The 70,306-nt window shown below is 43.8% G+C and overlaps 5 protein-coding genes across 9 annotated transcripts in view; 2 read left to right on the top strand and 3 right to left on the bottom strand.

The window, feature by feature from the left end:
* mettl9 (methyltransferase 9, His-X-His N1-histidine) overlaps positions 1 to 15,573 on the bottom strand; it is a 17,963-nt gene extending 2,390 nt beyond the window's left edge. The window contains exons 1-9 of one of the 3 annotated variants that reach the window (XM_031843087.1): positions 15,071 to 15,573; positions 13,607 to 13,801; positions 13,355 to 13,496; positions 12,780 to 12,926; positions 12,463 to 12,656; positions 11,727 to 11,929; positions 11,382 to 11,639; positions 11,045 to 11,242; positions 10,313 to 10,524 (exon numbers count right to left, since the gene is read on the bottom strand). In XM_031843087.1, coding sequence (XP_031698947.1) covers positions 10,313 to 10,524; positions 11,045 to 11,242; positions 11,382 to 11,639; positions 11,727 to 11,929; positions 12,463 to 12,656; positions 12,780 to 12,926; positions 13,355 to 13,496; positions 13,607 to 13,801; positions 15,071 to 15,366 — 1,845 coding nt within the window. In that variant the 5' untranslated portion in view covers positions 15,367 to 15,573. Of the gene's footprint in view, positions 1 to 734; positions 3,635 to 10,312; positions 10,525 to 11,044; positions 11,243 to 11,381; positions 11,640 to 11,726; positions 11,930 to 12,462; positions 12,657 to 12,779; positions 12,927 to 13,354; positions 13,497 to 13,606; positions 13,802 to 15,070 lie in introns of those variants that run through there. The other 2 variants (XM_031843090.1, XM_031843088.1) reach the window with 2 other exon arrangements.
* Positions 1,177 to 6,516, top strand: LOC116381179 (zinc finger protein 791-like). Of its 3 annotated transcripts, none has more exons than XM_031843085.1 (7): positions 1,177 to 1,972; positions 2,282 to 2,484; positions 2,632 to 2,724; positions 2,817 to 2,912; positions 2,988 to 3,098; positions 4,037 to 4,160; positions 4,284 to 6,516. In XM_031843085.1, the coding sequence occupies exons 1-7, from the start codon at positions 1,876 to 1,878 to the stop codon at positions 6,383 to 6,385; spliced, it is 2,826 nt and encodes a 941-aa protein (XP_031698945.1). In that variant the 5' UTR covers positions 1,177 to 1,875; the 3' UTR covers positions 6,386 to 6,516. The 3 variants fall into 3 exon arrangements, with proteins under 3 accessions (XP_031698945.1, XP_031698946.1, XP_031698944.1); XM_031843086.1 differs by having other exon boundaries at positions 1,178 to 1,419; XM_031843084.1 differs by having other exon boundaries at positions 1,882 to 2,484.
* Positions 15,574 to 19,566: 3,993 nt separating the features above from the next.
* LOC116381183 (sulfotransferase 2B1-like) lies at positions 19,567 to 23,590 on the bottom strand. Its single transcript, XM_031843091.1, has 6 exons — positions 23,412 to 23,590; positions 21,336 to 21,547; positions 21,127 to 21,253; positions 20,822 to 20,916; positions 20,181 to 20,361; positions 19,567 to 19,957 (listed from the first exon to the last, which is right to left on the bottom strand). Exons 1-6 carry the CDS (start codon positions 23,548 to 23,550, stop codon positions 19,848 to 19,850), a joined length of 864 nt encoding a protein of 287 aa, XP_031698951.1. The 5' UTR covers positions 23,551 to 23,590; the 3' UTR covers positions 19,567 to 19,847.
* A 6,582-nt stretch (positions 23,591 to 30,172) lies between these two features.
* On the bottom strand, positions 30,173 to 52,455 carry LOC116381787 (ras-associating and dilute domain-containing protein-like). The gene is made up of 18 exons (XM_031844219.1): positions 52,224 to 52,455; positions 50,514 to 50,716; positions 49,538 to 49,712; positions 47,603 to 47,835; positions 46,200 to 46,657; positions 43,783 to 44,079; positions 43,219 to 43,617; positions 42,633 to 42,670; positions 42,316 to 42,545; positions 41,789 to 41,901; positions 36,106 to 36,361; positions 34,917 to 35,089; positions 34,365 to 34,509; positions 34,075 to 34,253; positions 33,384 to 33,762; positions 33,056 to 33,303; positions 31,787 to 31,926; positions 30,173 to 31,693 (listed from the first exon to the last, which is right to left on the bottom strand). Exons 1-18 carry the CDS (start codon positions 52,349 to 52,351, stop codon positions 31,600 to 31,602), a joined length of 3,888 nt encoding a protein of 1,295 aa, XP_031700079.1. The 5' UTR covers positions 52,352 to 52,455; the 3' UTR covers positions 30,173 to 31,599.
* Positions 52,456 to 58,792: 6,337 nt separating this feature from the next.
* On the top strand, positions 58,793 to 69,763 carry LOC116381121 (canalicular multispecific organic anion transporter 2-like). Its single transcript, XM_031842966.1, has 4 exons — positions 58,793 to 59,112; positions 67,214 to 67,390; positions 68,347 to 68,472; positions 69,449 to 69,763. Exons 1-4 carry the CDS (start codon positions 59,077 to 59,079, stop codon positions 69,677 to 69,679), a joined length of 570 nt encoding a protein of 189 aa, XP_031698826.1. The 5' UTR covers positions 58,793 to 59,076; the 3' UTR covers positions 69,680 to 69,763.
* Positions 69,764 to 70,306: the final 543 nt, after the last annotated feature.

The raw sequence follows: 70,306 nt of genomic DNA, 5'->3' as shown, positions 1-70,306 counted from the left end.
GAGCAGCAGGGAGAAGAAGAATACTAAGTTAAGTCAAACTGAGGAAGCATTTACAGCAGCAATCTACTTCCACCTCCATGGTTTAAACATGGATCAAACCTTCTTATAACATATGTTACTTTTATTGGATCCTTTTGTGTTTTGTGCGATTGAACATCACATTTTCACGTCAATGTTTATCATCGTTGCAAATAAAAAGCCTGGAGGGAGCTCGAAATCCAGCGTGCAGATGCTCCTCTGTTGGTGTTTGGCACTCTCTCCCGCTGAGATTTTGTGAGTACCATTTAATGACATGTCATCTTATTTTGAAGTACAGCATCCAGTGTACCTTATTGGTGTTTCAATAGACAACTCTGACACAGAATCCACCCATTAATTCATCCAGGATTCATGCTTGCATGAGTTTAATTGCTAAAAACTAAAATGTGAGACTGGAATGTGCAAAGAATAAAACATAAAACAACAGATCAGCACACTTACTTGAGGGCACTGACAATAAAATAATGTAAGTAACTGTTAAAAAACGGCGGAAAGATCAACCCTCTTCTTTGGACAGCCTTGTGCCAAATTTAAAAATGTAACAAGTCCAACCTCTGTAGCTTGCCAATGGCAAACGGTGCACATACACGAGTCTGGCCTTGTTACGTGAATTGACCCTCGTTGGTCTATCAAAACGGGCAGCAATCCGGATCCTCCAAATTCACCTACCGGACGGGATTAAGAAGAATTCCTACCTCTTGCGTCTCAACCGCGGACGCTTCGTTCTCGCTCGCCATGTTCATAAACAGCGAGCGGGCGAGTGGGCTACGGACGTATTTCCCCGTCCACATCTTCCTGATGGAGACCAGGAAGGCGACGTAACCCAGCAGCCACGCTACAAAAACCAGTGTCCTCAGCTGTAGATGACACATAACGGACAACAACCCTGAGTAGGAAAGCGGACAGACAAGCGGCTGCAGTCTCGAAGACGTGAACGGACTGGCCGGTGGATTAGCACTGAGACGTACTCAATATTAGATGATGATAAAGGTGGTAATGGCAGCCAATTGTAAACCAACACGCCAGGGCATGTCTCCAATTCCAAGACAACAAACAAACAAACCTGGGGGTGCGGTGGTTTTTAAGAAAACCTGCTGCTATATACTCGCCATCTTAGCCTTGTAATCCCACTGTTCTATTGTTATTTCTCGCAGGTTACACAGATAGTCTTTCACCTGTGCGGTCTCTGCCCAGTATGTCAACAGACATCCACTTCCGCATAGTCTGCACTTCCTGAGTTACCGCTAAATGTGTCCCCGGATTCATCTAAATGCTCACTCTGTTTGTCTTTAACTGCTTAACGCCATGGTTTGTTGCCATTTCTGAGAGGAGAACGTAACCGGTGAAGCCGAATTATGCACCACGTGTCAGAGAAGACAGGTAGCAGTCATGTTTCGCAAAAATATACATATATTTATATATATATTTATCGCGTGTGACATCATCGCCGTGGCCTCGTTCCTTAAATATCCCGCTGAAAAACAGTTTTTTTTTTTAATGTTTGTTTCTTCGATGAACGTAATTTAACGTGTCAACAAAAAAGTGAGCATTAGCTATATATGTTGCATTATCTTTCTTCCAGGGTTTATTGTGTGAGTTAATTCTTGCTATTAGCTTTGTTTTTTTGTGTTGCGCAGGACTGTTGCGGGACAGTATTACGGTTGAACGTTTCACAAACGTCGCCCGTCGTGCCTCTCTTATTCAAACATGACACAGAACTCCGTTCTGAATCCGTCAAATTAAGACGACATTCGCGTTTTTGTTCCCCCAGACGGACATTGCCCTTGAAATGGAATTCAAGGACCGTGTCTGAATCTACTCTACAATTCGGCACGCATGGCATGCGTTGAACAAGACCCGTCGCGAGAGATGTTTAGCTTTCGTATTCGGTTCACTTGTCATTTCGATCATTTTCTTCCATTAAAGTATAACGGTGAGGACCGTAACAAGCAGTGTGTTGAAACGTTTCCAATTAACAGACCAAAACTTTAAGAAAAATGACCAAATCCTGCTCTACAAATGGGGCATCGAAATATAACAATTATGAATAATAGGCCTATTGTGCATCACATGATTTGCCGAAGAAATACCTTCTTCACCCTCCAACTATTTTATTTTAATTTTTTTAATATCATTCATCTATTCTACATGCTCATTTATTACAGCTTGTTTTTCCTGAATTACCACAATATTTTCTGTCTGTACTGCTTTTTAAACAACTCATTATTCTCTCGTTATCCAGCTGCCCCTCTGCCCTTGTCCTGTCTGCGTCTCCTGGTCCCACCGCTCCGGCTGGTCTCTGCAGCTATCTGGGAGACTGTCCAGCAGAAAGTTGTGGCCAATTACGGGCTGCTGGACGACTTTGTGACAGCAGTCACTGAGATCGTCCCAGAGCTTCTTAATCCCAGACAGAGGTGTTTGCTGAGCCTTGGCCTCCGGGCTCAGGTACCGTGTGAGGAAGCCAATATGTTGCGATATTGAGTTTCCTTTTGCAACTTATTTGCTGTTTAGAGACACACGACAACTCATACGTGTTTGCTCGTCACATACGGCTGAAGTTTAAAACATTTGTCAATTTTGTCTTGGTTTTAGCTGACACTGGAGTTGTGTCGCCCAGAGCAGACAATAGACATTAAGACCATTCAGCCACACCTGGACATAATCACTTCACTGTGGAACTCAGAGGTACATTTGTCTGTATTTCACACGTTTTGTGGTTTCTATTCTCTTCTCTTAAATGACAACCAGAACTTGCTGACTTTTGCCCTTTATCATAGATAAGAGATTCAGGAGATGGGTCGACTGCACCGGGCCTCCTTGGGCTCATTCACACCCTGCTTAAAGACCAGCAGGAGAGGCAGCACTTCTTCCAGGTACGTGTCTCCGGTTGTGTGATTTTGAGATATTTTCATCCTGACTGTTAATCAATGTCACTCGCTCAATTTTAGGACGTTTTCCCGGTGAGATTTGGAGACCAGTATTCTGAAGATATACAGATGTTTGTGGAGATATTCCTCTCGCAGCTTGACAAGTTACTTACTGTACCAAATCATAAACAGGTATACACAGCATACACTGTGCTGTAAAGACATTTACGGCATTTCAAAGTAAAAGAATATTTCAGAATTTTGGGAAATACGCTTATTTGCTTTCTTTCCAAGTGACATAAGTAGATTTATATCAACCGCAAGTCAGTGCGTTAAGTATGAAGCTGGAGTCAGAACATGATTAGTCTAGCTTAGCGCAAAGAATGGAAATGGGGAAACCGCTTTCCAAACCATAGGCTGTATGGAAGAAGTGGACATAGTCACCGTGAAATCACCCGTTTGTTTGCCGACTACAGTTTTGAAGCCTCGAGTTTGGTTTTCTGGCCGTCGCCAGCTTAGTTTTTTCCATCTTGAAGTGACCCTAGAGGGTGGAGTTAAGTACAACCAAACAATGACATTTTAGGCCGCCAAAATATTTCGATTATCTTTTTAGAGAACTGAAAACACTGTGAAAGGGTTAAAGTTCCAAGACAACACCGTAGTAGCGATGTGTCAATCACAAGGTAGCCCTGCCCTAAAGCATACTCTGCTTTATGGTCCATTTGACTCTAAATGGACCATAATTTACTAAATGAACATCATGCTGTGTTGAAGAAGACTTAAAACTAGAGATTGAGACCATAAACTCATGTTTACAATGTTTACTGAGGTAATAAATCAAGAGAGAAGTAGAGTCATTTTCTCATAGACTTCTATACAATCTGACTTCTTTTTGCAACCAGAGGAGTCGCCCCCTGCTGGTCAGTAGAGAGAATGCAAGTTTAGGGTACTTCAGCATTGGCTTCATTTTTCAGACCTGGTCCAAAGTAGAGAAATACCTCTACCTATGGAGCTCACAAATGAATACATTGTAAATTGTAAACTACATCTCATTCTTGGAAAGAAAGCAACTGAGCATTTTCCACCACAATGTTTAACAATTCAATTGATGTGATCTTTCTCATGAGCAGGTTGCCTGTATGCTCAGCGACGTGCCTGCGGTTCTGTCTGAATGTCTGCAGTCTTTCTGTCAATCTCAGGAACTTAAGTCTCTCCTGGAATATCAAAAAGACCTCGCTCAGCTAAATGAAAGTGGTAAGCATGCAGTGTAGTTTGGATGTAAAACTGACATAATGGCGGTATAACATTCACGGTAGAGCTGATATATAAGGCACTCAGCAGTTTATCTAGTGGTAACTGTGTATTTCATATTTTCAGATAATCAAACAGTTGGTGCCAGCATTTGTTCAGCACTCTGTCTGCCACCTTTGACAACAGCCGTGACCGAACAAGAAGAAAGGCCACTAGAAGTAAATGTGTTAACCGATTACATGGAAGCATTCAACAAAGAACTGATAGTGGAGACCACTACACTGAGAAAAAGTGCAGCTGACGTAAAGACGGAGAGCGACGGACCAGAGAGCAGAGAGACCGGAGGCTTGGAGAATCAGTCCATGGTTAGCGGTGGAGCAGGAGTAGAGGACGAGATCTCCCGCTCTGTTCAACATCTCAACTCTTTGGACGGGGATAAGACGAGTGTAGACTCCTGTGCCGTTGAGATCCAAGCAGGTTACAATGTTGAAATCCTTGCTGAGAAACCTGTTACCACAGAGAATAAGCCCTCTGCTGAAGACTCCGTGGTCGATATTAGAGAGGACGAAAAGGTTCAGGCATTGGTTAGAACTACAGATGACAGTGAGCACAATGTCATGAGCCCTAGTGAGACAGAAAACTGCACGAAAGAAGAAACTTCCAGCAAAGTGCAAAACAACATATCTAATGTAGTGCCGTCGCCTGTACTGTGTGCACCTGCTGTGGTCACATCCCAGAGGCCTGTCAGAGAATACCGAGGTCTAAAGGTGAAAAACATTTCAACAACAACCAAAAATGAGCTGCCAAAGAGAAATCCTCGAGTCCCGTCAACCAGCAAGACTTGTCCCTTATGCGGTAAGACGTACAGTCGCGCGTCAGATATGAGACGACATCAGAGGACCCACACCGGAGATCGGCCTTTCCGATGCTCGCGGTGTGAGAAACGCTTTCAGTTCAAGCACGACCTTAAGGTGCACGAGTTAAATGTATGTCGAATCGCTCTGCCACGGCCTCAGAACTCGCCCTCTGAAACGCACGAAGAAAAAGACGCTCAAGACCCAAAGCCAGGCGAAGTTCGCAGCCAACTCCGAACTCTGCCTACGGAAGTCGGGATAAATCTGAAACAAGTGGGGGCTCCTTCAGGAGAGGGAGTGCCTGTTCCCACCCAGCAAAATACCAAATCATTCAGCAGCAAAGTCCAGTTAGGAGACATGAAGGAGCAGAGTCAGGAACCTCCTCGGGGTAATCAGAGAGGCAGGAAGTCAAAGGGTTTCAACTCGAGAAATACACACAAACCCACCGATACCTCACTGTATTGTGTGGAATGCAACAGGTCTTTCCCAGACAAGGCGAGACTTAAAATGCATAATCTGAGACACAAGTCTCGTTCGTGCACTAAGTGCGGTGAGAATTTCAAAGGTTTCATAGACCTCAACCAGCATTATGTCGACGTGCACGACTTTAGAGGACCTTTTCCCTGCACCTCGTGTGAACGAACGTACACGGCTTTGAGAGGTCTGATCAGGCACGAGAGGTTCCACACGGGCGATCTCCCTTTCAAGTGCCCCAAGTGTCTGAAAGCGTTCGGTTACGCGTCCGCTCTGACGCTGCACGACCGGACTCACACAAAAGAGGCTCCGTTCCTCTGCTGGGATTGCGGGAAAGGCAGCAGGTCCAACGCCGCTCTGAAGAGGCACAGGCTGTGTTGTCACGGCGGCACCACGGAGAAGCGCTTCTGCTGTGAGCACTGCGGACAAGCCTACGTGCTCAAGAGGAGCCTGGACCTCCACGTGGCGAAACTACACACCGGCGTGCGCTACCCTTGCTCCCGCTGCGGCAAACTGTTCCGAAGTGCGAGTTCGTTGACGAGACACGACCTGACCCACAAGGAGGAGCGGCCGTACTCGTGCGTCGAGTGCAGCAAGAGTTTCAGGTCGGTGTCGGAGCTGAAGATACACACTCGCTACCACACCGGGGAGAGGCCGTTCAAATGTCAAGAATGTGGCAAGGGGTTTGTGCAGTCCTATTACCTCACTGCACACATGAGGATGCACACGGGGGAAAAGCCGTACAAATGCCCGACATGTGACAAACGTTTTAATAGCGGGGGTATTCTGAAGAGACACCAAATGATACATACGGGAGAGAAACCCCATAAATGTTCAGCCTGTGAAATGGCATTCAGTCGGCCAGAGCTTGTAAAAGCTCACGCAAAGAAGTTTCATTAAATCTATTGATTTTTTTTAAAACCCCAAAAAAGTGTTTTCTTTGATTAGTAATTCAAATCTCTCACAGGATCAATAAAATGTCTGTAAGTGAGCTCTAATGTGCCTTTAAATAAATAGTGGTTATTACTATTGTTTGTCTTCACATTTGTATCATTGTAAAAGGTGCTGAGCATATCTATCGCCTCCATCACTGGGGCACGCTCGCACTAAACTGGTTAAACTACATTCAGGACACACCTGGTTTTGTTCAGAGTTGTTTAAAAGGCGCCATAGATACAGTTGTAAGGAGTAATGTGACTAACTGTACATAGTTATGTTACTTTTTCAATAAGTGAGGTGGGATTATTGTGAGTGAATGTTTTCACTTTTCAAGTAACTTGTCCAACACCGTTTACCAAATGAGTCGTTTCCGTATTTCACCAGTGAGGATGTTTTCTTCATACATGGGTACAATAGCATCCTCTAATATCTGAGGAATGGTTCAGCCGTCACTAGCAAAGTCCTCAACATCTTAATCTCATCCAGTAATGTTCCATACTCTTACTTCATTTTATTGTTAGTCTATCTTTAAAGGAAGAATGTAATATTTATTATATATATTTATTATTATCTGTATTTATAACATAACTGTTTTAATCAGTGTATAATGACCTGAAACTAGGAATGGTTGTTTTCGTTAGCTCAGGGTCCTTTTCCGAGAGACAGCGAGATCCTTCTTGTGGCACTGGCACCTCTGTGGCACTCCGCGGCAAGCGGCAGCTGTGGCAGGCGAGCGGTACTAGTTCGGCACCCGTCAAGAAGCTGCTGAGCTGAGGGGGCGGAGCCACATTTCCTGAGAACACACATTGTTGATACAACAGGTCAGCTTCCGTAAATCAGTTTTATGGTTTTAGTTGAGTCACCGGAGCCACCCGTTCTCTGTATGCATCCTTAGAGTAATTACGTTGTACTTTTTTGTTTCTCACTCATTTTATTTAAGTATGATTTTGCTGGTTTTGCAACAAAAGGCAACATAATACACTTTCCACTCTCTGGCACACCCTCTGGCAGCTTGTGGCACCTACTGACATACATATACATACAGTATAAGCAGAGGAAGAGTGAAGATATTTTCAGACATATTTTTGGATTGGACATTTTATGGGTTTTAATTTAAATTTTTTTTTTTTTATATATATACTTTTAAATGATAATAAAACGGATGATTTATTTTCATTATTTTAGCCGATTATTGTAAATGACTGTAAAAGTAATAATTTGGAAAGTGTATTATGTTCCCTTTTGTTGCAAAACCAGCAAAATCATACTTAAATAAAATGAATGAGAAACAAAAAAGTACAACGTAATTACTCTAAGGATGCATACAGAGAACGGGTGGCTCCGGTGACTCAACTAAAATCATAAAACTGATTTACGGAAGCTGACCTGTTGTATCAACAATGTGTGTTCTCAGGAAATGTGGCTCCGCCCCCTCAGCTCAGCAGCTTCTTGACGGGTGCCGAACTAGTACCGCTCGCCTGCCACAGCTGCCGCTTGCCGCTGAAGTGCCACAGACTGCCGCGGAGTGCCACAGAGGTGCCAGTGCCACAAGAAGGATCTCGGCCCTGCACCCTTTTCCACTGAGTCCACCATGTCACACCACACACACACACACACACACGCGCACACACGGCCTCCGTGGAGACAGTTCAGTGAACCAGGTGAAGTGAAGATTACTCGAGTTGACAACTACGCTGGTCACTGTACGTGCAATAGAACAGTTTGCGAGTAAAAAGCAGATACTTTATCAATACTCAACTGTTGTTCAACTAGCATGAACATGTAAACGAAAGTGAAACTTAATCCGATCGGCGTCTTCCACAGTCTGCCGTCCACCGCCGCTATGTTTACAAAAACACAGCAGGAAAGATCGGCCTTTTCTTCTGTCTTTTTACAAACAAGCTGTAACAGAAGCGGTCCTTCTCCCGTCCGATTATCTCAGTTAGATCTTGTAAACTTCTGTGCCAGGAGGAATGACTGATACCATCTGATATGTGTTAATTATTGATTAACATCATTTATTCACTTAATGGCTTTATATAGTGACGTTGCTGTTGTAAACACTTCCGTTTCTGCTGTAGAAACAATTAGTTATATCTAAATTATAAATATCTTCTAATCCTGTCTGTTCTGAATCGATGTGTTTTTTAAAAGGTATTATTTAATCATGAAGATTATTGATAAGAGTAGCTCCTTGTAGTAATAAACACCTAACGATACCTATCCCTACCTGAGGACCACCGTAGGTCTCAGACACGCTTGGAAAGAGGGGCGAGTGGAGGGTACGTGGTTGCTTGCAATCTCCAACCTCACCACTCGATGGCGCTAAATCTCACACTGTACCTTTAATAAGTCTGATCTCTTTCCACGTTCTGACAAAAACAAATAACTCTTCAAACAGACAGATTGTACGTTTGCATTTGCCCAGCAGAAAAATACTTTTACTCAAAGAAATACAAACTAAAAAGTTGTGTTTTAAATAAATTTATATATATATATAAAAAAAAAAAAAAAATAAAAAAAAAAAAAACACCCACTGAAGCAGAACGAACACCTATCGCTTGTTTTTCCTTTTGTAACATAGAAAACATTCTGAACAGGCTTGTTTGGTAGCCTGAACAGAGTCAAATAATCAAGCAAAGAGTTGCCGACTTCAACACAAAATGTAACAAACACAGCCCATGATGACAGGGGTTGAAAAAAACAGCAAAATCAGAGTACAAAAAAACAAAAAACTAAGAGGGTTAAGTGCAGCACTGGTCAGAATCATATAACGTAGATTCAGTCAATTTTCTTCAGTTCCATATTCAAATAATCTGCTCAAGTACATTGTCTCTAGATCCGTAACATGCAAGCTTGATGAAGCACATGGTCAAATACGCATGGGAATATACTTTATCTCATAGGATATTTGTAAAATCTGAAAAAAAAATATCTGTAGATGTACAGTGATTAAGAAATTTCATTTGCATGAATCAGCAGAAAAAAAAAAAGAACATCCACTCCATAGATAGTGTTTTCTTTACTACATTCATTTCACTGAACAAAGAGTCCACATATATCAAAAAAAAAAAAAAAAAAAAGATTCCAAAATATCATGTTGTGATGTTTAAATGTTCTTAAAGACCCCACTTATAGCTTTTAGTTAATTATTACTAGATAGTATCTGTGCCTTGGGAAATGGAGAAACACTCAAAAGATCCAAAGATACACGTGTACAACGGAATACTGCATATCTACTCACGACTGGGTTAGGTAGGTCAACATGGAGGCTAGCTGCCGGAGACGGGAACGTCCACACGCACGTTACACACGCTTCCTTCCCTTTAGCAGAATACACTACTGGTGACTCCGCTCTGTCGCTTTCTCTATCCGACAAACAGTAAAGCACTTGTTTGTAATGCTACCAGGATGAGGCTCCTTTCCGTCTTGGGGGGGGGAGTTTCAGGACTCCTCACTTGTCCAATAAAAGTCTCTTTTTCTTTTCCATTCATTTTTTTTTTTGATCTGGAAATCTTGGATTTGTGAAAATGTCTGCCTGTGCTTCTTCTTGCCGTCTGGGTCTCGAGCGTCATCGGCAACTCTTTGAATTTCAAATTTGGTTTCAGTTTTTGCATCGTACTGTATTTCATGGTGCTAAATATATGGAGGACGATTTTGGGGGCGGGTCATTCTGTAGTTCTGCGGGTGTTTCCGAGTCTCGTCTAGTTTTGTTTTTTTGGCACCTTGGAGTTGATGATGGAAGGGTGAGAGTGGGAGGTGTGAGGCTAAATGCGTACAGGAGAGCAAGGGGTCAGGATGCAGACCGGCGTGTGTGTGTGTGTGTGTGTGTGTGTGTGTGTGTGTGTGTGTGTGGGGAGGCTACTTGTCACCGATCTGTTCACTGACCCCCGCTTCTCCGGCTCTGTCCGTAGTGCCGTTTTTGTTGTTGTTGTTGTTGTTGTTGTTGTTGTTGGCGGCTGCTCCACCCTCCTCTTCCTCCTGTGTTTTCACCCTCTTTGATTGGGGTTGGCCTTGCAGTTCTCCGTTCTGCCTCTTGGTAGGGAGGGACGCCGAGGCTGAGGCGTGGGCCGCCAGGAGGTGAAGAGGGTTTGCAACGGCTGGTAGAAAGAAGAAAGAAAGGAGTTATTACGACCACTTTGAATCGGCAGAGACGAACTACATGCACTCGTCTTATAGCTATGCTTACATAGTGATCTTTGACCTCTTGTGTTTTTATGACATAATGCTCATACTTTACCCTTGCTATGTACCGTACACAATACTTTTTTCATATGATCCTTCTCACGTGGGTCAAGGATGAAAACATCCTTCAGCAGATATACACATCACAAAAACGACCATGCAGGAGCTGCTACGTGTCAATTTACGTGCGAGTGCAGGATAAAGACACTCAGCCCGACATGGCGGGACACCGTACGCTACAGCTTTCAGTGCAATCGGGGGGGGTTTCATATTGCCGTCTGTCCCAGCTCACTTCTCTTGCAAATCGGTTTTCATGCTATTCCTCTAATCGATAATTGGTGTGGGTTAAGCACAGTAACGTAATGAAGAAGAGGGATTGGATGTCTTAGTTGCTGTGTGTGTGTGTGTGTGTGTGTGTGTGTGTGTGTGTGTCACCTGTGCTAGCAGCAGCACTGATGGGGATCAGATGGGTCCCGTTTTGCGTGATGGCCTTTATCGGGAGCTGGTGCTGGCCGAGCGGGGCTTGTTGCACGATGGTTACCGTCGTCAGAGGCGCAGCCTGAGAGCTCTGGATGATGCGGCTGACTCCGCCTATCGACGAGGCTGTGATGGATGGGATCGACCCCACTTTGACTACGAGCAGAGAGAAAAAAAATCATATTAAACTCAGTTCACACATGCAGTCTAAAACAGCATGCTTTGCGACAGCAGGTGGCTGCCACACTTCCTTCGCAGCAGAACTGCTACGAGTGAACTGCTACCAGGAACTCACGCTTGATCTCTCGGTGCTCTCCGCCTCCGTTCTCCTGAGGTCCGGGTCTCACCATGGCAGCGGACTGTCCGCCGACAGTTGCCATGGCGACAGCCGGGATCTGGTGGAGGACGTGCACCGTCTGCATGATGGGGGCGGAGCTAACCGACGTGGTTACGATGGCTGGCGACGCCATGGTGTAGGTCACAGGCTTCATGGTCGTTTGAGGCATCTGGCGCTGCACGGTGATCAAGACCGGCTGGTTGTTGAGGTGGGAGCCTGGCAGGGGGGACACACACATAAAAGTGAGTACTATTTTCATTTTTACCTCAGAGTTAAAAATGTCACAAAAAGGTTATGCTTTACCAGGGGAGCTCTGTGCAAAGCGGGCCTCTTGGATGACAGCGAGCTTTGGCTGGACTGTCGTGGTTTGGGTGGGGGCTGGTGGAGGTGTTGGCTCTGGCTCCATGGGGACTGGGGACCCCTCTCTGGACAGGCTGTCTGGAGTCTGGACCCCGCTGGAGTGGGCAGACAGTGGCCCTGTGTGGCTGGGAGAAGCTGGAGCGCTCCTAGGGTGGATGAAGAAGTAAGGTTGATTCTGGACATATGTTGTAGCCGTACAAACTTGTGCAGTAACACACTCGTGTCTGAATTAAAGGGGACACATCAGGGAAACTTTTTCGGTGCTTGTGGACGTACATTTGGGTATCTGGAGTGGTAAACTGTGAAATAAGACGACAGTGGGCTGCCTAGATCAGAAAACATTTGATTCAACAAGCCAATCAAATTTGGCTCCCCTTCTTATGTCCCATGCAGGCTCATTGGGATATACCGCCCCACATCTGAGTAAGTTAGTAAGGGGCACCTTCTTTTTCTCACAAGCCAATCAGAGCAGACAGGGCTTTTTTTTGGAGAGTAGAGCTTAAAGAAACAGGCTCTAAAACGGAGCGTCTTAAGACTGACGGTGAATACAGATTTATTCAGAGAAAGAAATTGTGTTTTTTGAACATTAAAGCATGTAAACATGTTCTAGCAGAAACCCCTAATACAAGCACGAACTTGAAAAAGGAGCCTGATGTGGCCCCTTTAAAGGGCTCTATACCTGGAGGAAAGAGGACCCACAGGGGTCCTGAAGCAGGGCACTCCCCTCGGCCGGCGCTTCCTGAAGGCCTGATCTATCAGCTTGCCCTCGGAGGAGGGGTCGATCCTCCAGAAGGAGCCTTTGCCCGGCTCCTCCTGAGAGCGGGCCACTTTGATGAAGTACCGGTTCAGTGACAGGTTGTGGCGGATGGAGTTCTGTGAAAACACCGACACGCACGCGGAGCGTTACCAAAAGCCGTGCAACGAACGGTGTATGCGTTACTATACAACCACATACTGCAATTGTAAACAACGGTACCACGTAGTGAAGACTCTGACCTGCCAGCCTTTATCAGCTGTTCTGTAGTAGGGGTAGTTCTTGGTGATATGGGTGTATATTCCATTCAGCGTGAGCTGTTTATCCGGGGCCATGGTGATCGCTTGGACTATTAGTTGTGCGTACGAGTACGGAGGTTTGGAGTCATCCTGTGGACAAGAAAAGAAAAGAAAAGAAAAGAGGAAGGAAATGTTTTTTTATCAATGAAATGAAAAAGGTTTTAGTTAGATCACAAGCGCATACATGCACGAACACGCACAGACTTAGCAAAGTTCAACCAAATCCTGTGCTCCAAAGTCTATGTTGTTGTGAGCGTTGGGTAATTTTTAGACTTCAATGAGTAACCAGGGATGGTGTTCGCAGCGCTCAGACGCCAATAGGAATCCACTGAGATTCTCTGAAGTCTGCCGTCTTTGTCGTGCACCCCCTCTTGTTTGCTTCTTTTTTTAAATGTATTTCAAGAGAATTTTTCAGACACACAAAACTGTTTTCATCCACGTTCCGATTGGCCGGCTCTACGCTCCGATTGGCCGGCTCTACGCTCCGATTGGCCGGCTCTACGCTCCGGACTGCTCACCTTTGGGCTGTCTTCACCTGAGGCCTCTTTGTCGTTTTCTGATTGGGAGTTGTCCCCTATTAGGTCAGAGGCCAGGACGCGGCCTGTCCTGTAGCTGGAGAATCCAGCTCCCCGAGGACTTGACGGACAGGAGTTTACCGCACTGAGAAAACAAAAAAACATCTGGAATTCTGAATTCATGTGACAAAACAACCACTTCAATGAGAAAAATGTAGACAATGTTATCACTGTACACTTCAGACCCCCTCTCACCTGAGGGTGCCAGTAGGTGAAGGCAGTGGGCTCATGAGGTGGGCAATGTTGTCAGGAATGTTGATGGTCAGAGGGGAAATTTGGGGTTGGACGGGCTTGACCGGTGATTCCGGCACGTTCCTTGGCTCCTTCTTGTCATTGGACAGGGCTGTGAACGTGATCTTTATACTTGTGCTGGGGAACCGGAAACAACACCTGGGAACAGAACACAGGCAGAAACGCTGAGTGCGTGTTTTAATGTCGATACATTTCCACTTAAATGTTTATTTGTCTGCATTTGAAGACAAATGACCTAAGTGGGAAACACAATGCTTACTACAGACGGACAAACGAGCTTCCTGCCTGGCAACAAGCAGGCCAAGGAGGTCCAACTGAGGCCAAGAGAGGAGCACCGAGTTTCAGCCTCGCGGTTTAAATATGGACGTCCAGCAGTACTCATCATGTCTAACGTTTCTCATTTATTATTAATAGGGTATATTTGGACCTGCTGCTGACACTTTCCAATGATTTACTCCTGTGGTGTGGTGACCACATGGACATATCATACCTACACATTAATAAAGATTAAATGTAAAATGTGAGCTACCACAACAACAATTCAAGCTGAGTTTAGGGAGATTACCAACTGAGAGGGGAAAGGACTGACAAACAAGCTGAGCAGTGTCAACATACCGACAGGGTATGTGAGGCCAAGTTGACATTGAGCCAGCTCACACTACAACACTGGCCTTAGCGTCGTAGTTGACGTTGAAACACGTAAAGAGAATGTGTTGTGCCCAGTATCTAACGGCATAAAAGTAAAATACGTTGCATATTGTGTTGCAGCATGTCAGACACACTACCCTACAAGTCCAACTCTTAGCATGTGTTGCTAGCATGTTAGGTGGGACAGTAGCAGTTGAGCGTTAGCCAAACAATACAATAAGTTCTCTAGTTTTGCGCCAAATCCTATAACAATTATAGCTAATTTAATGTTGCTCACTTTGCTATCAGTAAACACAGACATTGGGGGACATGTATTAAAGACAGTTTTGAATGGCTTGAGTTCACTGTACAATTCGGAATGCACGAAACACCGGTTAGCAGAAAATAAATAAAATTATTTTTTCATGTATTTTACATGAAGTCTATCTTCCACGTAACATTAATGCACTATGGCGAGTAACTCTCTTGACAACACTAAAGTGTGTTGGTGGACTGTATGCCGAATAAACCAGATACAAACCATTAACAGCAGGTGGTGAATCAAGTTAAATGTGTTTTGGGGGATTACCGTTACACCGTTTGGCATAGAGAGGTCCTGTGACGTTTTCGCCATACAAATGAGCAGCACGCATTCGACTTACGCTACTTGACACAGCACGTGCAAACACCGCTGCGGGACAACAAAACAATAACAACACACGAACACCACAAATCCGCAAAATGTTTGTAGTTGAAGCAAACTGGTCGTATCAATCTTACATTCGTGGAAGCTGGAGCGGTGGCGCCCCTCTTCTCTGGAACACCCCATCAACAAACACCCCGTTTTTTCCGAGGCAACGGAGGTAGAATTCCCCCGTGCCGGTGCCGTCTTCCCCCGCGGTGAATATTTCGAGGTGCCGCCGGGAGATAAAGCTGGAGTGTCCCATGCTGACATCCACCGAACCCTGGGAGGAGTTCCGGCCGATGGTCACCGACCTTTTCTTCATCAGATACTCGAATTCTCGGCCCTCCAGCCGGGCTACAGCCGACCCCGACATCCCGCTTACCACCGCCATCTTCAGATGTATCTGGTGGAGATTTGGAGGTGTGTGTTGAGCGGAAACGTAGAAGCGGTTGCAGGGAATTGAAGGGGGGATATTTTTGGTTTCGTGAAAAAAAGGGGGGGATCAAATTTTACACCGTGGAGAATTTGGCTAGGAACGTGCCAGACCGGGGACACAGCGGCTCCGACCCACCGCCGCGAAGAAGAGGAAAAAGAGAGGCACGTCGGCCAATCAAAACCGGCCAAACGGACGGAAGTGCCGCGACGGACAATCCGTTAAACCAATGGGAAGCCGGCCTGGGTAGGCAGATGTGTGGTGCTTACCAATGACAACAATAATAAAAATAACCGTATAAAATAGAGGTCGGTTGCACTGCAGGTTGACACGCAGATGGGTGGAGAGATGTAAAAAGCGGCGCAGTGATTTATAGGAGGTGATTTTGACATTTTTCGACGTACTGTACTATGACTTTTTTCAACATACAATGCTATAAGTTTTTTCTTGATATTTTTTGCCATGACATTTTTCTACATACTATAACTTTTCTTTTTGGACATCCCCATTAACAAGTTCTGTTCTGTAAATGGCTCTACTTTTGTTCACTTCTCCAAAGATTTTCTCGACTCATCTTCCCTGTTTTATTTTTAACTGACAGCATTTAATGAACCAGCAGACTTGTTTTGGGATCATTGTACTAAATATTCTGATGGTACCACCAAACGCAGTGGTGGGCCATCAGAGCCAGCTAAGCCTTCTCTGCTGGCCTAAACAGAATCACAAAGTTATAGCTATTTTATAATTTAATATTTTTTCACAAATACACTACATGTATTAAAAAATTTTTCCCCATTGGCTTATTTTCTCATGGCACAGCTCCTGTCTTCCTCTGTTGCTCTGCTTCCAGCCTGCAGCGCTGCTTCCAGCACAGCTTGTTTTAAGGAGAGCTTTTATCCAATCAGATTCAGCCTCTATGTCTCTATGTAAGGAGAGAGGCCCGAGGCCCGCTAGAGAGCCTTTGCAGTTTAAGTAAATGGGGACATTGTTGATTGTCATAGTCTTCAACCAATCAGATCTTTAGTTTGACATGTTGGGCGTATTCTTTGACGTGCCAGTGGTACTCAGGTAGCCTGCTAAGTACATCTGCATTAACGTGCAGCGTGATTGGTCAGTGGGCCAGCCTGACTTTTGTCAAACAGAAAGCTAGCTAGCAGATGTTAGTATTTAGTAAGAGTTCAGATTGAAACATATGTAGGAGAAGTTATGACATTTTTTGCGTTTTGCTTGGTGTAGATTCTTTTTTTTTTTTACCTAGCTTTGTTTTTTTAACACTCAAGGAGGAGGAGAAATGGATTTAGGAGTTACTGACTTTGTTAACAAAGAAAGGAGGATGGACTTTGTCTTTAAGTGAAGGCAGCTTTGGTACGTAAGTTTTTGGTTTTTTTACATCTGCAGTAGCGCTACTACTGTGTTCATTTGTCTATCGTGTCGTTTTTATGAATAATATGAATGGCTCGTGCTCTAGCTAATTACATTGATTCTGGCTTGTCCGTTAATGACGAAGCATCCCGTCATCGCAGGGTTAGGTTCGGACATTTGATTCTCTGTTTGGGCTGTTGTTTTCTTTAACAAAGCAAGAATGATGGTCTGGAGAAATAGGGATTGTGTGGCGATTGCTTTTGCCCTGTTTGAATCAGTAGCTGCTGTTGTTTCCCTGCTAAGCTAGTTTAGCTTAGCCTCCCTGAAGACACGTGCGGTGCCTCAGCTGTTTTTTGTTATTGTTCCAGGTTCAAAAGGTCACACAGCCTGTTGTTTGTTACGTCAGCGCAGTCCACCGTAAACATTATATTTCCCACAATTTAAGCTTCTGCACTTTCCAAATGCTCTAGTATTATTCAAACGTATTGTTCAGTTCGTAAGCCTCGTACCGAACGGTTTAATACGAATACGTGTATTGTTACACCCCTAGAAACAAATAACCGTAGCTTGCGCGTCGTAATAAGATTATTAGGAGATGGTTCAAGTGTAGGACAGCACAGAAGACCCAGGTATAAAATGCACGGCCCGCCACTGACCAAACGTCTGCGTCTTCTTGTACAGCTCTACATTCATCAGTCAATGATAATGAATTCCAAGCCAGATGGCAGACTGTTTTGGTAGACTGTGAAAATATTTTTCTATTCCACGATGACTGGTTTTCTGGCCACTTGGGGGCAGCAGAAACAAGCTGTTTGATCCCCCACCAACTCCTGAGCTAAATATCGGGCTCTTTAATGCTGCACTTTTTTCACCAGCTTGCTAATACTAGCCCCACACTAGAGGATAATTGGGCAGTTCACTCCCCAGTATGGACCCTGCATTAAATTAGACTTGTTTTTTTTCATGAATACATCTTCTGTTTTTGTACTCATATTTATTTATGTATTTGTTTGGTTATCACCCTTTTCACACTCATTATTCTCATTGTCATTACTTTATTTATTTATATATATTTTTTATATATCTTAATTTGGGGCACTGTGACGGTTCCCTCTTGAGCTGACTTATGCAACTGACTGGGTCTGGGACCTGTTTCTTTCTAAACAGATCAAACCCAGAATGGGCCAGCCCCCTCATTAAAGGGTCTGGGGGCGACCCAAAGCTGGACCAACCAGTCAAAAAAATATTTAAAAAAATACACGTTACATTACAAAACAATTGACTAAATAATATTTCTTGTCAATAACTACAAAACGAAACAATAACCCGGTTGACCCTGCCTGACCGATCCTGCTGACCTGTTCTGGAGCTCCCTGAGGGTGTCCTGCTCCTGCTTCGCTGCCAGTGGACAGTTTATTGATGTTATCATTTTGTAGTTTATGTTACGTATTTGCCCTTTTATTTATTTACTTTCTTATTGTCTTTTCTATCATTTCACATAGCTCTCTCTCACACCCACCCACACACACACACACACACACACACACACACAAACACACACATCACTCTGTTCATCCATACACTGATGACATGATGTTAACTGGCCTGTATTCACTGTTCTTGTCGTCTTCTTGTTGTTCTGTTTATGAATTGTCTGTTGTCTTGCAATAAAACATTTTTTTTTCAATTAATAATTTAGAAATATAAGGGAAATTAATTGGCACATACATGCAGACTTAAATAAGTTTTCCAAACTTCAAAAGTGAAGTGGGCATTAAGAAAGATTTAAATAAACCCATCATGGATCCGGTTCCCTAACGGATCCAGGCAGCCAGGGTTTCCGTGCTGCGGGTTAGTTTACTAGCTGTAGTACGGCGGCCACCACCACGCTGTGAGCGGCAGTGTGTACTGCTCTGTGTACATATGGAGGTTGTGTCAAATAATGGATGCAAAATCCCTCTAACCCTACATCGCCACAGAGGCAGACTCTGATTCTTACCGAGCCCCAGCGCCCCGGGCTGTCAGTGTTCGGATGCCGGTGGATGTGTTCGTTCAGACCGCATCAATATTCAAGAAAAACGTGCTGCACCGGAGAAAACCCATGCGCCATGTCACACGTGTTTCTCTGGCAATGACGTAATCATATCTAACTGAGCTGCGTTCAGGACCGATGCGTGGTTGTTGATTGATGTTCAGTTCTGTACTGTTTTTGTGGACGTTAAAAAAAATGTGCTTCCAAAGTAATTAGCTGCCAATAACTTGAAAGAAACGATATGAGAATGCCGGCAAAATAATCTTCAACTTAAGGACCCTTATTAGCTTTTTTTCAGACATTTCAACCTTATTTTACGGCCTTCACCAGTGAGTTTTTCCCGTTGATAATATAACGTATATCCTAAGGTACTAAGATTTAAGATCATTCATAATGTGCACACATGCACACATTAATATATATCTGATAAACGTATAAAATAAAAACAGGGTACATTCTGTTTGCTGATGCAGGCCATGAGATGTGGTTAGACCCCAAAGAAAGCTATAAGAAACCTTCAGTTAAGATTGTTTCATTTCTTACTGCTTTAACTCTAAAACATATCAGAGAAATCAGATTAAAAACATAAAAATTCAGTAGGTCACATCATTAAAATACTTCAATTAATTTATATAAAGATTACTTTTAGTGCTCTGTTGCTGAGAAATATAATAACATGAGTTAACATATATGTAAGCAATTTCTGTAAATGAGTAGTATCACATCATTTCTTCACCTGATGGTGTGGTGCTCATGGTGTTTGCGATTCTTTGAGCCCTCTGCCTTTACACATCAATGTCCACATACTGGGATCCGAACTGTGGCATTTGTTTCTGAACTATTATAAACGTACTACTCACTGCTCGTGTACTGTTACCAGTAGTGTATGTTTGTAGCGGTATTTAAGTTTTTACTCCAAAACCGATGAACTTATGTGACTTCATTTACATGTTCCACATCATCAACTATTTGATGCTGTATTTTTAGATTTGGCAGAAGTGGCCAATCTGATTGTCCACTACCGGTCCTTGCATTTTCATTTATTTCAATCCCATACAAATTTATATTTCACATCATTCATTTTGTTTTTGTAAACGGCATCAAAGTGCTCCGCCTCTGCCGGTGTTAGTTGGTTTTTCCAGTCTCCAACAATTCCTGAAACACAAAATGTAAGAAGGGGAAACGTAACGAAATGATGCGTGAAATGAGCTCTCTATTGTAAATTATGTTTTTAATGTAATTTTGCTGTATTTGCATTAGGTCTGGAAACCAGTTAGTAGTATAGGTATAGGGAGGCACTCCTAGAAAGTGTGCTTCGCTCAATGAATCACACAAAATAACAAGTGGAATTGAAATAGTATTCTTCGTTGGAACTCACCTTTCCTGAGAAATTCAGACTTTGTCTGGTCCATGACTTCACGAGGAACGGTGGAGTAGTTTGACATTTTGTTCTGCTTCATGTTCTTGAACAAGCATCGGTCCGCTATCTTCTCTATCGCCTCAGCGTCCAGAGATTTCTGCAAGAACCGAGCCATCCGGGCCACGGAGTCCTTCAGGTCCTGCACCACAGAGACACACAGATCGCCTCACATTGGTTTTTGATTCCTGCAAAGCCTCAGGTGCACCAGAGACAGTTCAGAAAGCACCACGCCCACTTAGGGAAACAAGAAGAGTGTGCCGGTGCAAAACCACTGATGGAGCTTGTAACGCGTCGTCTTTGTTACAGAGCCTCTTTGGCTGTACTTTGTGTGTAACGCTCATTAGCAAATGTGAGTAGGCCTACGGTACCACGCTAAACTGAGTCGGTAAAACCTACATTTGCTAGACATAATAGTAATGATGATAATTTACATTTTATCTATACACGCACCGATGCTTTACATAATAGAGGAATGCTAAAAGCACAATAGGTGTAGCATGTTAACACGCTGAATTTAGCATGTAGCTTCAAGCACAGCTGTGCTAAATGACAGCCTCGTAGAGACGCCTGCATGGTTGTAGACTTGTTGACATTCTCACCGTCATCATCTCTTCATAGGAGATGTGCATTATGCACTCTCTATGTTCAGCATTCAGCCAGCTCTTCACGTGATCAAACCACGAGCCATACATAACTAGAAGGAAAGAGAAAATCACAAACGCTCCATCATCACGAGTCACTTTGAACGTTCAGGTCTTTGAACAGCAATGCACATGTTACATCTTATCACGATACATTTCACTCTTACTGCCAATGGCATACAGCTCAGGTTACTGCCTCTTACTCTATTAAGTATTATGATTATTGACATATATGTTAAACTTGAAACAAAATTGAGTACAACCTTTTCCTTCAAAGAACGTGTGGAGGAAGTCGCTCTGCGGGCCCGGGTTGACCAAGTAGGAGACCATCCCATGATAATGAAAGGCAGAGGTGAACACATCTTTGGGGTTCCTCATCACATTGATGACCTGGAATGATGTTATCACATCCGTTATTAACTTAGATGTTTTCTATGACACCAAAAGGTAAAGGTGCGCCAATCAGACTTGCCCTCGGCTTAACGTCAAAGAAAGATGGAGGCATCATGTTGTACTGGAAATGTGTAGTTAACATGCGTGGAGACGGCCTCTCCTCGAGGTTAAGGACGGAGGCTTGAGTCGTCTCCAGGCAGGGAACACGCTCCCAGGTGGGGAGAGTCTCAACAGAGGCCGGATCTCCTCCACTCATGATCAGAGGGACAATCTCCTGCGTCCAAGTCGTACCTGAGGAGTAGGACAGCAGGAATGTCCTGAAATCTGTAGGTGGACTTCAAAATATTTAATAGTTTATCTTTTTCTTTAAAGGCACAGTGTGTAACATTTAGGGGGATTCATTGGCAGAAAATTAATATAATATTCATAACTATGTATATAATCATTGGGAAAAAAAGGCTTTTTTACCTAAATGGGGGGGGGGGGGGGGTCCTCTTTCACGGAGTCCACCATGTTTCTACAGTAGCCTAGAACGGACAACCCGTACACTGGCTCTAGAGAGGGCCTTTTTATGTCATCCGAAGGCTGGTGTTTTTTTATTAATACCTTTTAATGTTTTGGTGTAACTTATTATCATGCTGCAGCGCACATCTCTGCTCTCTCTGTCGGGCTGAGCTCCTCCAACTACACGCACACACACACACACGCATACCTAGACACACACACATGGCTTCCATGGATACAGTTCATTGAATTGATAAGAGTAGCTCCTTGTATTAATAAAATCCTAAAGATAACTCTCCCCACTTGAAGCCATCGAAGTTCTCCGACACGCGTGGAAAAGGAGGGGTCAGCGAAAACGGTATTTAGTTGGTTGCAACACACCACTCGGTGCCACTAAATCTCACACACTGTTCCTTTAAATAAATAAATAAACAAATCAATCCCGTATTAGTCCCGCAGTGGGGGAATTTATTCTCTGCATTTAACCCATCCCTAGTAGGGATTCAGTGTCTTGCTCAGGGACACTTCACCACAGGACAGGTGGTAGCCAAGGAACAAACTTGTGATTAGTGGACGACCCTCTCTACCCGATGCGCCACGGTCGCCCCATAAGGAGTGGATGATGGTTGCAGGATGAGTGGGGGAGTTTGGGGGTTAGGGGGTTTGAGGGAGGAGGCCCTTGGGCATCAAATCAGTTGAAAAACCGCTTCAGCTCATCAGCCCAGAATTCCCTTTTCATTTATTTCGGGGCGGTCCGTGAGCGTCTGTCTAGCGCCATAGTTTGTGCAGTGTGTCCCGCTCGGTTTATTAAAAAAAAGGTGGAGCCTGTTGGTGAGAGAACCCGCTGCAATTGGCTGTCGAGTTTAAAGGTGCATAATATGAGATTTGGAGCATTTCAACTGCCTCCAAACGGCTCGTAGCTAGCGATGCTAGGAGCGCTAACAGTAGCCTACAAACTACGGCAAACGTGCTGACAGGGCTAACAGTGTTTACTGGAGGGGGAACCGGAGGGTGGCTGCTATAGAAGGAAGAAAGGAGCAAGCGAGCAGAACAAACCAATTGGGGTCTGATAAAGTCAATCCAACTTGACCATTATACATGACAGCTATTGCATTTCTGTCCATCCCGAGAGAGGGTTCCCTCCTCCTCTGTTGTCCTCCCTGCAGTTTCTTCCTTTTTCTTTTCTATTAAAGTTTTTTTTTTCATTTTTGGGAAATTCTCTTATTTGCTTTCTTGCAGAGATATAGATGAGACGATTTCACATGGCTTACATGAACCAAAATAAACGGCGCGTATAGAGACACGACCACTACCACCTTGCGCTTGAGTGTGCAACATTGTTTTAATGAGGGTGCAATGCATGCAAAGGCACAGCCACCAAGGTGAGGTCCCTCTCTGGAGATGCCAAAAGTAGCATTTGTCTTTCACTGATCTGATAACCGTGCACTGATTTTTTCCTGTCTTTATATTTATGGCCAAACACAAAATAAAATGATGTTTTTTTTTAATACCTCACATCTGAGTTTTTTTTCGAGATGTCGCAAACATCTCTTTTTTTTCTCAACCACTACATCATATTAAAATTAACTGCTTTTAACAGTAAAATGTTTGCATGATGACGAACTCACTAGTAAAAAAAAAGACTGCTTACCGGACTTGGGATATGTTGCAATGATGATATCATCCGGACGAAAAGAAAACTCCTTGAAGTATTTCAGGCTCTCTGCAGTGTGCCAATATTTGGGGATATAGATCCCTCTGTAAACTGTGTATAACTCTGCCTCAGTCATAGCCCAGAGGAACAATGAGTAGATCCTCAGTAGAGTTAGTCGGGTGCAGGCTGCTGTCAACTGGGAGCTGTTGGGTTCTTGTCTTTACTGTCGACTGCTGACACTCTAACAAAAACCTGTTCAGGTGGGCGTTGTGGGTGGGGTTGATGTGTATCTACAGAAACTTCTTTAAAGCTTCTGTAGACCTACAGTCCGTGTTGTTGGAATAAAACTGAAGATATTTGCAATTTTACTTGGGAGATGTTTTGCAAGAAACCCTACATGCACTCAAAACAGAAAAAGAAATATTAAACCCCCCACTCCCTCAAAAAAGCTGCTAAACACATATAGCCTTACACAGACTGCACTTCTATTCTTTGTTTTGCTAATGCAATACAAGTTTCTCAAAACGGCACTCATAGGCTTCTTCCTCTGTTTTCGCTGGCTTTTAAACAGACATATTCTCAAATCTGCAGCTCAACGTAAAGCCCGACTGTGAGCATGATACTATTTGTTGGTGTCTATTTATTGTACCATGAGTCAAAGGCAGACTCTGAGATGAGTTATGTCATGTTGGCATTAATGAGAGCAGGTTTTCACCTCGTCTTCCAAAGTGTATCCAGACTTTGCACGTGGTAATATTTGTCCAAGTCTTATCCAAACCCATGTTTTGAAGAGCCAGACTTAGGTTTTGAATTCACTGAGCTATGTGTGTGTCACCTGTGACCGTGTCTGAACAATGTGTGTATTCAGCTTGTTGAATGTTGAATTGCTGGTGTATTTGAGTTTGAATGAAGTCTTTTTGAAGACACTTTGTAGCACTGGTTGTATTCATTCTATCACAAAATACAGAAGTGGTCGTTGCAATCACAACTGGGAGATTCTCAATCTACTGGGTCTTTCTTTAAATGACAAAGCATATATTTTGATCCTGGATCTCCTTTAAATGTGATATCAAGGAGAACTAACAGCATCCGCAGCAGAGGCAGTAGAAGTAATATTAGTAACAAATAATTATAAGAAGTTGCAATCCAAGTGTTGGAGTTACGTGCAACTATAGACTTCCCTGTCATAAGGCTCAGCCTCAGGCCTGTCCATTACACTGTTCCTGCTCACAGTGTCGTTAAGGTCTTGGGGCTGTGCCTGTCTTAGGTTGTCCCCAGCTTTAACAGGGGCATGTTACCTGTGACGGTTCCTTACCTTGTTTACTTGTATGTATGTGTTTCTTTAAGGCAGCAGCAGGTGGTGGTCACCCTAACAGGAGGCACCTGGGGCCGGTGCTCTCCGAGTATAAAGCTCCGCCTTTCTGGCAACGAGGGCGGCCAGGTTGTGACAAATTGGGGTTTTCGGCCGGTTTTGATGGGACACAGGCGTGTTTGATTGGGAGATGCAGTAGTTTGTATCTATTTCAGCATAGAGATTGGGTTTGTATGGGGAGTGGGAGTTTTTTTTAATCTTGTCTCAGTGTGAAAATTGTGAATCAATGTAAGTTATTGTTGTCTGGCTGGTGTACTTAGACTAACTTTGATGCAAACGTTGTTCCCCTGCCAGGTTCAGTGGTGTTACACCTTTGGGTTTCGTCTTGTTTGTTGTTTTTTATTATTGTTGCAGTGAGCACATCCATGGTTCAGGGTGAATCGCCAGTTTCTGGTTGCTTTCTCTCGCCACCGGGCTTCAGTGCGTAATTAACCACCACCATTAGCTGCACGAAGACCAGGGTTGAGCTTGTATGCAGATAGATCATGGTTAGGCAGCCAACTAGAGGGGAGCACTTGTATGCTGGTTAGGCCATAGTCTGTGGTTTGTGCACCAGTAGCATTCACTATTCGTTTCATTGTTTTCATGCGTTAAATATGGAGTGTTGAACTTCTTTGCTTCTCCCTCCGAGAAGTTTTTAGATCTCTGCACTAAAGAGCAGCTGCTGAAAACTGCAGAATAATATGAAATCGACATTGGTGATAAACTTCTAAAGGAGAGTGAAGGCCATTTTGAAATCCAATTTAGTTGAAAAGAAGATTTTGACTGAAGATCCATCAGCTGTTTTTCAGGATGCTACGCGGTCTCCGCCCCAAACGGGATCTTGTTTAACGACTGACAAACAAAAAGTTACTTGCGTTACAACTTGACCACGACAAATTTAACCAAGCAGAACTGGAGAAAGAATTGGCTGTTGGAGAGGCTGCACCAGCAGACCGAACATGCCAAATTAGAGATGGAGCAGTTTAGACTGTCGTTAATTAATGACTACGTGACTACGATTACGTGCTGACGCACAGAGGCGGGTTAGGAGATCACAGGGCTGGTCACAGAGACATTGGTGCTGCCGGTGGCGGGGAGTCATTGGGCCGACATGGTAAAACTTTTCAAAGGCAGTAGTAGTCTGCATAATGCAGAAAAAGTTAAATTATTGTCACAAACGGGGAAACTGGAAGGTTGACTGTCATTGGTTCCCATGTTAAAGGTGTTTGTTTAGCCGCACCCGTTTCTCAAGTCATCATTCCTCACTGTCCTGACATGTCACGACAGTGACCTGACTAACCCGTCGTAGGTGAACCAGTCTTCCATACTCATGTTTTTTTTATTTATCTCTCAAACTTTTCCCTTTAACTCATTTTAAACCATGTCATGAGTCTCTGCATGTTGTAAAACAACACAAGTCTGTGTTCTTGCACACTGTGCCTGCAGCACGCCAGTGGTGTTGAGGTCAAGTTAGGCCTATGTTGTTTGTCCTCAGGTTTCACAGGGGGCATCTTACCTGTCATAGATTTATACTGATACATCACTGTGCTTCAGCTCATTTGCAACTCTATTTAAATTTGAGCCTTTTGAACACATAATACATGAAGGCAACATTTGAACTGAGCATGTTTTTCTTTCAGGAAGTGCTGTTGGACAGATTACGCTGCACGTGGGGCCAGTGTGATATGCGCTGATAAAATATCTGGTGTCACTATTGACGGTGACAGAGATTTCTCCGTGTCCGTGAAAACGTCCCAAGTTGGTGCAGGTAACGTTTTACCAACTCATTACTATCGCTCTGTTACATTTGTTCTGTCCGGACATTTCAGAAAAAAAACCACTGCTTTCCTTTCAGGAACAGTAGATGGAACACTGCTATCCTCTCGGGTACGGTGACACACACACACACACACACACACACACACACACACACACACACACACACACACACACACACACAGTAGTGGTAGAAACCCTCACACAGTAATATACACGTTGACGGGTTAGTTTATTCTTCTAATTGCACATAGTGGGACAAGCCAAGTTAAAGAATGTTAACATTAAAACAATCCTGCAAACCACGTTTCTGAACCAAGAAAGTTTCGTAACAGCCTCGTATCACTCTTGCTGAAACGCACACGTTTCACATTTTGAAGACATTGGTACATGCCTTTATTGCAGTGTTTCACTTGTTTTTTTTGAGTAAAGCTGCTACTGATCCAATGGACATCTGCTAAGTGAGCTGAGCTTAACAAAACTCATCACATTTCTATACTTGCTTATCCCCATTTCATGAAAACCTCATTCATTTAGGGTTGATAAAGAAAACCTGCTGTCTTTCACAGCACCCCGCTGTGAAAATGATCATGGAGCACAAGGTGGAACTCATCGACAGTCTGAGGGCGGATCACTTCTTCCTTCTGCAGCATGCGCACGCCAAACATATCGGCGCACAAAGACAGTATTGGACTTTGAAGCATATCTCACCGCCAGAAGTAGCTGTTGCTAATCTGATCGATCAAGTGATTGTTAATGGACAAGAATCCTGCTCTTTGTCTTGAAGTTCTCAAAGAGCCTGATGTTCTCCAGACCTATCCGCAGCTCATTCAAATCACAAAACAATGTTGGAAATGCAATGTGTTAGCTATTAATGTAATTGATAAAGAGGCTATATATATATATTTTTTTTAATGGTTGTGAAGATATGTTGAGTGATATGAGTTTGTCTTGTCTGTGTGCTTGAGTTTGTACTTTTGGTAATGTTATCTAATGCAAATAAAAGAGATTGAGCAGAGATTCCAGGCTCAAGGCCTCATCTATTGTCAGTTGGAGACACTTTTTTTTTTATTGTTGGCTGTGTCTGACTAATTTATGTATTTCACACACTCTGCATGCTTTTATGCTTTGTGCCTCTGACATGGATGTTTTTTTAGTGTCTAAACAACTACAGCATAATGTCTTTAGGCCATGTTTCTATTTTAACATTGTCATCCCTCATTTTATTTGCGTTGTGTGTTGACTTTGAGAGCCTCTGTGTTGCATGTCTTGTTTGTACTTGACAATGTATAACTGTTTTATTCTCACTTTTTTCATTGTTTGTGCACCCATTGTAAAGTGTCAAAATTGTATAACCTTTTAACTTTAATCTTATCTTCTGTTTTTAGGTTTATTTTTGTAACATCTGCCTCTTGGGACTACAGATGAAAAATAGCCTTTTGGCTATCTCTGGTGCATTTTGCAGAAATGTTTTTATTAATGTGCACTGTCTCGTATCAAATAAACCAATACATTAAATTTGTAAATGTTTATTCCTTCTGACTGGATTCTCCCACACACATGGACAATTATGTGGTTGCCATGTTCAACAGTTTTGTTTCCAGTAAAAAGTATGATGCAATGATCATCCAACCTTTCAAAAGCTTTTACTCAACAAGCTTTTGAATACTATGTCAGACTATTGCGACAGAATCATGTCAATACTTTAAACTAAGCATCTAAGAAACATTGTCATCCTCAACCACACAAGTCTCCTATTAAGGAATGATAAGGCATTCATTTTAATTGAAGGACCCTTTAATGACTTTAATATCTGCACACCTGATCTGCTGTTAAGATGCAAAAACGATTTCTGCTCTGCAGCTCTTTTTCAGCAGGTAAGTGGTTGAACTGTTTAGTGGTGGAATTAAGGAAACAGGTGGTGCTGTAGAGGTGCTGGCCTGTTTAACACGGCAGCTCACCAAGATAAGAGGACAACAAATGATCTCTTGCAGGTGGAGAAAGAAAAGGCCTCTGTGTCCCAGAACATCACAGACAGCACACGAGCATAAAAACCCCTCACACTAGATATTGGTAACATGTATGATGACTCTGCTTTCTGCCAGCTCACTCTGATATTATTACTGAAACGTTTTTCACAAAGTATACAGGCAAAGCTTGATTATTGAAGAATTGTGTCAATTTGTACAAATTATTTTCCAGTTTAAGGCGCCTGCATTAGGCCTGATTTAGCAGCTATCACACAGACGCTTTGTTTCATATGTAATTAAGATACAAAAGACGCCCACATTGTATAGAGACAGTAGTAAACACATGTAAAGCACATGTAGGTATTTGGTCCTGTTTGTTACCAGGATATTTCAAAAACAACATAACAGACTAATGGCATTTATTGGATAGTTGGGCCATGAACAAGGGAACAAGTGATGTTTGATGGGATAGCACCACCATGTGGTCATTTATCAAGCACTTCATATTTTGGCTGATACTCCTAAAACACGAGGTCTAAAATCAAACTGGATTTCTTGGTAAATAATGAATCTGCCCAGACACAGTGTTAATGTTGTATAGCATCTTTCAAACTATACTGATGGCTTAAGTTTTTGTGCAGCACTTTATTTACATTAAGACAATATATTTTTGTATTACAAGTTTCCTGAAATGATTTGTTTATAGTATATGCAAATGAGGTATTCTCTTATTAAATATGTGCTAATTTAATACATTTCCAGAATAGAAATCTGAACCAGATTAAAAAGGGGAGTTTTGTATATTTGTATCACTACATGAATCTGAAAATACTGTCAACATGTCAAGCTTTGACACATGCATTTGAGGACAAATACTGAGGTCATAGAACCAGCAGATCAAATATTTCTAAAGTATAAAGTTATTACACTACTTAATTTTGCTTTTCATGTGTGCAGTGTCTCTGCGTAGCCGACACTGAAACAATCAAATGGCATTAACAAAGAAGCTGCAATAACAATGATTAGTACTACTTGATAATAAATGACAAAAGAGTCTGAAATAGAGTTTTTAGATGGGAAGGAGCTGATTGGCTCACCTGAAATTCACGTTACCATGATGCCAATGGGCAGCAGACACAGAAAACCTCTGTCATTTGTTCAAAGTTCAGCATTTTGAAGAGTAAAAGTATGTTTTATATATCATTACTATTGTTAGTATTGTAACACAGACCCGTGTTGTGAGCGGAAACATGTGCACCCTGCTGCAGACTGACGTATTGAACATGCTATTTAAGTATGGGTTAGCACCCCTGATGTGAATATGTTTGATAATGATTTTTATGCGGTGGAGAGTCATGATGTTGAAGCACTATACACAGACCAGAGAATAATCCTGTGAAAATGTATTTATGTAGAAAAGTTAAAAGTGCAAACAGTAAATAAACTTTAAGCATTCTATGGGATATTAGTGGCATTACTGTCATGACAACAGAGCCAGCTATAAAGTCAAAGTTCAAGATAAATCAATTATTTTTATAGTCAGTCTCATCACACGTCTCAACACTACAGGCAGAAACATTCACATAAATAGTTTATGAAGCTTTTATTTAAATAAATAAATAGATTCATGACATACAAATAATTTAGTGTTTGTGCCCATTGGCAGTTTATTCACGTTCAATTATGGGAAAGTGTCAGAAATATGACTTTATAGCAGTTACATTATGTTCATTATTTATAATATTAGCTCTCCTTAAATTGATCGCTGGAGCAAACACGTTTGGAAACGCGCAACTTTTACTTTAAATGCGAGCTGTCTCTGTTTACTGCTCTCGACTCCCTTTACTCAATGTTCATTATTAAAGTCGGATAATGGAACATCTGACGTTTCGGTGCGCTGAATTGCATCGCACATTGAATTACATCGCACATGTTCATTTAATGCGACAATAACACAGACAAAGCGCAACCGCGTTTAGGCAGCATCGGCTATCGAACAACGAACTCACACACAGCAGATACATTAACACAAGTAGACCAATGACATTAGGTAATACACATGAACTGACATTGTTCATTAGACAACGTGAACAATAGAAAACAAATTATACTTCGTGCACGGACCATCATCATGTTGCCCCCCCATAAAAGGGTCTGTTATATTATCTATATGTTAAAGGTGTTATAACTGTTTTGTTCCCGGACAAAAATAAATTCAGAATTGAATGGAAATCACAGCAATGGAGGATTAAAATGTATTTATTGCTGAAACAACAACAGACTAATGAGCTAACTATTAACACTGCTTTAAAAAAAGCATGTGGGTAATTAATAATAATAAGGATGTAACAATTACAATAAACTATGAACCCTGCCATAAAGGAAAAAAATGAAATGGCTGACTTTCTGTGACTATGAGCCAACCAGGAAGAATAAGTGACAATATGTTTTTTTATGGTCCATTTAGCAACAACATGTAACAACCACCGCATATCAAATGACTTTATCCAGAAGATGGATAAGAAGTAAATCTAAATCCAAGAATGGCAATGATGTTACACCTGAGTTGGTGCATGTTACTTTTGACATCATGCTGGTGTTGCAGCGAATATATCTGTAATTGCAGGCTGTTGGGCTGACGGCGGCCGGTTAAAACATTTTTTAACACATCGACTGGACCTGGTGTTGGACTTGACCTGAAATAGTTTAAGTTGGTCTTGACACACACCCCTGCGTAGAAGTCATCTACTGCTTGAAATGAGGGCTGGACCAGAAATAGCAGCAGTGATGTTTGGAACCCAAACATACCAAACTCTCTGGAACGCAGCCTCAGGTGCACACGTCAATAATTACTATCACGCTATCACGATGTAAATGAACAAGATGCAAAAACTACATTGAGCAGCTACAAACCTGGTGCTCAGTTTAACCAGGAAGTAGCTCATTTTATAGTGCTTTTTTAAATCTTCACAATCACATATCCTTTTGTTAATGTCCATGTCCTGAGCTTGAATGCTAAATAAGCTCTTAAAGTCATCTTTAAGTGCGCTGGTGGTACATTAACAGTCTTGGTTAAAAGATGGCGTCAGCAGTCGGTCTGTAGAGCCTCGGCCATCCAATCAGATCGGGCCACCAGTAACCTCAGTCTGTCACCCGATGACTGGATCAGCTCCTTTCCACTAACAGAGGTGGAAGAGACAGTGGAAAAAAAATCTGTTATTCAACTTTGATATTTAAATGTTTGAGTTTGCTCAGATTTGAATCCTCCTCACCTCTGGCAGTCCAGTCCGAGCAGACTGACTCCATTAACGGCCAGGATCCTGTCTCCTGGTACCAGCCTTGCACACCGGGCTGCAGGGGAGTCGGGGACCACCGTGCGGACGAAGATGCCTTTCACCCTCGTGGAAGTGTCCTAGAAGGTGAGGTCAACATGTCATGGCACGCTGCAACTTATTTTAATCCCACATTAAAAAGTACAAATTCTCTTTCGGAAGCTGACTCATGATATCAGTGTTCCCACCATCAAAGTAGCTTGAAACCAAACCGCTGAATGTATTGTAGGAAAAACATAACCACAGACTGTCCTTAAATAAACTGCCAATGAGAACAGATCTACATTCGATGGTAAAAGTGTCTGCAATGTGCAGTATGCTTTTAGATAGCAACTAAATCTGAAACTGGTAACTTGCTTTAGTTTATTGTCATTTTATGTGATCTGCATGGTTGTGATTCGCTGAGACTGTAAACAGCTACTGTGGTTGAACTCACAGTCACTGCACCACTATTCGGTCTCTTACAGCAATGCTAACGCGCTTATGTTTAGCAGTTGTACCAGGTACCATGTTCACGATCTTTGTTTAGCATGCTAAGATTTGGCTACTTTGCAGAGGCGTAGGTTTCATTTGAACTCATACAAAATGCAGGCTCTGTGCTGAGTTTTTCTGCATCGATTAAGCGTGGAAAAGTCTCCATTCGTGTAAAGGAAAACACAAAATATATAGATGATAATGCAAATTGTGGCCCATGTGAAACCATTTTACGGGATTTTTGTTACATAACGCATCTAATAACGCCTCGTAACAAGCATACATATGTGTTAGTTGAACCCAAACCATGATCTTTTCCTAAAGCTAAACAAGTAAACATAAAAAACTAAGTAAACCTGCATTGGGAGTTTATTTTGAAAGGATATTATGTATGTTACGGGTGGAAACTGACCAAACGTGTTAGGGACGGTTGCCATGAACTCGTAAGTCAAGTGAAAAGTAGGGTCATTTTCCTCATAGACTTCCACAAAATTGGACTTTTGCTACCAGAGGAGTCGTCAAGTTTAAGACCCTTAAACATTAGTTTTACTCTCCAGAGCCGGAGGTTGCCGTCTGGTTGCCAGTAGGAATTTCTTAGACTTAGCGGGATGAACTTCACAGTTTGACAAAAGTCCCTGAGGGAGTTAAGGGGTCGCGGTGAGCTCAGACTTGTCTTTAGTAACAGCAGGACAGAGGTAGAACTATGAACTATGAACTATGAACTACAACACTCACCCTTGTGTCAACCAGGGCAAGACCAAGTCCTCGTTCACCTCGCTCCAACTCCAAGCTAAAAACCTCATCATTACTGTCATCGACATGGTCAACCGCCTCTCCCTCCTCCTCCTCCTCCTCCTCTTCTTCCTCCTCCTCCTCCTCTTCTTCCTCTTCCTCTTTTAAGTCGACAAACCTCTTCACACTGGGGCAGTCTGACTTCAAACGGTCTACTTCCAGTGCAGCGAGACATTCAAACACTAATCCGCCTATGGAGAAAAGAAAAGGACACGCTCAGTTTTATTTTACCGCAGACAAACACGAACGGTGATGTAGCCCTGTTCCGTACCTTCATCACGTGCGTCCACACTAGAAGACCAGGGAAGCGTCTCACCGTCACCCTTCATCCATTTATCAACAGGATCTATGAGGTGGGGGGTGTTGGGCGGGGTGAGGAGACAGGAAGGGTCCAGAGCCGACCTCCTCGCGTCGCCAGGCTCTCCGGTCTGCAGCTCCAGATCTCTTAGCTTCCGGGACAAAAGGAGGACACCGCACGAGGTGAGCTCGTCCGGGTGTTGGGTGGAGGAGGGAGAGGCAGGCGATGAGGTTGATGGAGGTAAGGCACCAAAGGTAGTGGAAGGGGACTGGCGGTCACGGACAGCAGCCTGGGATGAGACCATCTCAACGGGCGATGTGTTTGAAAGGACTTCCGTCTCAGTCAGTTTAGCCTCCATGGGACAACATATAGACCAGTCAGGATCAATTAGAAAAGCATATTTGACATGAAGGCAAACACTACCAATTTTACACATCATAGTGTGTTTATAGAGCTTGAGCAGTACTAGTGTGAAAATGAATTATACTAAGCCTTTTCTGTCTCCAGAGGGAGCTGTGTGTCTGATAAATTCCCTCAAGCGTTGCCACTTGACTTTACATACGTTGGCATCAGGCGACTCTTTACCAATATGCTAACTTTGCCACGTCGGCCAAGTGAAAATCTTACATGAATTATATTTCCCAACTGCTGTCAGTATTATTACCTCCTCAGTAGCTGTGACCTCATTGGACCGCGAGTCAGAAAGGGCCGCCATGAACTCTTTGAGCTTGTCCAGCTGTTCCCTCAGGGCTGCATCTGTTACCTGCCTGCCCAGTAGGAACTGGTAACCCTCGTCCGGCAGCACCAGAGGATGGTGGGTGTCGAAACTCTCCAGGATATCGGCTGAGGAAAGAAAGGGGTCGCAACTTGAGGATTATCATCTTCACGATTGGTATTGGTGTGAAAGAAAGTAAGGTACAGGGAGGAGAGTTGACCAGGATGTGGACCTCTCACCAGTTTCGTGTGCTGCGGCCCGGTCGTGAACAGATGGAGTCCAGGTGTGTCTGCAGGGAGATGCTGGGCTGTAAAGACTCAGCAGGTGGTTCAGCTGGGCCGGACTCAGGGCAGGGTAGTCAGACCGCAAGGACACCCAAGATGTCTACACACACACACACACACACACACACACACACACACGTTGTAGTTAGAATGTCATGGGGAAGCTGAATTACCTTGCCGCTTTATTTTTTATTTCTTTATTCTGATTCTTCTTTATCAGCTGGCCACAGTCCTGTCCCACCTGAAGTCAATGGGAATTGTGCATGCAGACTTTAAACCTTTTTATAAATATTTGTTTTATTCAGGACAACTCTTTTTATATAAATAACTGCATATAATGTTAAACAGAAATACTCAAAGATTTGAAACCGATATCCTTTTTCGCCTACTCTGCAGAAATCACACCACCAAATCCTCAGTCTGTTATGTCTCTGGTGATTATTTATAGTTGGATAAACCCAACTCGGCTGAACATGTACTGTGTATGTGTATGTGTGTGATCTGTACCAGCAGTAAATTCTTTCTAGGTGTGGCCAGCAGATTGATAGCTGACGAGAGTGTGTGTGTGTGTTCTGAGGCCATGTCTCCCAGTCCGGCTGCGTGAGCCCAGTCCAGGAGCAGGTCGAGATTGGCCCGCATGCGTACGCCTCTGGTCCACTGGTAGAAACCTGGCTCGGATCCTGTGTACACATCGGGGGAGAAAGTCATCTTTGAAATCACTTCTTCGTTCATTTACTTGGGTTTCTCAGCTTTAAAGGTCTAGAGCAGAAATCTGCCACCTGCCTTTTTTCATGAAATTTAGGTAATGCAGATTGGACAGGTTCTCAGGTATCAGTAATATTAACAACTGCCAAAGCAAAACAATAATCCAAGCAAAAATGAAAGGATTAGTCTGGTATTCAATATTATTCTTGCCGTCAATGAATCTCTTGAAAAATGAATCTATACTATCAAAACTAACAAGGAATGTGTGTGTAACCAAAGTATGTGTACATTTACTACCATGAACAGGCAATATTGTTAATTATGTGTCAGTCCCACATACACTGTTTTAGTGCACCAGATGTGTATTATTCCACGGCTGAAAGTAGTCCCCAACAAGTGCACTATTTCCTCCTGTTTGAGTTACGTTTGGTTAAAAACTACAAAGACTTATGTCTCCAGCAGGCTGAGTGTTACAGTGCTACATCTATATATCCATCCATCCACGCATCTATCGGTCTACTTTGATATATTCTAAATTACGTTCCCATACAACAGAACCAAATTCTCAATTACATTTCGAGGGAGCGTATTTTCCCCTGGATTACATTTGTATTTGACATATCATGAATGTATTTCATCAAAGTCCACAAAAGGCGACAATAGGGGGGAGTTTGTAGTGAATGGACTGGTCAAACTTTCACCCAGGTGGTGTTTGTGTCCTCTGTGAAACCAAAAGTAATGTACTTATTTTAAGCAAAAACGTCATCTTTTACTAAACTTAACCAAGTAGTTTTGTTGCCTAATTGGTTCAGAAATGTTATTCTGTCAACGCCATTGAACCTACCGCAAAAGATATGTCACAAAGAATTATCGGCCAGAGAAAGTGCGTATGTGAGTGAGTTTAGGAGTCTCTACTCTCCAGGGATTCTAAGCCTGCATGCTCCTGTGTGCCGAGCTAATACGATCTATGTGGACACTCGTGCACTGGTACCTCTCTCCATGAGCGAGTTGAAGAGTGACGCGTTGATGAAGTAGAAGAGGTAGCCAATGAGCTGCAAGGAAATCTCCGGATGGAGCTGACAGTCACGCAGCAGTCTCCAGGTCTCTGTCAGAACATCCGCGAGATGCTGGATCTCACCTGGGACCTGCAGTCCACAGCTCTCACCACTCTCGGCGGTCGCCTGCAGGTCAGGACTCTCCCTGAACGGGTTGCAATCCAGAAGGGCCGGCAGGACGGGGTAGAGGACCTGATGAGACAGAATCGGTTGAATAAAGGGAACTGTGCAGCTCAGTATGAGACTGACTCTCCATGTGGAATCGGAGAGTGTTGACAATTCCTGCGGGTCCATTTGAGGTTGGAAAAGTTAACGTTGTGTGGTGGAGGTTCTGATCACTGGGATAAACTAAAACATGAAACCATCCTAACCCAGATTTCAGACCACCCATATCGTCTGTCTCTCTGTTTCTCGCAGTACCACCGAGATGATACAAGAGAAAAGGAATGAGAGAGACAGTTCGGAACATTTCCTCCTTTTTCTTGAGAGCAAGCCTGAACAACGATAGCTTTGTTCGGGCTAATTGTACACAGACATCCCCCTTCCCCTCCAATCTCACTCTTACATCCACCGCGCTTCCGAAGCCAGAGGCCGCCGTAGATCCACATTCCTAAAAAAAGCTGAATATGGCTCATGTGGGCTTGGCATGCCGCTGCAACAGGACTGCTGAGTGAAGAGTTCTGAAGGAATCCACCCTGAGCAGATCGGTTTACATCTACTGTAAGGCCCCTGCGAGCCAGAGCAGGCCAAACATGAAGAGCAGAACACGACAGCCACGGCTCCCGTCACACATGTGACAATGGAAAAAGGGCGACTTATTAAGCCGAATCATTTTGCAGTGTTTCTGGTTGGAAAATGTCACTCAGCGGAGCCAAGCCAGAGGAGATTCATTCATTCAGGGATCACCACATGCATCCATGGCACGCATTGTTCGGGAGTCCAAAAATAACTAACAAAGTGAGCATGCTGTGTTGTCTGCTTGTTTGTGCATTCATTGTGATGGACAAGCAAACACACAGTCTGCCCACAGGCCTGTTAAAGCGGGCTCTGTATTCACTGTGACGCGTCTTCAGTTGGAATAGCTGCTCACCAGTGGCGCCTCTTGTTTTCCACCCCGCAGCAATTACCCCTCGTAGCGGATGGACAGGCATGAAACCCCCCAAAGTAAACAGAGATTTCAGAAAGTGTCGCCACGCAGCACAGCAGCACAGCAGCGTCACCGTCCGTGTTCCCATTTGGAGCGAACAAACTACAGTATAGTTTGGTAAGACGTTGGCTGTAATCCACCAGTAAACAGAGTGGAAGAAGGGGTAGCGGTTGCGAACTGGAAACAAAACAAGTCACCTTGACCATTTAGAGATCTATGAGTGAAAAATGGAGAAGGGTCTTCAGGAATTTGTTTCAATTGGGCAAGTTTTAGTTGTTCTTTCACGTCAGCTACTATTGGACTGTTTCAGACAAGCGTTCACACGTTATCGGAATATCAGAGAAGACGCCTACAGCAGAAACAGCTGATCAGTCATGTCATTTAAATGTTTGCTTTGTCAGAACTTATTCTGTAAAAGTGTTTCCATATCCCATTCAGCCCATCAAAATTTTTTTGCACAATTGAGTAGGCTTTATTTCTTCAAAATGCACATTCAAATGTGTGAATGGAAACGAGGCTACTTTCTGTCTTGTTGGATGGGAGGTTAAAGAAAAGATGATGTTCAGCTCAGCCTTCTCTTGTTTGCCTTGTTTTCACCGTGGAACATTAAAATGTGCCCTGCACAAACTCAACCCTGGGTCACACACCGACATAAATCACTATGTCAACTCGCTGCACTAGTGAAGGGGAAAGGATACATTCTAGAGTAAATCATTAGGGCCTTAGCCAGATTACTCCTCAGTTTGACACCGGTGACTTCACCACATTCCTCACAAAATCTGGCCTGTCAGTCCAGGAAGAGATGTGGACAGGAGCCCACTGTGAAGTGACAGTCATGATGGATGACACGACACACCCGGATTAACTGGCGAGGACAAGAAAAACTGAGACCATGTGCAAATCTGAAAACTGCTGTTTTTACCCGTGAGAGAGTTGTGCTCGCACCACAACAGCATTTTTGTAGAGATCTCCATCCGCTCTGAAGTGACACACTGAATTCGTCCTCCTTTCTATTTAGTTATTCTTAATGCTTGTCATCGGTGTCACAGGGTCGGATTCCGCAAAGTTTTCGGACAAAATCATGCAGGTTCACCAGAAACTCCTTCAACTCAGCCTCCAGCAGCGAGCAGGCCACCGCCTTTAACCTGCAGTCTGAGCGGGAGGAGAAGAGCTCCGCGCCCCGGCAGCGACGGCTCCTCCCCCGACCAGGAGCAGAGCTTCGCCTCGCTGCTCCTCCGGGCCCCGCTAGGAACCAACACCGTCACCACGCAGCTGGGCCCGCTGGAGGGAAGGGAGGCACGGGAGAACCAGAACCAGGACTGCACAGAGTAGACTGTCAGACCCCGCTGCAGTGAAATGAGAGGTTTTCTGAAAGGGACTCTGGTGCTCGGAAAACACTACCGCGTTTGTCCACAGGGGGCCACCAAAATCAATGCAAAGTGAAAGTTCCTTGTAGTAGCTTTAACATTACCTGCTGAGTCCAAAAAATGTGCAAACGTAAAACCACACATCTGAACACCCAAATATTTATTTTTTGTTGTTGAGCTATTTCATGCAAAATTGACTCTCAAATTATCGTATGTACAATAAACAAAGAAACTGAGACTCACACTCCACTTCTTCCAAAACTCACTGCTCACACTGTCTGTTTCTAACTGAATACTTTTGAATCTCCCAATCTTAATAGCCAGAGGAAGAATAGCAGTTCTCTAATGATCTTTGGCTTCTAGATAAACGAGATACAACATGTGAATCAGGGCCAAACTCTTGTTTGCTGTAACATGCATGCGCGTCCTTAATTTTGATTTTGACAAGGCAATCAAACCATTTTCCGGCAAACTTAAATAAAAGCTTACGTTTAATACAGTTAATATTACAAGACAAATTTTCTTGTACCCAACCTCCTTTGCAAACGTTTTCAGTTGTCAGGACAGGGGAACTCTGACGTCAAATGTAAATTACATCCCGCAAGTTCAAACTTCATGAGCATAGTGTGTTATATTTTATAGATTATTTCTAGATTTACTGACAAACCCCATCTGGAAGTCATTTGGTTCATCAGGCAGAATTGCTGAGAGAAATACGTCTGGGGCAGGTAGTTAGATAACCACATCCTCCTGCACTGAGCAAAAAAAAAATGTGCTGCCTAAAATCTTGCAGCACAGCAACTATTCAGGAATTCCTTTAGTCTTCTCTTCAGAGATATAATGTCATATCACTGACGTCCTTCCTGCGTGGGAAACTGATACAGAAGATGCATCCAGCTCATTGAAGGGTCTGCGCGGGAGAGAATCTGTGTGCTCATGCAGCTCAGCTGTCAGTTATGATACCTAGTTCAGCTACTGACTGAGGAGGAGTACTGTAAATAGGCCAGTCTCATCATTAGTATTTTTTTGGATGGTGTTTTTTTACACACGACCACAAGGCTCAAATGGAAATTTGCCTGAAACTTTCCCGGCAAGCTTCCATGTAATGTAATGGGTGTGGTGCTTCAAAACTGCACACAACTGAATTGGGACTCCAATGAAATTCTGTTATTTTCCAAGTAACGTAAAGAGCTCGATACAAACTTTACACAATCAGATTGTGTTTAAAGCTGTGGCATCAGTAAGCCTGTGAGCCTCTCCTTAGAGCCTAAATTATTTTTCTTCTTCGAGGGGGTGATGAGATAAATGCAAAAAATAATGGATGGACGTGTTTAGGAGAGTTTTGATCTAAATCCTTTATTCATCACTTCCCAATAAAGCAGGGGTATAGGCAGTTTTATTTGGCATCATTGGGCAAAAATGTTATAATAACATTTTCGGACATATCGTAATTCAAGTGCTCTGAGAGAAAACTAGACTTCTGCACATCCTCTTGGCTCTGTTTCCAGGCTTTAGAAAAATTAGCCTGCGATAGAGAGACTTAGATGTTGAAAGCCTGATTCAACGGTGGAATATACTGTATATCCTGCAGGAAAAGCTGCTATTCAAGCATTGGCAACAACTGCCTAGCAAAGCAACCCTAAAAACAGGAAGACAGACTTGTTAAAAAGATACTGTTGGACAATAGACTTTTATAGAATCAGACTTATTTTTGCAACTGGAGGAGTCGCTCCCTGCTGGTCAGTAGAGAGAATGCAAGTTTTTAGACACTTCTGCATTGGCTTCACTAGGCAGAACGAGAGGTTGCTGCCGGCTTGGGACAGAGAGGGGAATTCTGCGGGAGGAGGGCTCGATTTAAAAACATGGCCACTTGATTCTGCTGAAAAGTTTTTGCCATTTTGGTCATAAAAAAACCCGCCGACGCCAGCTTTTGACCAAGGAAAATAAAAACAAATCAGCAAATATTGTACAAAAATAAAAGCAGCATTAATGATCACCTTTGGCCACTAGGGAGCAGTGGAACAACTTGCACACGCAATGTTGACATGTTAGTTGTTATCGCTAACGTGTTAGCAATCGATTCTCTAATGACACATCGAGCAGGCATAGTAACATTAACGTTCTTTTTGATTTGGACTTATTGGACTTATCAATTACTTATTACTTACTTATTGGACTTACCAATAATTCCAATATTCACTCTTCTTTTTTAGCTCCCTGTTGTTCTCCACTAACATAAATATTTGTTTCCCTCGCTGCTAAATGCTCTGCTTTGTGCACCAGCCAATCGCTGACTTTGTGTGTCTGCCCTTTGCTGTGAGTTTAGCTCCGCAGAGCTGCAGATTGGAGTGATCATTCTCTAACGGTAGTTATGACCCGGCTCACGTCATAAGTAATCATTGGATCCACAAGTAAAATGAAAATACAAATGAGTGGCAGCTTTAAGATTTTGCCCTGTGCAGCTTTTATTTGCCGAGGAGCAACTGTTCCTGCTTACTTGTGTCTTTCAGCATTTCACACGGGGAACGCATGTCTTTGTCTCTCAGCCTTTTTATAAGGTTGAACATGTCCTGTGATGAAATATCATAGGTTGCAATGTAAAGCTTCCTTGGCAGCGCTTGGAGATCCCTGGCTTGGTTCCTTCATCCTCCCCTAACACACACACACACACACACACACACACACACACACACACACATACACACACACACACACACACACACACACACACACACACACACACAAAGGGCCCTTGGTGTCCTGTCTCTCTCCCATGTCAGAATGCCACAAGTGTGGTCTGGCAGGGTGGCTGGTTGGTCTATTAGTGAGCTGTCAGAGTGGCTATATGGGCTCTTTATTCCCAGCCCGTCTTTGATTATTTTCCTTTCCCTTTAACGACAGATCATAATCATCAACGGACGGAGTCGCCACACAAGCCGGCACTGACTCCTCTCCTTTGGCCAAGACAAGTTCCTTGTCAACGAATGTATAAGGTAGATGGTTAACTTTCCCATTCAAGACACTGGAGTACTATTTAAGTACATAAATGGTGCATCTATTTATATTCTGTGCATGCTTCAGCTATGTGCTTGGTCATCCTCTCACCTTGGTAATGTAGTACACACACTGCTGGAAGGCGAGCATGAGGACCTCCTCCAAAACAGCCATCGTCTCCTCGCTGGCTGTACGGACACTGGACAGACGTAGTGCCACCAGGGCTGGAAATCACACGCATTAATAAATGACACAGTTGTAGCTCAGAGGTCCAGTGACATATTGAATGTGTGTTTTAGTTTCACATGGGCAACTTTAAACCCTTTGTCAGTGAGATAGAAAAATAAACGTTGGACTTTTTTCCACCAAGAAATATTCAAATGTGTCACCACTGAAGGTGAAGAAATGAAGGAAGTGTTCCAGTGAGTAGACAGACTGACAAGTAGAAATATGTTTTTGTATTTATTTCTTAACTTTCATCCTGCTCAATCTTGCAGGGAGACGTTTGCGTCCAACACATAAACCATATTTGATTTGGTAACATTTCGCTTAGGAAATAGGACCCTATAGTGCAGCTTTGATTCTTCACATGGTCACATGTTCATTGTATCAAATTCCTAGCTCAATAGGTGACTAACCCAAGTTCTCCACCTCCTTGCTCTCATCATCGTCCGTTCCTTTTTCATCATCTTCCTGTCCCTGCTCTTTTCGGGTCCTCCACTCCAGAATAAGAGGCAGCTGGCACTGGATGAACTGCAGAAGCTCCAGACTGTTGGACATCCACACCGCCAGGGGGCGCAGACCTGAGATCGCCTCGGGCCGCCCGAGAGCCTGGAGATCCTCCGGGTTTGAGCCTTCACCGCTGAGACTGAAATACAGAGAGGGAGATCTGCAGTGTTAGTCTGTGAACTGTGACGCGAGTGATTGCTGAAGAAATACAGTAAGGTGCGCTTACTCTTCAGGCTGAACTGCAGCTAGGTCCTTAGTGTGCTCCTGTGTGACAACAAAAAAAAGTAAATGTAAATGTAATATCATAGTAATAACCTTCATTCATACAAAATTGCAGATGGCAATAAAGTAAGAAAGAAAATCCATAAAATACGAATACAAAATCTAGTAAACCACAGGGGAGGTGCTAAATTCCAAATTCGGTATATATCTATGATGAGGGATTGCCTCCTAACGGCTCTCAGCGTGGTGACGCCTGAGCTGTCAGCTAGCGACTAACAGCGGTAACAGTGCAAACAAGTGCAACAGTGCTGACAGAGCTAATAGTGCTAACCTGAGAGGCAACACGGAGATGGGCGTTGCACTTCCCTGGCAATGTCTCAGGTCGGTGAAAAAACAAAACTGACTGAATCAATATTAAAACGTGATTTGTCCCGTATTGTCGTGTACATACCTTTCAGTATAAGGATGGGTCCTCCTTATTTAGACAACAATGATTATATATGTATTTTTTTTAAATCCAAATTACTGCTGGGGACCTTGATATCCCAACCAGCCGATCGCCCATAACATCTTTTTTCCCCACAACTCACCCACACAGCCCTCTGAACTCTGCTCGCAATGAGCAACAGCAGCCGGCGCAGGTCTGAGGTGTGAAGACATGTGGACGAATACTGCAGGCAAAGACACAGCAAAAATGCAACGGTCAGCGGAGGTCCGTCTTTGACGCTGGTCCTTCCCATAGCAACTATCTCCTTGACAATGCGCTCCTCATCCTCGCTCTCATACTCCAGAGTCGGGCTGTGGCGTTCGGGTGATTTTGAAAAGGGAAGGCGTGTGTTTTGAGGGCTCTGGAGGTCGACGGAGGTTGTGATGCAGGTGTCACAGAGGACTGTTTTTCTGGTATGGCTCGTTGTGCTGGCAGAGGAAGTGTGACCCAGCATCCAGGGGACAGCAGTCATGCCGGGCTCAGGAGTGGCATTGTCCTCTTCCTTCGTTTCCAAGACAGAAACAAGAATAATGAAGCATGATTTATCGTTTTATATGTTCTCGCTTAAGGAACTTGGCAAAAAGAAGATCTTAATAGAGAGAAAATAAAACAGTTAATATTTTGCACATGTTACAATCTGCCTGTCCCTTCTGTGTCCCCCTCTCACCTTTTGTGCCGAGGCGGAGGGATCCTTGAACAGAAACAGGTAGTGCAGTCCCATCCCGATGACGTCACCGGGGTCAAGCTGCACTTCTTTTCTCAGCGCTTCGCCATTCCTCGTGACCGCGCCGTTCGGACAGGGCCAGAGCACAGTGGGGCCGCCGACGCCATGCCGATGGAAATGGCAGTGCCTCGGGAGGATGTCGGTGGCAAAGAGAAGGGTGTCCGCCTTTGTGCCGTCGTCATGATCGCTTTGCCGACCAAATGCAATGTTTGGCCCAGCGAGTAGGTAGATGACAAAGTCCTGAGGGCGGAGAAAAATGACAAATTACCACACAATCTGCAACAATTGCGTTGATCTTCTCCATTCTTTTGTTTTTTGTCTCAAACTCATTACAGCACTGTTTATTCAAATTTTAATCTTCTATCGATATGTTCCTGCAGGTGCTGTTCTGTTCTTCTATGTTTGATCAGATGTGCTTATACTAACTAGCTAGCTCACTCTTTCTTTATGGCGACTACAGTTTGTATGGCTGTGTTAGCAAACAGTTTCCTTTTTCCCACACTCAGTGGACATGGAGCGACATCGGCATTCATTTGACGTCATGTTTCTGGCCACCGGACAAATCCAAGTCCAATATTCACTCTCCTTTTAGCTCTGCTCTGTCAGCGTTACATCCGCCACCGGTAACGTGACAACAGTCTCTCTCAACACCAGCAGTCTGACCATGCGGAGGTATTAGAATACTTGATCCAAGCCTGATTAGACACACAGTCTTTCATTGATCACAGATTAATAAACGAGCACAATTCGCAGGGTTTGACATTCCTCTTGTGATGCCTGTCTTTTTCAACGGGACAGATTTAACCAGCTGAATTAATTCACAAATAAACTCCCTAAACCTTGTTCACAATAGTGTTTCTCAATGGTAGATGATTATATTCTTACGACGGGTCTTTTGGGAAAACAACTGTTACGCAGAGCCTCTGCGTGCCTGCATGTGTGTGGCAGTTGCTCGCCGTTAACACCATGTGTAATCAGCCAGGAAGCAGTGCCAGGGTTGTCTTTTTCTGTTTCCTGATCAGTGTTTTGACACCTTTTTTCTACGTGCTGTTTGCTGACCTTTCCTATAATGATTCTCTGTCTGTCTCTCTCTCTTTATCCTGAGAAAACATGCTGTTGGACCACTTTACAGTGAGTAAAGGGCATATTGCAGTAGTTACTCCACTGATCAATTTAAATGTAATACAGTACACATGTCAACATGTTAGCAGTAAACCCTTTAGTTACTGTAGCAAGCCTGTCAAGCATATGCAGTTTACAATAACAGGGGCAGATTCTGAGCAATTTCTGAAACATTTCAGTAAAGGGTCTTTTAGGATGAAGGCTATCTGATGTGTTTGGCAAAAAACGCGATCTCAGCAATTGTTGGCTGGGGTTGCTAAAGTGTGAACTTCCCAAATCTGATAAAGAGCAGAAGCTGTTAATGTTCCAGGACCAGCTTTCACACAGTGGGAAAATACTACACATTCAAAATGCTGTTCTTGCTAGTCCTGAATGGGGATTTTTTTTAACATAACCTGTAACCATTCAATTTAATCTGTAATTGGTTAATAATGTGCTCCGTGGCCTTGGAAGTGATGCTGGGTTACAGGTAAGGTAGTTAGCCAAACATTCTAACAATTGTAGCTTACATTGGAGCAGATAAATACATTCCTTACTACAGCTTTTGCTCTTGTATTTTTGGTTTTAAAAAGGCTTAAAAAAAGTACACCACCCCTCCAAACTCTTTAAATTCCACAATTCCCTTTCTGGGGAGGGATTTTAACAGTCAATAGAAAATGGGAATGACAGAGCATTCTGGGGTGGCGCCACCATCTTTGGAGGATAGCTTATGTAGCTACAGTATCTGTCAGAGAGAGGTGACGAGATGACGTATTTTTTTGTAAACCAACCCTTGAAGTTAGCAACGCATTGGTTCCCTCGACAAAAGGTGTACTGACAACTTTTTTGTTAACCACAGACCTTATTTCAGGCATCTAACCAAAATCCCATTAAAAGAAAAAAGCATTGATTTTGTGGCAACTGGAAGAGCAACAATTATGACTCACTTTTGGGTTTTAGGCCTCATTTCTGCAGTACTATGTGTCATTATCTGTCAATCATCAGAAAGGAGACATAGAATGGTCAAAGGACCTTGAAAGCTTGCCACCCGTTAATGTTACAGTCGCTGATGTTGGCGCCTACACCTAGCCTGCAATGCAAAAAACTGGACCAATGATTTAACCGGGGGTTTCATGCCAATCCGAAGCCATAGAAGAGCTCAAAACTGTGAGCTGCGGGACTTTTACTGCCAAAACCAAGGGACGACCAAAATAGCTCCTCCAACCCCCCCAACACTGTTGTGTGTCTGAATGAGATACCTGTGCCGGGCTGCAGCCCTGCAGCAACAGCAGGTACGGACAGTCGTGAGGAGGGTGAATGGAGTACTGTGTGGTGTTATCGTCGCTGCTCTCCGTCTCCTCCCTCTCCGACTCCTCTCCTTCCCGCTCGCCCCTCGGCCTCGGTGGACAGAGGCCCTCTGTTTTGGGCTGCGACCCACCGTCCCTGCCGGGGACTGCCGGGCCGTGAATGCGGTTCTGTTCCGGGCTCCTTCCCAGGCCATCGGAGCTCTGCGCCGAAGTTTGATTCAGACTCTCGCTTCGATCCTTGCGACATTCATCATGATCACTGTCCTGTTTGGCCTCTGTGTCAGAATCTAAGAGGTCCATCTCACTTTTGCTCCTCCACAGTTTGTGGCCTCGTCCCGCGGTCCTCTCTATGAGGGTGGAGGTCACTCTGGAGCGGCTCTTCTGCAGCTTTCGAGCCTGGGCATTGATACCTAACGTGGAGATGAATGAACAAACAAAACCGTTGGGAATTTGATTGAACCCTGCAGTACAAATATGTGCAAATTGAGCTGCTATATAAATACGTTAAGCACATGAGTAATGGCATGTAGCGATAGGGCAACACACGTTTTTTTCCTCAAATAATAGGTGTGTGTGAGCCCATTTGTACGTCATGTGTAGGCCTACATGCCAGAGTCAACACGGAGAAGCCCCACACAGGAAACAGACCTCAGTGGAAAGAAAGACAGAGCTCATGGAAATAAAATAGAAAAGGTTCACCCACTCAGCAGGCATCCACAAGCTGACACTGATAGAGAGCTATCACAAGCTGCGCCATTCATAAAAGCAAAACACAAAACAGGACGCACTCGTACATCGCGGCCACAGCTGTGTCAACCACAGCCGGGGGCCCTGCGGTAGAAATGACAGTGAGTGGTTCACCGTGCACATTCACGCACAGTGTCATGGTGTCCAGCATGCTCCGCTGCATCATGCTTTGTAAATATCAGTGGATGAGATCATTTGCTGTGTAAAGCTTTATTTTTAAAGCTTTAATTTATGTTAAAACTGTAAAGTCTTAACGAAAGGGTGTGTCACCAAGTGTAATCGATTCGCACGGTGTCTGCTATCTTTATTGAATAAAAAGAAATGATTCTCTGTCGTTTTTTAATGGCAGCAAGAATGAAATCGAAGCCAAAATTTGCAACAAATTGAAACAAGGAAAACAAAAAAAGAAATCGTGAAGCTATTAAAATATGGTTTGGTCTGTGTGGCTTGGCTGATTTTTTACTGGAAAAACAACGTGCCAACAAACCACATTTTTACTGTGAGAACTCTAAAACTGGATTTAACACTGACAATACTTCATTTAATGGCACAAGCTGTTATTCCGGGACATGCCGACACCCTGAATGAGGATGCGGGTTCTGACATACCGGCAGTGACGGTGTCTTTGTCTTTGGATGTCTTCTCCTCTATCGAGCTCCTCCTCTGGATTTCGAACCGCCGCGCCAGGCCTTCTCTGGGTTTCCATAGCGACTGCAGGATGAGGGGCCTCTCGTTGTCGCTCACGACGCGGAACCCCTCCGTCCTCCACCGATGTTCTCCGGTGGAGCCAATGGTGTCGCACAGAACATAGGACTTTGCCTCCTCCTTGCCCAGTCCATACCTAGATGACAATGTCAAGACAGATATTATCATCAGGATGACAAAAGGAACGCAAGAAAATGAATTTAGCAATCCAATAGTGATTTTGGAAACTGGCTTCTTGCATTGTAAAGCGCATTTGAAAACAATGTCTATGCCTAAGATTTGAAAAGGTTTCAGTGCTCGCAGCATCTCATTCATACCCCCAAAGTGTCCAACCAAGTGATGATGGACTTGAAAGCATCATAGACTGAACCAATTTTCAGCAGTCTTTTCTAATTTTAGTACATACACAAACGGGTACTGCACAAGTATTCCCATATTATTTATTATTTTTGAAGCAGTTATGAGTACATAACAATTCAACACATGGGGGCCACAAAGAAAGACTCTGTAAAATGCACCCTTGCTCAATTCAATACACGTAGTCAACACAGTCTTGGTTGGTCTGACTCTGACCAGGAGCTAATGTTAGCTAATGTTAGCTAATGTTGCTGTGTGACTGACATTTGTGAGTTCATGACTCTTCTCCACTCGTGTTACATGCTCGCATTTAGCTTCATCCTGTAATTGTCACTGGTGGCCGCAGTTCAGTAAAAGTCACATAAAATTTGCTTTAAACCTGCATTAGTCTTTTTTTTGGTCACTAGGGGGCAACGCAACAAGCTGGACACACAACATTGACATATTACCACAAAGTTGATCCGCTGAAAGTATTAGCAAACAATTGCCTTTTTTTTTTACACACCAAGCAGACATGCACCACACGAATGTTCACTTTACTTTTAGCTCTAGCTTGGTCCTAACCAACTCCTGACAGCAAATGTCTGGCTCTTTAGCAGCTATGTACTCCACTAGAGTCGGGTGATAATCTGTGGGTTCGTCATTACAAGCGACTCCTTTCACAACAGACATTTGATCCATCATGAATCTAAAAGCATCAATTATAGCAACTTTAATTTAAAATACTTCAATGTACAAATATGCTGACTGATAGAGGGTTATTAGCCGTTTCCCTGAACTAATCCTCATCATATCCTAACCATGGATCATCCATTGGACCTGCATACAGCACAGAAATTAACTTATTAAAAGACGTAGTCTTGGCAGTGTGCTTAATGTATTTGCTAACCCATTACTGAATAAGAAATCAAGCAATGATAGAGCTAAATGTCACTGTAAAATTCTCACAGAGGGAAAGGAAAACTGATTTACTCTTTCCTCTACAGGCTGAATACCTCTCGTATTAATCATTCCATTATGTTTTTGGATGAAAAGTAAGCAGAGGCTGACAGACATTCACTCTCCGGAGAGACCGCCTTAAAAGCCTTGGCCCGACACTGGCTGTCTCTCACACAAATCTGTGGTTTGTTCAAGACCCTTTCAGAACTACTAAATAAACTATTTGGCACACGCACACACATGTGTGCACTGCACTGCAATTATAACAAACAGAACAGTGGGTTAGGTCAACTTTCATCTGAAATATACTAATCACAACAGCATGAACATGCCCTCCTTTCATCAACCGCCAACGTTTTGTGCATGGAGGACCGTTCTGACTGCTTTTTATATACAAATGACGTAGCGCAGAGGTATACTGCAGCAGAGGAAGCGCGTGGATGGACTTAATATAACTCACACAGGGACCCACATACAAAAGCAGACACATATGGTGGGCAGACGCATACACACACACGTACACAGATTACACATGGTCTCACCGTTCGAGGGCCTCTTTGACGAGCTCTTTGGCACTGGAGTGCGTGGTGGCCAGGACGCTCTTATAGTGAGCTCCCTCGCAGATCTCGTTTCCAAAGATCTTCAGGATCCCTGGAGCCGTTATCTGATTGGACAGCTCGGATGGGTCGTCCGCTCTTGAAGCATCTGCGGGGATCACTGCCAACGAGACGTGACAACAAAGGGAGGAAGTTTTGATGATGGGTCTCAGTTGTGGTTCCTTATTATTGATGGCAGATTTGCCATTTATCATAGACCCAATCATAACATACGCACTATGAGTAAACATACCTATCTATACGAGCAGGAAATTATATGTGTCAGTTGAGCTCCATTTCTCGTATGCAGCAATGCCATTCAAAATCACATCACAAAATCTAGCACTTTAAGTATGAATATTGACATTCGTATGTATTCTTTGTTTAGACTATGGTCTCAATTTCAGTGATTTAAGTCTCCCTTTTCCCTCAACACAATATGAAAAACAGTGACAATGACTGGCACTTGTCTCCATGATGGTTTTGTTTGTTTACCCACAATTAAAAGCCCCTCTCAGCAATTTAGGATTGCACTTACTTAAAGTTAGGTACTCAGTTAGCTACTTAGTTACTCAAGATCAAAGCGGCTGCTATAGCTTTTAGTTTCGAGAATGGTTCAAGCTCCAAACAATGCTGAATCCTACGTTTCCCATAATGCAATCGATTGCATTTTTTTGTTAGACCCTTCGTGCCAGTTAAACGCCCTCGTCAAAGTCCACATATCCGCTCAATTCTCTACTCAGCCGAGCTGGAATAATCCTGATGACATCATCGGGGTCCCTTAGAAAAGCTCGTCCAGACTTTATACGACTGTGACGAGTAAACTGAGCCTTTATCTGTAAAACCGCTGGCTCTATATATCATCACAACAAAAATCCCTGGATAAACATGCAGGGAGAAGTGTGAAGTCGTGGTGACTTACTGCTTCCCTTCCTGGCTTGGATGGACAGCGAGGCCCTGATTCCCGCCGTCAGCGCCATAGAGCCAGCATTGGAGTCGGGGCCGCGATGAAAGACGCCCGAGAGGCGATTAGTTTGGCGATGGATGCGGCTCTTGCCGGGCTGTCTGGCGGCCACGGCCTCCGTTGCCCTGCTGGTGGATGAACTGCCAACAGATGAAGCTGATCTGATGAAAGGAGGAGAGGTCTATGATCAAGACGCTGAATCCCTTCCAGCTGATTTGTACTGTACCTCTGACTTTGACTGGCTGTGGAAGGGCAGTAAGAGATGAAGGAAGATTCCCTGTAGGGTGCTGCAGGAATTAGTCCTAAAACCCCAAAATGAGTCAGCATTTTTGCCCTTCTGGTTCCCTCAACTCTTATTCAATGTTTTTCTTTAATGGGCTTTTGGTTAGGTGTCTGAAGTAAGTTATGTGGTTAACACAAGCTCAAGATATTTTCATGTTTTGTTTGACGATTTATGAAATGTGTCAGGAAATACCCCTCACGTGAATTTTGAAGCTTTAACGCGTCTTAAAAAAGGCGATCGCTAAAAAGTAACACGACTGGTCGGCCTTTAGCTTCAAGGTGGTGATGTGAAGTCACGTGACCGTGTTGTGGTTCCTTCGTAGCCATAACGTTAGCTTTTTTACTTCTGCCAACTGAATTCGCGCTTCGAAAATCATACAACTTGTGTTCATTTGTGAATCTTGTTGAACAAAAGGTGTAAGTATAATAAGCGTTTGTTTGCCGAAGAGCTTATTTTCTGCAGAAATCCCAAAAGAAAAATCCCATTGGCTTTTTGTCGAGGGAACCACTGCGATGCTAACATCCCAGGTTGGCCTATAAAAACATCATCCTCGCAGAGTTCCACGCCATCGTGTGAACAGAGGGATGGGGGAAGGCGAGATCAACTGTTTGTATGAGAGAAAATATAATGTTGGCATGAAGAAAATATTTAGTAGATAGATGGTGGGAAAAAACGAAGCACAAAACATTCTGCAACACAACATCATCACAACCTGCATCACAGAGGTCCTATAATCTCGCTACAATGCAGCGCATACATACATACATGTCTGTCTTTGAGCACAATGCCGTCCAGTCCCCTCCACCATGTCTCCCTCAGCTCTCTGCTCTCAGCACATTAATGAAATAATGAAGTGTTGTTTTACTTCTGACCAAGCCTGTAAGCTTCTTATCGCCGCGGTTCAAAGGTTCTCTGCACTTTCACCACCCTTTGGGTATAAAAGATTTAAGGTTTCTGACCAATGATATTAATGAAGCTGGTTGCTGCAGAACAGACAGAAGGCTCAGTGATGGAACATGACGGCACATGAGCAGCATGTCAGTGGTTTGGCGATTTTGATACATAAAACAGCTTTGAGGTTGATGAGGAGTTCAGCGCTTAGTTTAAACCTGGAGAAACCAGCGTTCAGTTTTTATGAGTTTAGTGTTTCATTTCGTCTTTATTCCATCAGATCATTCTCCAGTCTCCCCTTTAACCAATGAAAGCACTTCTCCTTCTGAGGTAAAAAAAATAGAAGAGAACTAGTAGACTGTATGGGGTTTCCCAATGACTTTTCATGAGCACATGAAGAGAAACAACAAAATGTGACAAACAAGACTCTAACATCATGACTCTCTCACAATTCATTTGTACAAAGAGGAAAAGCCCCCGCGGGTCACACTCACTGCTGGGATCCATCACTTGTCTTCCTTCCCAATTTGACAAACCGTCTCTGTGGCGAAGCTGCGGGTAAAACCGGTGGTCTCGGTGGGAGAGAACGCAACTCCTCGGTGGAAAACTTCGTCTGATTCATTCCCGTCTGATGGACTCGGGTGCTTCTGCTCGACTTAAACTCTTCTAGATAATTTCACTCGCGAGGACAAGCGGTTACCATCATTGCGTCCCGTCGGTCTGCGATGTGCGCGGATCGCTTCGCGTCATTCCAGCGGGGGGGGGGGTTCATCCAGGACAGGCGTCACAGTCACTTAATTTTACGCACAGGCGCCGCAGATGTTTCAGCCCTCATCCAGCTGTTGGAGCTGCTGAGGGGTGCGACGGCAGCGCGTGAGCCCGAAGGTGCGGCTTTACTGTTTCTGTGACGCTGACACGTCAGGTGAGAACTATTATAATTATTATTATTAATCACTCCGCGCGCAGCTGGAGGAGGCAGTTTGGGTTCAAACTCTGACTGAAACCGCTCTCCAGATGTGCGTCGACAGCGCAGCTGCTTGGAGATGCCAAGCGCGCGTACACACCCGCCCACCCATGCTAAAACTTTCAAAATAAAATCCTCACAGTAGAATGAGCTTCAGGCTGTGTTTTTTATCTTCATTCTAAAGCCAGTTAGCTAATATTTCGGCAGTGAGAAAAACTCACAATTTGTAGAGTTCCACTCAAATCAGCAGAGAAACGGTCCTCCTGCCCACCATGAACCGAGTGAACCAAAGGACCAACTGCTGCTGCGTTCATGACTCCATCTTCTGGCTGCGCACAGATCTGAATTTATAGTTTAAAAGTAACGAGCTTACTGTTCTAGTATAAGCCTGATTTATGTTATCACATGTCTTAACTCACCTTGAGTAAAAATATCAATAGCTTTCTTTAGTTCAACCTCACTAACATCATCGCTATCACTATAACATTGTGTAAGGTTGACACATAGTGGGCTGGATTTCATTTGACAGTTTTGTTTAACAACAAAACAAGCTAGCTATCCAGCCATGCCATGCACCGATAAACTACACTGATTTTTGTAAATAAGATAATAAAAAAAATGATATTAAATTGAATTATATGTATTAATGTAACCAGCGCATTCATTTAGAACAATAAACAGGCAGTTCCACTGAAACTAACTTATCCGGAATTAAAGGACACCCTACAGCCAATCACAACTGGGTATTTACCCAGACCATGGCATAAAAATATATAATATAATATAATATAAATAGAAACAACTTTACAGTAAAACCTATAAATTACTTCTTACAGGATTTCACAGGTCTATATGTTCATGCAAGCTATTTAATTGTAGTCTCCAAGCCTGAACTGAGCTGGAGTTCAGGATTGACCCTGATGACATCATCAGGAGTTATTATTTTGTCTCCACCAAGCTTCCTCCAGAGCCACATAAGACATGGCACAACGTCTTTCATGGGCATGGTATAAAGTGAATTTGATGTATGAAATTGGTGTATTGTCCCTTTAAGTTCAAGTTTGTCCACAGGACTGGATTTCAGTGGACACTTCATCACAGTGTTGCCACTTTACTCAATGTAAGTAAAGGATTTAAGTACTTAATATAGCTAAGAAGGTGATGCCAATCGTATTGATCCTAATCCTATGATACATCCACTCTTACCAGGATTACTGATGCTAACACTGATACAGAATATAATGACTAATGCTAACATGAGGCTGCTAATACTAAAATAGACCATTGTGCCAATATTAATACTAAATATGATGCTAATACTTCACCTAATATTGATGCAACCTCCCCCTGCTTCTTCTACTATATTAATGCATGAGTATTAATGCCAACAATCAACATGGCCCCGATCCTGAGGCTGTGTGTGCCACCAGTTGACCACTAGATGGTGAGCCCTGCAAACAGCTGAACCTCCTGGTAACCCACTGAACAGTTTACGTGTGGATATTGTTTACAGGAACAATTAAATCAAAGGTTCAACTGTGAATTTTTAAATTCATTTTGTCAAATTTTTCAAAGGCCGTGTTCTCTATGAAATCATCATCAAGACTTCCCAGGGCTTTACTGACCTATAATGCCCAACTTTCGAACATTCATTTTGGTTTATTGTAACCTGACTTTATAGGTCACCTGTACAATTCAAACATCAGCCAGTGGGGCCCGGAGGGAAATCCCTCCATGCATGCATGGTGAGATAAAAGGTCCTGGGCCCTTCTTGCATAACTTGAAACCGCTGATACCCGAGGACCTGCGACAATGGATAAATACAACACAGGGCTTCCCTCGCGATGAGTTCACCCCGGCAGGTCCCTCTGCCGGCTGGCTTCGTTGGCATCGGAAAGGAGATCCAACTAATCGCAGCAGCATCTGTGTGCCAAGGGCTCTTCTTGGAACACTGAGGATTTAACGTCCCGTAATCAGATTCCCCTTGTTGAACGAGAAGGAGTGACACCTGCAGCAGGACTGAGACTTAACAAAGCCTCACCGCTCCACAGAGGAATTCCACTACAATATAACTTAAAGTCGAATGTCTTTCCTAAACATAAAGTTCCCTCTCTCCACCAACGTTGGACAAATCAGCTATTTTGCATCACAAACCAAATACAAAGCAATGCACTGTGTAATTCTAACTCTGTCTTTCCTCTATGGTTTGGCCTGAAATGACTTGCATGCAGAACAGGCCTTGGTATATTACGCTTTTATCTGATGTTTTTTTTATTGTCAAAACTGATTAATCAGATAAACCACCACCACAAACTCAAAAGATTACTGAGAACTTCAAAGATCAGTGACTCTTTAACTCAGGCGGATGTAACCGTAGCAACTACAGCCCAAACTAAATCAGACGGACTCGGTAGCTCTCATGTGTCCTCTGTAATGTTTTTTAGGAAATGTCAAACTGCAGGGATTTGAGTTTAAAAACATTTTTGGGAGTTTCACTTGCAAGGGAAAGAGTGCATCATATTGTGATCTGACCCGGCGATGTAACTGTAAAGCGATATGTCTCATTAGGGACTTTTTCACACTAACTGTTAAAGCAGCAGTTGGTATCTTTTTAGGAAAATAACTTTTTTTTGTCCCATTTGCTCAAACTGTCACTATATCCTGACAGTAGTACATGTGACATTTAATCTGTGGGGGGAAAAAAACAGGCTTCTCTGCCTCATTAGCTTTTGCAAGATCCACCGTGGCCCGAGAAAAACAACCAATCAGAGGCGACGCAGTGTTTTAAATCCCTGCTCGTGAACTCTAATCAAACTGTCAATAGGCGGCGCTTGATCAAATATAAATCTAAAGATTTAGTCAGAAACATATTAAGAGCAAGGTTAAGCCGTAAAACGAGAACATCTGCTCCGGGTTGCTGCATTCTGACACCTTTTGCCCCGAGCTTACACAGCTTCATCAGCGCTGGGCTGTCAGCTGTTTCACACTTACATCTTTAAATGTGGGATATCCCACCCTGATCCCAGAGGTCTCACTAAATCCCCCTCCAAGAGCACAGTTATCTCTGACCTCTCTCTGCGATCCCTGACAAGGAAAAAGGGAGACGTCGACCCTGGAGACGTCGACCCCTTTGCATTTCACCCTTCCTAACAAATTAGAAGGAGCTGGTGGCCACGGGGCAAGCAAACAGAGACCTGCACCTGTTCTGTTATGAGAGGCGACAAGTCACATGCTGTGTTGAAGATGCTTTCTGTCACCACAGTTTTGTTTTCACTGAAAGATACTTTCTTCCTAAAACCCAAAACCATTTCCACGGCCTTGAGGGGGTACCGGTGCTGATGGTCCAGGAGTTAAAGACGCGTTTCCCCCACCTTCACGTGCAGCTTCCTGTCAGACAGGAAGCAAGCCATCCACTGCTAGGAAGAGATTGTCCTGCAGCAGAGCCAGATTGAAGCCGTTAACGGCAGAGCTGAGGTCCACAAACAGGATCCTGGCATAGGTTCCTGAGGGGTCCAGCCAGGCCCTGGAGGATGAGATGAACATACCTGTTGGCTCTGTAGAACCTGTGGGGGGTCAAGGAGTGGGTTAGCGATGGTTCTGAGGCAGGACTTTAGGGCCCGTTCTGTCATCATTAGGTCCAGTTGTTCATGTTTATTCGGGGACAAGTTGGCATTAGATAACTCTTCATTTGCATATTCAAAAATAACATTTCAAAAATATTAGAAAATCTGAAAAATTATTGTCTCAATGTAAGTAATGAACCGGGGAAGTTTCACCTATTCACCTGTAGTGCCGTCAAAATGTATGTCATTTCACATATCCATAAAGGCCGTTTTCTCCAAATTATTGTTTTCTCAATCTCTACTTCAGGAGCACTAACAAACAGCAAACTTTCTAGTTTCATTCCCATCTATATTCTGAAGGATTTCACTGACGGGTTTATTCCTATAATTCGTAGCCTGATTTATACAACATTTTAGACCTAAAACATGGCAGAATGGATTTTCTGTTGACAGTAATTTCTGATTTATGGAGAGATAAAAGGAAATATCCTATATTCCCTCTGTAAAAACTTGTGACATTAAATAAATTTTTATACCTGGCTTCATCCAATCTTCAGGTTTCAGTTCTGGAGATGTATGCTAATTGGCATAGATTGTGGAGTGGCAGAGCAATCGGCCTACTAACATTGCTAGTGTGTACAGAATTGCTTGAGTAAACCTTCCGGGCTGTAAAATGAAGGCTTTACATTCCTTAAATGTCTGTAATGTATTCAGCTGTATGGACGTATGAAGGTGCAGGCAGACACTCAATGGGTGGGGCTGAGGACCTGTTGCTGCACCTCTCCCACACATAGACGTATCATTGTGAGGACCTGACATAAGCCCAAACCTCGTACATTTATGTAACTCACTTCACCCCGACCCTCTGCTCCTGACTGCTGGTCCTTCATGAATTGCGAGGACCACCAAAATGTCACTCTGGCCCGGCTCTAGTCTGCCTGTAATTATATTCCTCACTTTATAAAACCGTGATGGAATGATTCAGCAAAAGCGACAGATTTCAATTTGTTGAGTCATGTGTGTCATGTTGTGTGTGTGTGTGTGTGTGAGAGAGAGAGCACGCCCGTCGTGCTTGGACTGTACAGACTGGGATGTTTTCAGGACTGCTACCAATGAGCACCATGCACCAGGGTGAGTTACAACAACGACAAACCCTGGCTGAACTCAGCGGTTGCATACGGATCAGGCATTTAGCATGTTTAGAGAGTCAAAATACAGGTTTAGCAAGGCAGTGAGAGACGCTAAACGACAGCACTCTGAGAAACTGTAACACCAGCTCTCAGCAAGTGACTCGGTCACTCAGTCAGATCACAAGCCCAAAGCCCCCCCACTCCAGCAATGACGGAGGCCTGCAAGCTGGTTGCCCCCGAAAGCTGCGTTCTTTCCCCTCTACTCTTCTCCCTATATACAAACAGCTGCACCTCAGTCACCAGTCCGTCACGCTCCTGAAGTTGGCGGATGACACCACCCTCATTGGACTCATCTCTGGTGGAGATGAGTCCGCCTACAAGTGGGAGATTGACCATCTGGTGAACTGGTGCGGTCTGAACAACCTAGAGTTCAACGCTCTAAAGACAGTGGAGATGGTTGTGGATTTCCTGCTCCTATCACCCTGTGTGACTCCCCCGTCGACGCTGTGGAGTCCTTCCGCTTCCTGGGCTCCACCATGACCCAGGACCTCAAGTGGGAGCTGAACATCAGCTCCATCACCAAGAAAGCTCAGCAGAGGATACACTTGCTGAGGCAGCTGAAGAGGACAATGATGGTGCACTTCTACACAGCCATCATTGCGTCCATCCTCTGATCCTTCGCTCTGCTCAGAGGGTGATTGACTGCAATCTGCCGTCCCTCAACGACTTGTTCGCCTCCAGGACCCTGAGGCGGCGAACAGAGATTGTAGCCGACCCCTCTCACCCAACTTGGACACAAACTATTTGAGTCCCTATCCCTCAGGCAGGAGACTGCGGTCCATCAGGACCAAGACCTCACGTCACATGAACAGTGTCTTCCTGTCTGCAGTTGGGTTCATCAATAAAGCCCACTGACTCAGACACTTACATCCCCAGGACAATTTCTTACAGTTACACACCCTTTCACATCTTTTCTCTATCAATATACACTTGCAATTTTAATAATACTTGTTTTAACAGAATGTTATTTGTTTGTTTATCACATAAAAATTTGAATATTTTTCTATTTTTAAATGATGTCACATAATGCTTATTGTCATGCACCATTCACCTAGTCAAATTCCTCCTATGTGTAAAGTTTGGCAATAAACAGAGAGAGATAGAGAGAGAGACAGAGAGAGACAGAGAGAGAGAGGGGGGGACAGAGAGAGAGACAGAGAGAGAGGAGGAGAGACAGAGAGAAACAGAGAGAAAGAGAGAGAGAGAGAGACAGAGAGAAACAGAGAGAAAGAGAGAGAGAGAGAGAGACAGAGAGTGAGTGAGAGGGGGAGAGAGAGAGAGAGAGAGAGAGCGAGAGGGGGAGGGGGCGGGGCCAAGCAAGCTGACACCCTGCCATCATGACAACCTCCCCTTCAACTGATTCTCCGCTGACTCCGAGACGACTTTTCTTTTCCGTCTCTCAGCAGAGCGGAAGTTGCGGAGCGTTTCTCTGCGCAGGTCGGTCCACGGTGTCAACAGAAACCGAAGCGCCTCCGCAACACGTACCGTACCGGTCCGTGTGGCATGTGACAGTCAGCGAGCGTTTTTTTTTTTTTTTTTACCGCAAAGGAACAGGGGAAAGCTGTCGACCGGTAGCGAGGTTTAAAGAGCTCTCCGTCTGTTCTCCCGGTCTCCCGCCGACTGACAAGAGATGGAGCGGCTTTGCGGACCAGAGCTCCCTTTCTGGGTGAGTACGGTTTCCCGTCACTCGCTGTGGTCCGCTCCCCTGGTTTTTCCACGAGTGGCGTGTATGTTACCAGATAGCCTACTGTAACTCCATTGGCCGTGTGTATGTATGCATGTGTACTACCTGGCAAGGTTGAGCAATGTTATGCCATGTTTTTCTTTTCTTTTCCGGGCAGCCATTTAGAAGTACACCAGCGGTCATAGCTAAGTATATATATAACCCTCTTAATAGCCTTTACTGTGTTGACAAGCTCCCAATTAATGCCGAATTACGTATCGTTTGCTGTATAGAGAGGCAGGACACTGCTGCCCTCGAGGACATGTACTCCTGTAGGAAACTAAGATTATATAGCTAAATATGAATGTTTTGTAGTATTTAGTGTACACCTTTGACACGATAAGGTCGGGGAACTTATCTCAGAGTCAGTATACAGTAGCTACGTCCCTCTAGGAATAATACAGTGATAGTACACTAGAGATAACAATACTACAAAGTATGTATCTAATGGATAGCATATTAAACACACGCTGCAGTCTCATTGGGAATATTTCTGCATGGTGATAAAATCACATAAAGTATAATAGCTACTTTATACACATATCATTGTAGACAAAATCACCAACAAGAGATGCATATCACTGTTAATCACCACAGACACCCTATCAGTAAGTATCATGAGTACTATAGGAGATAAGAAATACCGTAGTAGGGTATTAGGATGAGGTAGTACCACACACAGACACGTTAAATCCTAATGGGAATATTATGGAAACTTTCTATTTCTTACACCACTTTTCCTCAGAGAGCTAGAGGATGACGCTCTGTTAAAGGTAACCGGGGTCACACAGAGTGCCTTTTCTACCCACGCAAATAATAATGTGTGTTTTAATCCTGTGAATGATAAACATGGCAAACACGCATTCCCACAGCCATAAATCAAATCACTGGTTCACATTGACGTCTGATACAGATCTGCGCAAGTTCTGCCATGAGACGTCATTGAGGACTCTTTGAATTGGATATTACACTGAGGGCCGGCTTGTTTTTGAGGTGATCTGAGGTGATCTAAACTGGTTGCTGCTGTTTACGACCACTTCAAACAAACTGGAGGCAGTTGTAATCCCCCCAGCACTCAAAAATGCATGTTCTGTGCGAGTCGGTTTAAACACGAAGGCTTCAGAACAAGGACTTCATTTGCAATCTCATTGTTTGTAAAAAAATATGTCAGATACAACCGGTTTTATCTCCAGTTGATAAAAGGTGAAGCTCAAAATAGACTTACGTTTGTAAAACCAGCACTCCAACCGCTCCTTGCTTTGTAGGGAAGATTAATTAACAAGCTTTCAAGCGATAGCCTGCACACAATCTTGACGGAAAGGGGCTTTAAAGGTCCTGTGTATCTGCTAACACGCTGATATAATGGTTGCTTTTCACTTTCAAGTGTCACCTTCAAAAGATCAAGATCTCTTAGATCTGATCCCAAAAGCGTGCCAAATTTGAGACCACGCTTGCTGAACAAGAACTTTGAAATTGTTGCATTTGACTTTTGTGTCAGTGTGTCACTAACATGGGGAAGTCTGAAACATTGATTCCTGTGCAACAAAGTAACAATATGTTCCAATTGAATTGTAAACTCTATCTAATAGGCTACCAGATTAAAGATTGTTTTCGTTATTGCTACATCTGACGATTTGGGGCAGTGTGTAGGAATTGGTGGCATCTAGCAGTGTGGTTGCAGATTGCCACCAACTGAATACCCCTCTGCTGAAGCCAGGTGCAAAACCCCGGTAACGCTAAGAGCCTCGCTCTGAGGCCATCGTCGAGTGTTGACAACGAACGTGCGTATTATTTTTGGAATCATTTCATGTGACAGGTTAGGAGATTGTGTGCGCTGCCATCGCTGGTGCATTTGTTTTGCAGGGTGGGTTAATGTGTCACTCATTGGAGCAACAACAGCAGACTGTGGCGTGGATGGCATGCAAATGTTGGAGCGTGTTATAGCTGGATTCTGTGACTGGCATGTGGGACATGATTTACATGTTGCGTGAGCTGTGCTCCCTGTCTGACTGTGCCTGGTCATAAAGTCCAAAATATTGAGATTGAAAGTTCATTCTTGATGTTCGCAAACAGCAGTTGGTAAAACAATCTCGCTACAAAGGCCAATAATAATGGTTCACTGTGAGCATTTTTAGGTAGCCATGTCCATCTCTGCTTAAAGGCGCAATGTGTAGGAACTAGCCACATGCTCCAAATGTGCCCACTTCAAAACATCCAAACTATCCCTTTAATACAGCTGTTAAAAAAAAGGTCAGCCTTGAATAGCATTAATTACTGGATTTGATTTAATAATCAAAAATTGAAAATCCACAGTTCTATGACAATTGGGCAAACTTCATTTGCTTAGGAAGATCATGAGATATAATCAAAAGCTCCCGAAGAGCTTCTAATGGACCTTTTGGTGAAATAGTTTCCCTAAGCCCCAAAAATGTTTAATGACCAAAAAAATACACCAGTGTTGATGTGAACTCACCCGTTCATTTGGAGAAACTAATGCATGAATTGACCGTGTGCTCCAGTTACAAAAGCTACAAGGAGTGTATTCACAAGGAGGCGTAGCAGCAGCAGACATAATGTGTGGCAGGCAGCACAGACATGTTCCCAAACCCATTCATCAGCAGCAGTTAATACCAACGATTCAGACTGTCAGCGGCGGCTCGGGTTACCCTTGTGTTGATGGAGAGCTCGGTGTAAGCTATAAGGTGTTGCATAAGTCTTGACATATTTCATTCCCTCCCTAGTCGAGGTTTCGCTGCTGTAGGCTGAGGCTGAACGGAAATTGAAGAAGTGAAAGTCACGAGGGGCGTTTGGTGGGAAAGTTCCCTGCTTCCCAGTAGTCAGCGTGTATCTGTTGAGGTTTTTTTTCCGCACTGTGAATGACTGCAGGGAAATAATAACAGTAATGATAATGGCTCCATAAAGTAAATTCAGCATTTTCTTATCTAGGTTTGGCTTGATGAGTCATTTGTCATTTCTTTGATCCCAAATTTCGTCTCAGTTAGAAACATCTCGCAATCATTGCATCCGAATATTTGCCTTCCACTCGCCCATCCACTCATTTATCATAGATTTCACTTGTTAAAACCAACTTCCAGAACTTAATTCAAATTAACAATTAAATATAAAATGTTCCATCAATACAACTTCCCTGCACCCTATTGACCCGTCACTATATTATATTACACCCCTGAATGCAGACTGGCCAATCATAGTGTAGTATTGGCCTCGCTCCGACAGGGTCCGACATCTATCTGGCTCTGCTCCATAGACTCTCATGCAATGGTTTCAGATTTCCTTAATTTTCAGGCTGATTTCGTGGATTTGGAGCTGCTCACGGTTTAATGTTGTGTAATAGTGATGCTCGTTACCCAGAGGGGTTAGAAGGAGATATACGTTTCTAAAACATTACGTTTCTACGTAAAAAACCTGGGGAGCTAACATTAGCAGCTAGTGCATATTGTTCACCCTCCTGTCTCTCTTGATAAATGAAAAAATGATAATGTTAATTCATGGAGTTATCCAAATCTGACTGCAGGCCGGCCTGTGATTTATTATCCTTCCTGTCTGAGTCACTTCCTGTGTGTTCTGCAACAGTTTTATTGGTTTTCACTTTCAAGTAAGACAGAAAGTTGCGTCTAAAGCACACGGATAGGAATGTCTATGTCTGCATTCAAGGAATCCGTGAGCGTCCAGTAAACTGTGAAGAACACAGATACATGAATAACACTGCTAATGTTTTCCATGTCGGAGTGCAAACGAACAGCAGCGATTCGTGTCTTTACTGTCGTCGGCCTTAACCAGACAGATTTTCAGTGTAACAGGGAACAGATGGACAGCCTGCAGCCATTTATTCTCTCAAACCTCTGAATACACTAGAAAGCACCCCACAACACCTGCACTACTTTTAGAGGTGTGTTGGCTGACTGTTACTGACTTAGACTCCACAAGCTGGTACAGATTGACATAGCATTAACTTACCCTTCGCTAGGTCCCGCCCCTCGAACACAGACTGGCCAATCAGCGTAGTGTCGGCCAGCTCAGACCAGGGTACGACCATCCAGCGACCATCCAGCGGTACTCCATTGACTCTCGCGCTATCGTTTCTGATTTTCTTCATTTTTTCAGGCTGGTTTCGAGGATCTGGAGCGAGTCATGAGCCCCTTTAACACAGCCTGTTCACGGCGGGACTGTTGCTCCGTATACCTTCTGAGCAGAGGGCGCGATCCTCCTGGATATATTCTGGAAATGCATATTGTGAAGCCTTCTGTGTGCTTCTCTTTGAAATCGTCTTTTCACAAAAAATGAGATCATATTTATTCAGAGAGTGCAGTTAGTGACAGTGTGGGCTCCATGGTAGCTCTGACAGCTGGACAGAGTAGCAGCCGGGGGCGTTAGATAAGAAGATTGATATCATTACCGTAAATATGAGACTACTAGGGCTGCAACTAACGACTATTTTGATAATCGATCAATGTGTTGACTATTAGATTGATGGATTATTGATCAGATAAAAAGTTTTTTATTATCATATTTGATTGGATATTGCTCAAGGAAGTTTCTGTTGTGAAGAAATGATTTACTCAACCCCGCTCTGACTAACGGCATGTTACAATGTTACAGCAGTGTCTCTCCAGCTTAATGTCCTGTTAATTAGCTCGAGCTGAATCTGCCGTCTCTGGCGGATTTGTGTCTGGACAAATCAGGTTGATTTAAAAATGTAACGTAGAGAGAAACCTTCTGTTTGTGTTCTCTCCGTTCTGTGATGGATCAACAGAGCCAGGCTTTGGGGCCTGCCCTGATCGTGAAATATATTTGTAGAGTGCTGCAGGGAGTGTTGTGGTTTGGAGGGTTGTTCCTCTTCTTGCAAATTTCAGACTGCTGGTCTGCTTCCCTCTGGCTGTTTCAGAGCTGCGATGTGATACTGTGGTACTGTATGGGCGACTGTGGCGAAGTGGATAGCAGGGCCGTACTTCAATCAGAGGATCGGTGGTTCGGTCCCCGGTTCCGGCTCCGCTAATTGCATGTCGATGTGTCCTTGAGCAAGACACTTAACCCCAAAAATTGCTCCCGTAGAAATGTGATAGAATCTGAATTGTAAGTCGCTTTGGATAAAAGCGTCTGCTAAATGACTGTAATGTATTATGCAGACTGTAGACGACTATACTGTATAACATGCTACAGAGGGTTGTGTTGACGGTTGCGGGATGCTCGCACACGCTGTTGAGCCTTCTCCGTGTCATGGGCCGTATTATACAGACGAGGCCAGCCCCTGTAGTTTAGCCTAAGCAGATAAAATTAACTGCATTCTCTCCTCCAGGCATCACTACGCCACTATATCTATAGATAACAAATAGTTGTTTGTTTCTATACTATGACTAGTAACTATATGTTAGAGCAGTGGAATTTGACAGGCAGGGACTGGCCTACTGAGCGACCCCGGCATTCAGATGAGGTTGCCCTAACAAGCCACGAAAGACAGCTTTGGAAGTTTAGCATGAGCAGACCGTAATGTAATGTAATATACTGCTAATGTAAACTTCCTGCTTCTTCACAGTAAAAGCTTTCCATCACTCAGCCTCAGGAATGCTTTTACTGTGAAGCGGGTACGGCGATTACTCATCGTTCAGAGAGAGTCACTTCATATCTCTTGGGCGCCTTCAAATCGAGCGACGGGGAATAAATAGAACTAAAAGTTCAGGTCAAAACGGTGCACAGTGCCGCATCTCTCCTGGCCAGTGGCGACCTTCTGAGAAATAACAGCCGACCAATTCTGTTGATGTATAACAGGCAGCATTTTTGTTTGTGTAACTTGATCTTGTTATTCTTGTTAGTCACTGAGTATTGAGAAATACAAAAAACTCTTTCAGTGAAAAGTGTTTATTTGCACAAGTTTACTTTAATGCGTTATAGAAAAACTCCATAATCGTACACACACTTCTACTCTGCTTCAATGCCATCATTGGCCACACGGCCTTTATTAGAGCACATCAGACTGGAGCAGGTTTCTGTTTGTTTTTGAAGTCGGGCTTTAGCAATAGGTCCCTGTGGCTCTGAAACCGTCCGTTGATAATAGCTCGGTGCTACGCAACAATCCCACGAGTGAATAAACCCACGGGGGGGGGGGCACTCTCTGCCTCATCGTCTAGAGGACTGGTTTCAGGCTCCCTGTTCTTTGATTGTGAGGTCTAAGCCCGACCCACTGAAGCCGGCTGGCTGTAATAGCAAAGCGCCTCACCCCTTTTCTTTTTTTTTTATCTCACCTTTTGTTGAAGTTTCAGGTTTCAAGTGTAGTGATAACAGCCTGAAAGTCTGTGAAGGGCAGCCATTATACATTTCGTAAGAGTGTGTTAGGAGCAGCTTTTCTCTCATTTTTTCATGATTATCATCAGAAAAAGTCTGCTTTGGTTATGAATGATTATAATTTCTGATGCCTTTGTCACCATTTAATAGCTTCTATTTGAAACGCTCCTCACGGTGAGCTCTGGACTATTAATGCTTATGAATTGTGTTTGAGTTCAAGATATTTCGTTATCAACAATGCTGTGAATTGATATTGATCGTTAACTTTGTCAAGCCTCCACAAGTTCTTCTGTGCAGAAAACCGACTCTGTATCAGGTGAATCATTTAAAAAAAGGGAGTGACCACATTCTTTCATAACAACCAGAGGAGCCTTTATTTTCTCCCCTCATCCATGGAAACAATCATCACCCATCACCTCCTTACCACTACAACACTTTCAAACACACACTTGGCCTTACACGCGTGATTCACGCAGGTGGGTGTGCCGGTGTATCTAGCAGCTGTGTTTATCTTGGTTCCATCTGTGGGTGGGCCCGAGTCAGCGTTTTTCCAGGGGCCCACGGGAACCGCTGTGTCACTATGATTCATGTTTACTTTACCTTTCTCCTCCGGATGTCCACTGGATCACTCGGTCATTGTCCCTCTGCAGCAAAATAAATGAATCATACTGTTTTCATACAATGTCGTGGAAAAGTTTAACATTACCATATCGCCACACGTAGAGCTCGAGTTTCTTACCTTGGTGAACCCAAGCCCGTGTTTTCAGGTCCCTGCATGCTTTTGATTCTAGTGTGGAAGCAGCAGAAGTGACCTAGATTGATTAAAGTGCTCAAGTTAGGCCGAGCACGTGGTCGCCCTTCCCCTGGGCAAGTCACAAACAAACCTGTGCTCCAGGACAGACCCAGATTCGGCTAAGCCGCTGCCCTCGACCTCGACCTCTCCTTCGACTAGGAGCAGAGCTTCCCCTCTCTGCTCCGCTGGAAGCCAACACCGACACCTCCGCCCTGCTGGAGACCCAGGCCGTACTGCTGGACCCGCCTGAGTGAAGGGAGGTACGGCAGAACCAGGACCGTGTGGGGCAGACTGTCAAACTCTGCTTCAGTAAAATAAAAGGTTTCTAAATGGACTCTGGTGTGGAAAACATTACTGCTTTTTGTCCACAGAATGAAGTCCTCCAAGTAGCTTTAATATACAGTAACTGATTAACAGCTACAATAAATCTCTGATCTGATTCATTCAGGAAGAGAACACAGTGTCACAGTTGTGAAGCTCTGTATGCACTTCAGTACGTCACATGGTCTCATTCCTCAAAAGCGGGATTGAATTTTACGTTTGGTATTTGGTATTTCCTGCACACAGGCCCACTCCTGCAGCCTCCGAATCTGAAAAGACCCATTTAACTTGCTTCACTCAGCTAAAGCTGGTTGTCTCTGCATTTAAGGTTATTGAGAGCTTGTAAACTTGAAGAACTTGAATTTCCAACATGTTTGCCCCCCCCCTTTACTATAGAGATGGGGAAATACTGTCAAAGTGTTTACTGATATCACTTCAAGGAAAACATCCGGTCCGATAAAGTTCTTGTGGTGTGTGGGAGTGCAGGAGGAGCGGTGATGCCACGTGTGTGCAATGTCGATAGCGTGTGTTTGAGTCATGATCTGTGCTGGTCAGTGGGAAGGTTCAGATAGCACCGCTCAGATGGCGTGCAAGCTAATGTGCTGTTCCCCATGCTGTGTGTCTCTGCAGGAAATTAATCAGACGCTCCACACAGATCGGCCCGACCTCCCAGAGTGTTTCCAGCTCTCTGTCCTGTCATGGCTGCCGTGCGTCTACCTTTGGGCCGTCTGCCCCATCTACCTCTTCTATCTCAAGAGGAACAGCAGAGGCTACATCATGATGTCCATCATGAACAGGTTCAAAACGGTGAGATTCGCTTTTAACACTGTGTACTCCAAAGCGCACGGTAAGACCGATGCATGTGATTGATATCGGTCGCTCAGTGTTATGAGTACAGTTGGTTGATGAGTACTTCATTGGTGGCTCCAAAACAGTTAGTTTTAATTTCACCGTCGCCATCTTAGAATACGGCAACCGATGAACGAAAGTTACCATATTTGGAAGGAGGAGGAGGAGGAGTGATGTAGAGATGCCGGATACGGCTGTGATAGCGGCAACGACCTGTCAATCACAGTAGCCTCGCCCTAAAGCTGACTCCTCTTTATGGTCCATTGTACTCTAAATGGACCATAATTACTAAATGAACATCGTGCTGTATTGAAGAAGACTTGAAACTAGAGATTGAGACCATAAACTCATGTTTACAATGTTTACTTAGGTAATAAATAAGAGAGAAGTAGAGCCGTTTTCTCATAGACTTCTATACAATCAGAGGAGTCGCCCCCTGCTGGTCAGTAGAGAGAATGCACATTTTAAGACACTTGCATATCGGCTTCACTCTGCAGAACCGGAGGTTGCCGCCTGGCTGCAACGTTTGTATATCCAGCAGCAAAAAGTCAATGAGCCAATCAGCCCACTGCTGAACAAAACGCTGTTCGCTTTTTTATTCAAAGTTAATTTATGTTGAACGTGTCCATATTGCACCAACTTAAACACTGCACGTATAACAATCCGTCCACCCGTCTCTTGTGAAGTAGGTCGGATGAAGCATTCTTGAGATATGTGAAGGACACACACAGTGATTCCTTGCTTTATAGTTAGATTTGACTCTAAATGCAAATGGTAATTACTAACTTCTGAACAATGAGCACAGGTAAATCCAAACCCCCCCCCCCGCCAATGCTTAGATAAATTACGGGCCAGTTAATCATCTCCCTTACTTCCCTGTGTTGCCTTTCCTCCTCTCTCTCTGCTGCTCTCAGGTGTTTGGCTTGTTGTTGTGGATTGTGTGTTGGACCGATCTCTTCTACACATTCCACGAGCTTCGGCAGGGTCACACCCAGCCGCCCATCTACTTCGTCACCCCGCTGATTCTGGGCATGACCATGGTGAGGATATCTCCACCCAAAAACAGTTGCCTCTTTTCAGGTTTTGTAAGAAGATGTGTGGTTCTGTTTTTTTTATCGAATGCTCTTGCTGCCCTCGGTCAACTGTCTTTAACTCAAAAAACTTGTTTGGGGTCAACATGTTGAATATTTCACAGTATTACTTTAAAGTATATATTCAAGCCACAATGGGAATTTCAGGGCTGCAATAATTTATTTTGTTATAAATGAATCTATCGGATATTTTTTCAATTAATTTGTTCAGTGTTTTCGTCTTTGGTCCATATAGTCTTCACAATGGCTAATTCTATACAGTATGTACTACGCTAAACATCATTATTTACTTTTTTAGCAGTTAATATGCCAAAAAATTGTCATACATACCATTTTATAATAGGACATCAATTGGAATATCACTGCCACTTAAACTTTACAAGATCTTCCTCCACCCACAATTTATGTGATTTGTTTTTATCTGCGAGCATCTCCTCCATTTTCAGTTTTTAGGTAGCAAATGTAAAAGCGTATTAGGGCATAACTAGAGACATAACTGCTTGTATAGGTATGTTTATTTTATTATATTTGTTTAAAAAGATCTACATACTCACACATTACAAAATAAACAAACAAAATAATGTTATTTGCTGCAAAACTGAATCTATAGACTGTAGACCTGTCGCTCTCTGCCTGCAGAGTTCTCTGCCCGTGTGAGAACATGCTGCTTTTATTTTTTTAAATACTCGAGGAGAGCTTGTCTATAGTTCTCTTGAGGCGCTATGTCGGGTTAAAGAATAAAACCTTAACTCCTGCTTCAGCCTGCCTAACCCGGCGGCGTTGGATGGGGGAGCTGCAGTCAGCGTGAAACCCAGTCAGACCGTGGTTCACCTTACATGCCCTCAGTGATTCTGTCGGGGCTAATCTAACTCAGCCTCTCACTCTGGCCAACCCCATTCCTCCCCCCCCCCCCTCTCCCTCTCAGCTGTTGGCCACGTTTCTGATCCAGTTTGAGAGGTTACGCGGGGTCCAGTCCTCAGGGGTCCTCTTCATCTTCTGGTTCCTGTCTGTGCTATGTGCCGTCGTGCCTTTCCGCTCCAAGATCCTCCAGGCCTCCAGCCAGGTGAGAACGCACCGTGGAACCTCAAATGCCTCTTCACCTGTCTGTCATCGCCCCTTTCATCTTCCCCCGTCACCGCCTCCCTCCGGCTCTTAGCCCATATTTTGTCGTCTCCTTACCTGCTCGTACTTTGCGGTTATCTTTGCGGTTATCTTTGCTCTTCTTCTTCTTTCACTTCTACTCCTCAGTGTTCTTGAGGTTTAAAGACTACTTCATCAGTAGTCCCCCCCCCCCCCCCCTCTTGTTGTCTCAGGAGTTGGTTTGAAGCTTACAGTGAGTGGATGTCTTGGAGGGGTCAGTCGAGGACACCACTAATCGGAGAGGGAATAGTAGGCCTGTTGTTTCACTGCAGTAGTGTACTTATCTCACCTCTAGTGCTTCGCAGCTCACCAACAGAGCTGCAGCACGCTGCATACAAACCTCTACAGGCCACAACGCAGCATATAATGTGAGAGGCTGGAGAAGATATGCACAGCAGCAGCCAACATGGAAGAACATGTCAAATATGTTATCAAAAGCAGCCCCAAAATACAATATTAACATTTCCATGGGGGTTGATTGTAGTTGTTGATGAATATCTGACCCAGTTGATTATTTGGCTCGGTGTTGGGAATTCTGGCTACCAGAACTGTAAAGCTGTAATCTACCAGAACTACAAGACGCCTAATTAGTGACCTATTAAACATTTCTGCTATAAGGCAGAAGAGTGTTGTTTTCAAGAAA

The sequence above is a fragment of the Anarrhichthys ocellatus genome, unplaced genomic scaffold, assembly GCF_004355925.1.
Source record: "Anarrhichthys ocellatus isolate YVR2014 unplaced genomic scaffold, GSC_Weel_1.0 scaffold4, whole genome shotgun sequence".
NCBI classification, from domain to species: Eukaryota; Metazoa; Chordata; class Actinopteri; order Perciformes; family Anarhichadidae; genus Anarrhichthys; species Anarrhichthys ocellatus.
This window is presented reverse-complemented; position numbering and strand designations above follow the sequence as displayed.

Excerpts from the sequence above, each read along its gene's own strand:
- LOC116381179 (XM_031843084.1), top strand. The coding sequence starts at position 2,059 with ATGGGGCATCGAAATATAACAATTATGAATAATAGGCCTATTGTGCAT. Across the intron at positions 2,725-2,816 it reads CTTCACTGTGGAACTCAGAG|ATAAGAGATTCAGGAGATGG; the intron begins GTACATTTGTCT and ends CCTTTATCATAG. Across the intron at positions 2,913-2,987 it reads AGAGGCAGCACTTCTTCCAG|GACGTTTTCCCGGTGAGATT; the intron begins GTACGTGTCTCC and ends GCTCAATTTTAG.
- LOC116381183 (XM_031843091.1), bottom strand. The coding sequence starts at position 23,550 with ATGACTGAGGCAGAGTTATACACAGTTTACAGAGGGATCTATATCCCC. Across the intron at positions 21,548-23,411 it reads TGCAACATATCCCAAGTCCG|GTACGACTTGGACGCAGGAG; the intron begins GTAAGCAGTCTT and ends CCTACTCCTCAG. Across the intron at positions 21,254-21,335 it reads TCTTTGACGTTAAGCCGAGG|GTCATCAATGTGATGAGGAA; the intron begins GCAAGTCTGATT and ends ACATCATTCCAG.
- LOC116381787 (XM_031844219.1), bottom strand. The coding sequence starts at position 52,351 with ATGAATCAGACGAAGTTTTCCACCGAGGAGTTGCGTTCTCTCCCACCG. Across the intron at positions 42,546-42,632 it reads GCTGCAGTTCAGCCTGAAGA|TCTCAGCGGTGAAGGCTCAA; the intron begins GTAAGCGCACCT and ends TCTGTATTTCAG. Across the intron at positions 35,090-36,105 it reads CAACTCGCTCATGGAGAGAG|GATCCGAGCCAGGTTTCTAC; the intron begins GTACCAGTGCAC and ends ATGTGTACACAG.
- LOC116381121 (XM_031842966.1), top strand. The coding sequence starts at position 59,077 with ATGGAGCGGCTTTGCGGACCAGAGCTCCCTTTCTGG. Across the intron at positions 59,113-67,213 it reads GACCAGAGCTCCCTTTCTGG|GAAATTAATCAGACGCTCCA; the intron begins GTGAGTACGGTT and ends GTGTCTCTGCAG. Across the intron at positions 68,473-69,448 it reads TGATTCTGGGCATGACCATG|CTGTTGGCCACGTTTCTGAT; the intron begins GTGAGGATATCT and ends TCTCCCTCTCAG.